Raw genomic sequence first — 71624 nt, 5'->3', positions numbered from 1 at the left:
GGTGAATCTCCTTTCCGATTTCATGGCATTGGGTTTTGCTTTATTAGCCAATCTGAAATCTCATGATCTGTGTGCCAGCTCTGTCCCACTGCCTGCATGTGTGTGTATTTTAAGAGTCTTTTGCTACATGGTCTATTTTGTTTTCTCTCTTTTGTTAATGTATCTTTTTGTTTTTAGGAAGGTTTGCATTTTTGTTCTGAAGGTTACTATGACTAATATTCTCATATCATACTTCATATTTGCTGGCTTCTTTAAGATATCTTCTTATCAGTTGGATCCCTCTTATAAAAAATATTGAAACTAGCTAGCCAAGTCTTTTTACACCTTCTTTTTTGTCTATACTTCAGCATTGATCTAAGTAATATCCTTTTCTTTTCAATTAATAACGCTAAGAAAATTACCACATTTATTTTATTTTTTATGAGTTTTCCTTTTTTAATGATCATATTGTATTTACATTGTCAGGGTTTATAACCATTACATACAATACTGTCTCCCTTAAAAACTTCCTTTATTTTAGATACAGAGTAAACATATATTTAATATTTACTATCAGTCCTCACCTTGATGTCTCTTTAGTCAACCAGCCCTTTTGGTTATTTGAAGTTGTTTTCTGACAAATTCCTGAGAAAAGAACCACAAGAATAACATTGCCTCTGTTATTCCTTAGTAACAATAATTGTTGTGGTCTATCTTATACTCAAAGATTAGTTCACTGAATTTAGAAGTCCGTAGTGTTGCTTTTGAACTCTGATGACAATCTGATTTTTTTTCCCTTAGGGATGAGATTATCTTTTTGTCTGAATTCCCACTGAATTTTTTTTTCTTTTAAAGTCCAATAGTTTTATTACACCCTGTCTCAGTGTTGCCATTTTGGGTCAAGTTTTCTAGGTATGTGCTGTGTTCTTTCAATATGTGCTTTAAATCTTTTGTTCTTTAATTTCAGGATTTTTTTTGATTTATGAATTTTGGCATTGGTTCTGTTCCATTTCTTTGGTTGCCTTCTTGGTGAACTCCTCTTACACATAGGTTGGATCTTTTTTCCAATTTTCTGTATCTATTATATTTTATTGAACTCTTAAAAATTTATGCTTCTTCTTGATATTTAAAATGTTCCATTTTTATCTTCTGTTTGTCTTAAGGCATTATCCACTGTCATTTGTCAGCCTCGTGTTCATTCTAGTTTAGTTTTTTTCCTGTTTTGTCTTTTACTTCTAATTCTTTTCTGAGTGCTGCCCTCCCCAGTCCCATTTTCAAATCTTCCTTTTCTCCAATGGCCTCATTTCCAAGCTTTTCTAATTTATTTTAATGTGGTCCTCTCTATCCTTTAAAACGCTTTCTAGCACATTTGAAAGACTAGGGTGTTGTTTCACACGGTTTGCAGGTGTATCTTTTTAGTCTACCTTCATCATTTGTGTAGGGACATTATTCTGTTCCTGGTGTGTGTGTGTTTTCTTATAATGACTTTGTGTGTATTCTTTGGCAATCCTTTTCTGTTGCTCATTTAGAAGGGAAATGACTTTTCTTACTTTTCAGGAGGGTGCATGGGCCAGCTTTTCATAGCCCTACTCTCCTTCTGCTATTTTTGAGAAGGAATCAGAAACATAGTCTTCTACTTTGTGGTATCTGCTTCCTCTAATTCTTTTCCTTAGATATTGTCCTTCCTTTACCTCTGTTGTCCTTGTCTTGCTTAATTTGAATTCTACCCACAGCAGCTTCTTCTCAGGGCATATTTCATTTGGTTTTTATGAGTTCCCAGGACCCACCCTACACCAGTGTTCTTAGACCTTACCGAGGGCGCTGGGTGCTCACCCATTAATTGGATTCTGCAGAGCCTTCTAGTTTCAGCCACTGTGGTCAGAGGGGTGTGCTGGTATTGAGTGAGTACCTATGGGGACTTTGGAGTTCTCCTGCTGCCAGGGCCATCAGAGGCCCCTTGTCTTCTCTCTGCCCAAATGCTCATAGCAAGCAGGGCTTATAGCTGGCAGTGGTTTGTCCTTTCCTTCTCATATTTTGGAGTTTGTGAACATAGCTTTTCACTCAGTTTTGTTGTTGATATAGTTCCTAGGTTTTAAATTTTGCCATGCTGATTGTTGTATGTGCTTTCACATGAGAAACTTAGAATAAGTTTTAAAACTCCACTGCTACTGCTATCATCCCAGAATCCACCCCAAGGCATATGAACGTGGCTAGTCTGCTGGTTTCTGATCCTAAACATCTTGAAGACAGGGAGACTGATTATCTGTGTCCAAGAGCAGGGCAGAGAACTCTATATAAGGATAGGTTTAAAATTTTGTTAACTGAGAATAAAAGTAACACATTATTCCTCCAGATTTAGAAAATACAGAATAGTGTATAAGGAAGAAAATTAATATCACCAAGTATACTACGACCTGAAATAGTATTAACCCCTGTTAACAGTCTGACGTTTTCCCTTCAAGCCTTTTACCCAAGGAAATTAAAAAATATTTCTGTTTATATGTATATTTATGTGTGTATATGTAGAGATACATGAATGTATATATATATATGTATATATATGTACATATACATCTTTAATTGAGATCATAGTGAAACACTGAAATATTTTGTTACAACAACTAGAGACACACTCGATTTACTCTAGGAAAAAGGAAATTATTGTAAAAAAATTAATTGGAATGTTACGAGTAACAGTGGCTGCTTTAAGGACTGGAGAGTCCCCCGGTTTCTGTTCTGGGCCACGTGTTCTTCTCTCTGGCTTCTCTATTTCTCTTATGTTGATTTCATTGTAATTTCAGATTTCCATGGTGCATCTTGGCTTCCCTTTACACCATAGTCTTCCAGACTTAGCTTCTACTAGTCATGGACTCATTTTCTGGACATTCTTAGTCCAGATTCCCCAGACAGGACATCTGATTTTCCCACCTTATCTCTTCATAGCATTCAGAGGCTCATCTGTTTCCAAACAGCTATTACTCAGAGGAAGCAGTGTTACATGACGGGGAACAAGGATCCCTAAAGATTGGTAGGGGCTGCAATTGATGCAAGTATAGTGATGGATAACAAACTATACACACATACACACACTGCATATGTGTATATATAACATATATATATTGTTTGGTGTGGTTGGAATTTCTTAGTAATTAATTATAATTCTAGCACATATATGTGAAGCTATGATTCTTAAAAATATTTTTTAATAAAGTAAAGGTTTTCATTTTTTTATTGATACCTATTAGATGTACACATTTTGGGAATACATGTGATAATTTGATACATTCATATAGTCAAATCAGGGTAACTGAAATATCCATCACCTTAAATATTTATCATTATGCTAGAAATATTCAAATTGTTCCCTTCTAGCTCTTTTGAGATGTACGATCAATTAAAGTTAGCTATACTCTGGTTGCCGAGTAGAGCTAATTTTATTGACAATCTTTATATCCATAATTTGAAAATGGCAAGTCAAAGCTTTTAAACTTTGCTTTTACTATAAAATATAAAATATATACAGAAAAGAGTCAAATATTAATATACAGCTTGAGAAATTACTATAGCATAAACACCCATTAACCAACACCCAGGTCAGGAGACAGAGCCTTGTTGGCAATCAGAAGCCCCCAGCTACCCACCAAACTTCACCAAGCCCCGGCTTGCTTTGCTGCTCCTGAGTCCCCAGTATGACATGACACGTTAGGTGTCAACTTATTCTTCTTTTGGGGAGATGCTTTGATCTCCTCATGGTCAAGACAGAGATTGACATCTAACTGCAGCCAATCTGTGCCCTGCTGGTTAATTCAAATGTCTAGACTGAGGGACTTGCTTCTGAAACCCAAAGGAAACAGAAATTCCAAGTGAGGGTGTTTCATTCCAGATGTTCCTCATGGAACAGGGATTATTTAGAAGAGAGGTTCTCAAAACTTGGTGGGTCTCAGGACCAGGGATTAAAATCAGCTTGCTAAAAAGTATCAGTGCCTGTGCCCCAGTCTTAGAGATGCTGACTCAGTAGGTCTGGGTTGGGCCTGGGCAACTGTTTTCTTTTTGTTTTTTGGGGGTTTGTTTTTGAGACAGAGTTTCGCTCTTGCTGCTCAGACTGGAATGCAATGGTGTGATCTTGGCTCACCACAACCTCCGTCTCCCAGGTTCAAGTGATTCTCCTGCCTCAGCCTCCCGAGTAGCTGGGATTACAGGCATGCGCCACCACGCCTGTCTAATTTTGTATTTTTAGTAGAGATGGGGTTTCTCCATGTTGGTCAGGCTGGTCTCAAACTCCCAACCTCAGGTGATCCACCCACTTCAGTCTCCCAAAGTGCTGGGATTACAGGTGTGAGCCACTGTGTGTGGCCAACTGTGTATCTAAAAAGCCTTCTAGGTGAATCAGATGCTCATGAAATTCTGTGCATCACTGATTAAGGAGACTGCATCTTTCTGTTTCCAGGATCAGCTACTGATACAGTTGCTTAAGAGGTGAGGTGCACCCATGGGCCTGGTGCAAGGCTAGAGTGCCTTTTGACGAAATGACAACATCCCTGTCTTCAATTGGTCATAAATGTGAAAGACACACGCTATGGATGTTAGTGAAGGTGCTGGTTTCAGAATTAAAGGCACCAGAAATAATTCAGAGATTTTACCAGAAAACCCTTTGCCAACTTCCTAGTGGTACCTAGAATGCTCAGGGGACTGACTCTGTGCAATGGTGTCTACCTGCTTCTGCCACAGAGGTTTTAGCAATGGCCTCTTCTGGCAAGAGAGGAAAGTTATCCTTTGAATTGATAACCCTACTTGGGAGGCCTATACTGAGGAAAAAAAGCATTGGAAACATGGGACAAGCGTGATGCCTGGTAACTGTTGGAGCGGTATTCCCTATAACAACGGAGAAACCGACAACATGTCAAACAGTCGGGAAGGCACCGCTACAACAACAGGCATTTCTCATTTTCATAGCCCTCAATCATGAGCAGTTGTTACAACCATAAAAATGCTGATGATAAAATGTCAAGCAAAAGTCAGGGTGTGGTTTTAGAAAAATCAGGTGTGAACACAGCAAAATCTAGCATGTAGCACAGAAATATTGAAACAGTTCTGTTTTTGGAACGGTGGCAGAATTTATAATGAATTTTTTCCTCTTTAATTTGAGGTATCATTATTACAATATTATTTGCATAGTTTTAAAAAGAAGAGTGGTAAAGAAAACTTCTCATCATAGGATCCTGAGGGTAACCAGAATGGTACCACATCCTCCAATAGTCTCTAGAACCCAGAGGTCTCTGCCCCTCTCCAAGGGGATCAAGCAGAAGCTGACTGACCCTTGGTCAGAGGCAGGCAGAGGTTATAACTGAGCTGGATGGGAGTTGTTTCTGTTTGACTCTGCAATTCTATGATTTTAAGAAATACATTTGGTTAGATCAGGGTTTCTCAACCTTGGCACTACAGACATTTTGGATCAGATAACTCTTTGTGGTAGGGGGATGTCCTGTGCATTTTATGATGTTTAGAAGCATCTTCGGCCTCTACTTACTAAATGCCAACAGGATCCCTCCCCAGTTGTGACAATCAAAAATGCTTCAGACACTGTCAAATGTCCTTTGAGGGACAAAGTTGGCCACAATTGAGAACCGTTGGATTAGATCAGACAAAAGACAAGTGAAGAGCTTGCTTAGTCTACCAGACATGTGAGAGATTTGGCCTTAACAAAAATCTCCTTAAAGTGCTTTGGTTTAAGGAAATTCATGGAGCTAATTTGCATTCACCATTGGCCAGAAGAATAGCTTGTCTTCAGAATCCCTAATTCTTCTTTCAAAATCTCCTTGTATTTTTCACCTATGAACGATGGACATCCCCCACCCCATCCAAAAAGTACAGTAGCTTCTCTTCCCACTGCCATTAAAAGATAATATCAAGTAAAGAACTGACAGAGAATTTAAACGTTGGTGCAAAAGCAATATGCTGTGAGAAACTGAATGGGACACAGGCCACCTGGGTTCTAGTCCTGGTTTTGTCATGATTAACCCCGCAGCCTTGGGCAAGTCAATTAATCATTCTGGGTCTCCACTGCCTCCTCTGCAAAGGTGGGGTATTGGATCAGATGATCTTTCTGCACTCATTCTCACTAAAGAGTAAATGACTCATACAGCAAGCTGTGTTGGCTTTCCAAGAGGTAGCTGTACATTTATTGGAAATAATGCTTTCACTAGGCTAAGAAACAATTCAGCGTGGATGCCAGACTGATGATTATACATGTGTGGATGATGAGAAAGCACAGATGTTTCTGGAACATACATCCAGCTATGGAATTTCAGACTTTTACAGCTGGAGGATATGTTAGTGATGACTTTGTCCTAACCTCTCATTTTACAAAAGGAGATTTTGAGGCCTAGAGAGGGGAGGTGACTTGCCCACCTCTTACTGCCCAGCGGCATGGTGTTTTAAACTCTGGGAACTTGAAGACATAGGGACAATTGCTTTGGGGGAACCATACACATTGCTCATCTCTGCACACTGTCAGGGTCACCTATCTGAAACCACTTAGCATACTGATTCATGCCTCCTGCATTTGGTGGAATGAAATAATTTATTTCTTGATGCATTTCTACAAACAAGGCCCTCGATAAGCAGGACACATACAAAAAGAAAGTCAAAAGTAGATAGACGTTGCAAGACGAAAGAAAACTTTATCAGTCCGCATCCAGACAAGACACAGAAACCATGCAGGATTTTAAATGGGAAAGTTAAGAATTATTAGCTAGTAAGAGGGGAGTGTAGTATCAGGGTGTTGGCTTCTGAGGGTAAAGGGAGCACTTTACAGAGGTGGCAGATACAGGGGGCAGGCGCTACCTTAAGGCTAAGCGGAGTGCCCGAGAAGACAAATTTGGGACACCCCACCTGCTCCCCAACCCCCACCACCAAGGATGAGAATCAGACTTTGTGGGAGAGTGTGGGGCTGTCCCCACTGGAGGATGAAGTTTTCCCAAGTGACAGGTGGAGACCGTCCAACAAGAAACTGCCCCCCTGGGGTGACAGCAATACTTTCCAGGAAGCTTCCTGGAGGAAATGCTGCTGAACTTTCTGAAAAGCGATCTGGTGGGACCGGGAAGCCCTCAAGGGGTGCTTTTGAACTCACTGAATGGCGAGGTGCCGGGAGAACGCACTGGAAAGCTGCACGCAGGGGCTGCCGCTGCAAATGCTTGAGGGAGGCTGCACTGGGTGTCCCGAACCCCGCGGGAGCAAGAAGGAAGCAGAGCACAAGGAAACCAGCAGCGAAGCCCTCCCCCTGCAGTATTCCTCTAGCATCCTCTACTGGCAACGCTTAGCATCATGCCAGTTGGCAAAAAAAAAATGTTTGCAAGATTTAACTCCAGTATCACAAGCAGCGTGATGAAGGATAGATTGGGAGAATTGGGGCAATAAAGTGATAAGTGACACACTCATAACCTGGAACACAATCATTGAGGCAGTGTGCCCCTTTGGTCCTAGGCATTGTCCCCAAGGACTCAGCCTTTCAAGTTTTCTCACTCTCTTTCTTCCCCCAGATCTTCCCTTATGGCTACACTGGATGATGTTCATGAATGTCATGGAAGCCGAAAACAGTCCTGCTTGGGTCTCAGAAGCTTGGGGTATTAGACAGGAAAGGTCACTGGGCTAGGCTGACCTGGGGTCCAGGTTTGCACCTGCTGTCCCAACAACTGTCCTCTTAGTGCTCCCTTTCATTCTCACGAGTGTCCTGCTCAGGTGATATATTACATGGTTCCCTAAAGGCAACCAGCATCAAGTCCAGTCCCCTGACTTTACAGATGAGGAAGCTTCCTACACTGATGATAAATAAGAGACTCTGTGGGGATGCGGGGAGGACTGGACTTGGCTTTACTGTGCAACTTTGGCTGGTTGCTAAGCCTCTATCTAAAACGGTAGGTAGAGTGAGATCATGTATGCAGAGTATCAGGCATACACTCCAGACAAAGAAATGGCAACTCTTCTACTTTTCTTTTCTTCTTCATTTTTTTTTTTTTTGAGAAATGGAATCTTGCTCTTGTTGCCCAGGCTGGAGTACAATAGTGTGATCTCGACTACACCAGGAGGTAAAATGAGATCATGTGTGCAGAGTATCAGGCATTCGTCGTGAAATGAGGGATGGGATGTGCCAATCTCAGCCATGTAGCTCTTCCATTTGACCACCTCCCCAATCCCTCTCTCACATTCTCTAGTCTGTCTTCCAGAAAGAAACAACAGGGCATATTTATAACAGTGGAGCACAACACCCTTTCAAAATAGACACCACTAATAGAAAAGTTCCAGAGTGCAAATCTCAATTTGTTTGGGAAGTAGGATCACGGCTGCGACTACCCAGGGATTGCTAAGCAAGAAGAGAATATTGAGCACTCTCTACAGTTCATGCCTCTCTCTCCTCAAAGTCCCTCTTCCTGATGGCTACAAGAGGCTTAGAGTGAGCAGCCAGGAGCAAACGTCACTCTCTAGGTAGGCAAGTCCAGCTCAGGTGCACCTATTCCATGGGAAAGAGCATCCCACGATCTCCACCTGGTGGCCAAACTATAGAACACACTTCCTGGCCAATAGTTGATCAACTTGTTGGGCAGCTACCCTGAGGCCATTTACGAAAGAAACTCAGGCTAGGACCTTCTCTGCGGGTGATCTGAGGGCATCTGCTCCTGGAGGCTGATCGGAAGCACGTGTCTCTCTCAGGCCACACTTTGACATGGCATGAGAGACCTCTCTGCCACATTTGCTGCCCTGGATCCAGAACAGGTCACTCCAGAGTTTCTCAGTCTCAATACTCTAAACATTTGGGGCTAGATAAATTCTTTGTTGAGGGTGGGGTGAGGCCATCCTGTGCATTGTGTGATGTTTAGCAGCATCCCTGGCCTCCATGTACGGATGCCAGTAGCAATCTGCTCAGTTAGGACAACAGAAAATGTCTCCAGATGTTGCCAAAGTCCTTTGCAGGAGAGGCAGGACACAAAATCACCCCCAGCTGAGGATTACTAGGCTACTCAACCAGGTAGCTGTTCATTTAACTAGCATTTCAGTTCTTAGCAAAATGCAAGGCAGGCAGTGGTGACTCTGTCCAAGTCAGACCAACAGCAATCCCTGGGCACCCACAGTGTGCAGGACTCTAGGAAACAGTGATGAATCAGCCGAGTCTCAGTCCTCCAGAACCCAGCCCCCCATAAAGCTTTGGCCACAAGCTCTCCCATCTTCTGTGCTCAAGCACAGGATTTTGAGTTCACATGAGGTTCAGGTGAGTTCATGTGGCCTCTATCTAAGAATTGGAAGATCCCTGGAGTAATCATAAGAACAGCTACTGTTGTTTTCAGCATCAAATACACGTCCAACCATGTGCTCAGTGCTTCTCCAACTTCAGTACTCACTACAACTCTGAGAGGTGGTGCCCTTTTACAAATGAGAAAACTGAACCCAACATAGGGTAACTTACCCAAGGCTTTGGCGCTTATACATGGTATCATCTAGTTTTGGACTTGAGTTCCACACGGCCCTTCTGCAAGCTATTGCTGTTCCCAGTGAGCTGCTTTCTTGGACGTCATTTAGAACCTGTCATCAGTAGCTCATGGTTTAGGCTTCGAGAAAGGTCTCCTTTTTCTCTGCTTCAAGCATGCTAATTTTGCTTTTTTGAGCAAGCTAATGACATCTCAAGGAAAGGGACCATGTCTTTTGCTTTCCTTGCGCTGCTTTCAGAGACAAACATGGTGCTTGGCACATAGGTGCTCCAAAGCGCCGGCAGGTGCACATAGGCAGTCCCCTTCCACTGGAGCAGGGTGGCTCAAAATTATGATTGCCCTGCCTGGAAACCTCCTTGGCCTCTTTTCCTCAGAACCATAGCTAATGAAGAGATCCATCTCATCTCCACCTACATCTCCCACCGGTGGCAATCTAATTAGGTTCTTTCTACAATTAACTATTCGTAATTAAAGAGGAGCAAAGCCCATGTGTCATTCTTTAACTCCATCCATTAAACAACAATGTCCAATTTTGAAATCCCTCTTCAGACAAGGAGAAGTGGTGCATGTGTGGGCTAAGAATTCTCCAGATATGCTAACCTAAATTTAATTATGCAAGGAGAACAGAGGTTTCACTTCATTCTTCCTGGAAGTAGTGTAATTAAAACTCAATTAGGGGCAGCACTGGCCAGCATTATTATTCGAGTGTCAGCCTATTGAAGAGACAAACAGCTCAGTGCTGCTCATGCAGACATCATCCTGAAGCCTTCACAAGTAAAGGGTCATCTGGATCATCCTCTGTCTTCCAGCATCTTCTAAAAGTACCATTTGTCCAACTGATTTCTCTTCATTTGTAGCTGTTTAAAACTGTTCTAGCCAAGCATCCAGGTCAAAAGAGGAAACAGCCATTCAGACATCTTGTCTAATCATAGTTTGTCAAGTACTTATGATTGGATGGGTGCTTCACACTCAGTGTCTTATTTAATCTTTACATTAACCATAGGAAGTAGGCATTATCCTTATGTAAAAACAAAGGAATCAAGTCTCACAGAAGTTAAAAAATCTTCCACTGGCACCGGTGGAAAGTGGTGGGGCCAGGATTTCAATTGATGAGTCTGCTACTAGAGTCTGTACTCTTAACCACTGTGTTATATTGGTGTTTTGAAAAAGTTTTCCAAATATCTGATATTTAACATGAGAGACAGACTTCCTCTATCTGGTTTTGATTGTAAACCCAAAATACACATATCAGATACTGGGGATCCTGAATTCTTCTTGCACACATTATGTTAGCAAGCAGGCTGATGAGCTGGAAGGCTTTACATGGCCCCAGTCCATGTCCCATTGCCAGAGAAACACATTCCAGGCCCAGTCCACATCTTTGGTGGGCCTGTCTGCACAGATCACCCACATCAGCATCAGCAGACAATCTGTATGGCTCTTCCCAGGAGATCCACCAAGAGTGCCTGCCAACGAGAGAGGCTTCTTACCTGGGGCTGCCACTTGCAGGTGGCAAGTTGTGTCCTTCTCAGGGGCACCTACCAAGTCATGAGTGGACCTGAATGTCAGCTTGTGCTGCACTCCAAAGAAATGGCAACTCTTCTACTTTTCTTATTCATTTTCTAATTTTTTTTTTTTTTTTGGAGAGATAGAATCTTGCTCTTGTCGCCCAGGCTGGAGTACAATAGTGTGATCTCGACTCACTGCAAACTCCACTTCCCAGGCTCAGGTGATTCTCCTGCCTCAACCTCCCAAATAGCTGGGATTACAGGTGCCCGCCACCATGCTCAGCTAATTTTTGTATTTTTAGTAGAGACAGGGTTTCACCACATTGGCCAGGCTGGTCTTGACCTCCTGACCTCAGGTGCTCTGTCCACCTCAGTCTCCCAAAATTCTGGGATTACGGGACTGAGCCACCAGTGGTGCCTGATCCCCTCTTCTACTTTTCAAAGGTTTCAATGGGCTACTAGTGACATGACCCTACTGGCTTTAGAGTGCCCAGGCTCACAGCCCACTAGACATGCTGCCTCTTGCTCTTACCACACAGAATACAGAGTAAATTAGAACTCTCTGAAGGCAAGACTCTGAGTCCATCCCAGAACAGGAAGCAAGAATTACAAGGACCCAGAGGGAAGGGCCATATCCATCCCTTCCCCTTTCCTGAGGATCTAAGGCCCTCTTTACTTGTGTCTGCTCTGTCCCATTATTTCTTTTTTTTCTCCCCTACCACCCCCTGGATGTCACTTCTCTATAGACAAACAGACTGTGTAACACGAAACTCTCAAGCAAACAAGGTTCCAGAATGAGAACAGAAAGAGATTGGTGTTGAGATCATTGCTTCTTCCAATATAGAGAAGCATGGCCTGACATTTCAGAAGGCTCCAGGGGCAGCTGAGCTGTCAGGGAAGGGTGGAGCATGAGGGGTGGCTCACCAAAGGAGTGACGGAACTGGCACCAGAGCCCAGCCTCAGCCTCTTCCATTTCATAATCCACTGGATGGGTCACTGCCCACAGTTGACCTCTGAGAGCTCAAAACCAAAGGGGAGTATGCTGGTACCCAGAGAGAGGGACACTCAGCCCCTTTGGACACCTTGTTGGTGATGCATTTGGAAGCAGTACCTGAGCTGATTGTTCCTCTCTATAGCCATGGGCATGTGGCTCCTGCTCCTGCTGTAGTGAAGGGAATGGGAGTTCTTTAGGATGAGTTTGGCTGGATTTCCTGCCAAGGCATTGACAGTAGCAATGGGGTTGAAGAGCTAGAAGGTGCCAGCCTGGGTGGTGTGGTTTGCTATGCAGATAGAGCCACCCAGAGTTCAATAAACACCCAGAGTTCAAGCAGGATGAGACCAGTGAGCACAGGTTCTGTGTTGGCCACATGCTGGTTTGGAGGATGGCTAAACTGTCGGGTCACCCATCCATCCTTCATTCATTCCTTCATTGAAAACTCTCCTATTTCTAAAAGATATTTATGGCAGCTTAAAATACATCCAATATTGAAGGTTAAATGAAAGATAACATGACACAACTACTTCAGAAAACTGAGTTTCTAACAAATGCAAACTCACATCTACCCTTCAGCAATTTCATCCCTAGCTCTTTACCTGAGAGAAATGAATCTATACAGGCCCACAAATTACTTCAGAATAATTGTAGCAGCTTTATTCATAATACCCGCAAATTAGAGATGTCCTTACGCCAATCAAAGGAGGATGAATGAACAAACTATAGTCCATTCGTACGATAAATTTCTCTTCAGTAATTAAAGGGGACAAATGTCCAAATATGTACAACATGGATGAATCTCACAGAAACTACACTGAGTGAAAGAAGCCAGATACAAAAGTATATGTTCAATCATCCCTTGGTATCCTGGGGGAATTGGTTCCAGGATCCCAGTGGACACCAAACTCCATGAATGCTCCAGTCCCTTATATAAAATGGCGTAGTGTTTGCAGATAACCTATGCACACCCTCCCGTTTGCTTTAAATCCTCTCTAGATTATGTATAATACCTAAAACAATATAAATGCTATGCAAATCATTGTTGCTATGTTTTTTTTTATTTGTATAGTTTTTGTTGTCATATTATTTTTTATTGTTTTCTTTTTCAAGTATTTTTGATCCACAGTTGGTTGAATCCATGAATGTGGAACCCATGGACAGGGAGGGTCTATTGTATTTATGAGTCCATTTGTATGATGGTCAAGAAGCAGCAAAAGGAATCAATGGAAGCAGCATTCAGAATGGTGGCCACCTCTGCATGGAGGGGAGCAAGGAGCGGGAGAGTGCGAGGAGCATGTGGGACTTTCTGGGAAGGTGGGGATGTTGAATATCTTGATTTGGGTGGGAATCACACAGATGTATACATTTGTCAAAACCCAACAAAATGTACACTTAAAATCTGTGCATTTCACTCTCTGTAGAAATACACCTAAAACAAAGCAGAACAGAACAAGTAGAAACAACAGCAAAAACCTCTGTGATTTTCTTACAAAACAGAGAGGCAGCCTAGAGCCAGATTGGCTGGATTCAAACCACCTTCCAGCTCCTACCAGTGCTGTGCACTTGGTCACACCTAGTGGATGGCAAACTTTGTTTGAAAGAAATATTAACCATTCAGAAAGTCAAGACTTTACTTGGAGACCATAAACCGAGGGTCTCCAGGATGGGGCTTTAGGAGAGGGCTCATGAACTTCTTGAAAGTAGTTGAAAATTCACTGGGCATAATGTGCATTTGTGTTGAGAGAGGGTTTATAGCTTTCAATCAGACTCTAAGATAATTGCTCCAGGACTCCAGAACAAGGGGGTTCCTACAAATGAACATCAAAGTTAGACCCCAAGGCTCTTGTTTTCCTTTTCCATAGAAGTGAGTTCCTAACACCAGCTCACCCACAGGGGCAGGAATTACACAGTGCGTGGGTCCCAGGAGGTGGGAATCCCAGGAGCCATCTCAGGGGCAGCTGTCACAGGAGGCAAGGAATAAGTCACAAACATGTCTTTCTTGTGATTTAACTAAAAACAAGGGCAAGGATTGAGCTCTCATAGCTTTGTAAGGGAATGATGCCCATCTGCGTGGACTACTGGACCAAGGACATAGCGGGCAGGTGGCAGGGCCGGGTCAGGGGAGGTGAAGGTAAGAGAAACCCCTGAGTTTGCCGAGAAGCTGTGATTCACATGTTCAGGGAGGAAGAAGGGGACTTGGGGAAAAGAACCCTATGGAGGGGGACTCCACCCTCACCACCAGCACTCTTTCCTCTTCTTGATCGTCTTCTCCACCTTCACTTCTTGGCGCCTTGCACCAGGAGAAAGCTCTTAGTGTCTCTTTTTGAGGCCCCAGCAGTTGTTTCTACTCAGAACGTGAAGAACGGTGCTGGATCCTAGCCTAGTGCCACGGTGGGATAAAGTTGACAAATGGGTTGTTCACGGGCAGCGGAGCAGATGGAAGCGAGATTTGAAGTCTAGCTCCACTGTGTGGGTGGTCCGGGGACCTCCAGAAAGGGCTTTTCCTTCGATGCGCCTCAGCTCATTGCCTATAAAATGAGGGTAAAAATCTCTCCTTCACATAGTGTGTTAAGATCTAAACTATACAGGGCTTGGCACATACCTCTTAGTAGGGTTCTGCTTACAGTAGACACTGCAGTAAATCTCCCACGGCTACTATGGACCGATCATTTTACCTACTGTTGTCTGGCCAGTTAAGTGAACATTACTTGGGTTTATGAATTCGTTCAGCAAATAATCGATGAGCTGCTACTAAGTGCTGGTACTGTGCTGGGCCCTGGGACACAGGAGAGAATGAGATGGACACAGTCATGTCCTTCTGTGGTCCAGGCCTCTCTGAGCCACTAGTGTCTGCTGAGTCACAGCAGCCCCTGCTGCTGTGGCAAGGACTCCTCAGGCAGAGACTCTGGCCCTCCCCCTTCCCTCTCAGACTGATTGACATTTGGGGGCCGGGAGGGGGCTGGGGTGTGGGGAGGGCTGACAAGCATAGCAAGTTCATGAGTGCTGGCTAAGAGTGCCTTTGATGAAGGTGCCTTGTTATCTGATTCCCAGTGATTCCTCACTGCTGGTGTTGACAGCTACCCTGGCGTCCTCCTTGGTCCTGCCTGGGGCTCAGCGCCACAGTACACCCTGAAACCCATTGGGGAAAGCCACCACCTGCCTTTGGGCCAGGAAAGCAAGCACAGTTTTACAGGCTTCTGTGTGGGGAATTTGTCCTGGTCACAGCTTTGAGTCATGCTGATGATCTGCCCTGAGATGGAGCTGATGAAGTCTAACCAGAAGTGGGCAGCAGTGATGTCTGAAGAGCAGCAGTTCCCAGAGGAGCAGTTTGAGAGCTGGAACGGGGCTGGCAGGGCCAGCGGGTGGGGGGGATCGGAGGAGCCTTTAGTCTCAGCTCACACCCTCGCCACTCTTAAACATCAGCAACATCAATGAGCATTAATATCATAAAGCTCATGATCCCTTAGCCAAAACTCTGCAAGCCAGAAATGTTTGGAAATTCCGAATTTTAGGGTTTTGAGGCAAGTAGGATTGCATAAAAACTGAATGGTTCCTGACATCCCCAAGGGGTCTGGAGCAGCACCCCATAACCAAGCACACAGGACGGATGAGTATTCAAACCAAGCCAGAGAGATAAAGATAATAAGTGGTTTCACATCTACTTAGGAAGGGTTTTACCACCAGACAAGTTATGCAAAAACATGATTTTTTTTTTGAGCCTTTTGCATCCATGATCATAAATAAGGGAGTGTAGGAAAGAAATAAGTCCAGTAATAGTTATAGCACTAATAATATTGTTTCATCTCTACAATATTTTCTCAATCTTATTTAAGTGGGAATAAAAATACCTCTAGGAAACGGCATTTTTGTAGATCTATATATAGCATGCGGTTAAAAACAGCCTTTTGTTAGAGTCCAGCCCCCTTATTGCCACCCCCATTTTCCCCAGTGTGGAAATTCTGGAGCTGTCCTTGCAGAAATGGTTGCCCAGAGGAAGGCCTGAGTGAGGGGATGCCTGGAAGGACTTTCAGAATCTAGAGTCCTGCTTCACAGAGAAGCTGCCTCTGAGGCAGGCAAGGGCAATCTGCAGCCTTGGTGCAGCCCCTCTGGAGCTGAAGGCCAGGATCTGAAACTGGGAAAGAAGGCACTGTCTCCCTTCTTCCTACATGGCTGAGGGTTGCTCCTCCCTGGCTTTAAGCTTGGGGTGTAGGGGATGGGCCGCACAGACAGAGTTAGGTGGAAGGGGCCTGGAGGGGGCCTCTTGGCTCTGGCTGGATGCGTGAACTGCACGTCCCTCCACCTAAGTCCTTTCCTTTATCCTTGAGCCATGGATATGGGAACCACCAGGGGAAGGCAGAGTCTGTGCTGTGGCCTGAACCTTAAAGAACAGTCAGTGTCTTGGAGGCATCAATACTGACCATAGATCAGAGGGAGACACTAGGGGAGGCAGTCGGTGTCATAGGTACATTTCAATCACTGGGGAGGGACTGACCTTTGTTTCTTGTCCTCCAGGCTGGAGTGCAGTGGTGCGATCTCGGCTCACTGCAACCTCCACCTCCCGGGTTCAAGCAATTCTCCTGCCCCAGCCTCCCTAGTAGCTGGGACTACAGGCATCTGCCACCATGCTTAGCTAAGTTTTGTATTTTAGTAGAGATGGGGTTTCACCATGTTGGCCAGGATAGTCTCAATCTCTTGACTAGTGATCCATCCACCTCGGCCTCCCAAAGTGCTGGGATTACAGGTGTGAGCCACCACGCCTGGCCAGGACTGACTTTTTAACTGAGTTACCAAAGCTCATTTGTACACCAAAGTCTGGGAACATGCCATCAAAGAGAAGAGCATCTCACAGACACAGCGAGTGGAAAATGGCAGGCTCAGCCTCCTCCACTCTGCATGGATTTTCTCTGCCATCGCCAGCCTTGGAAGATCAGCACTGCCTTAGCAAAGATTATGATTTCATGAGCATACTCTAGGTTCACACAACTATTGCATTGTACCATTTACATGACTTTCTCAATAAGATGCCATTATCCCCATTTCATAGATGCACTCAGAGAGCAGTTAACCAGCAATGAAGCTGAGATTCAAACCTGGGTCTGCTGAGTCTGAAGTTCATAGTCTCTCTGGGCTGAGAAGCTTGGCTGCTAGATTTGCCACTACCTGTCGCTGTTTGTAACACAATAACCACAGGAGCAATGTTGAATGTCAACAGCACTTATACCATATCCAAGAGAACAAGGGATTTTAGGATACAACCAAAAACACCCTAGGAGCCTGATCCTCCCTTAGCCTTCCCTCCTGTTTTGAAAAGTGGACCCAAGGGCTGGTTAGTCCAAGTAACATCACAAGCCCTTTGAGGATAGGTTCATGGTTTACAAAGCCCTTCTCTAAACTGTGTCGCATTTTGTTACTCTCAATGAAAAGGCAAGATCTGTAAGGAGGATTTTGTAGCTCTATTTTATGAATTTTGGAACAGAGGCTCACTGAGAAACATGCCTCCCACAGCTAGCAGGCAAAGAGCAAGGCTCCAATGCCAGATTCCTTGATGATATGTGGGGTGCCCCATCAGCCCCCCATTCTACTTCAAACTTTCTTCCTAGGTTTTCTGACATGGTCAGCCTCTATCCAATTCAGGGAAGGTTTACCATTTTGGGTTCCAAGAACCTAAAGATTTATATTGCCATAATTGGTTTATATTGTCATAAATAATTAATTTCAGCAAGCTGACATCAAAGGACCCACCTAGGATAAGTGATACTTCCTGGCTCCAAGGGAATCCCACTGGGGGATTGTGCCTTCATCAGACAAACTTCAATTCCATTTTTTTTTTAATCTTAATCGGAAAAAAATAGCTTATGGGAAGTCCAGAATCCAGGCGCTTTCCCATATGTTTACATCTGTTTGTCAGTTGGATTCATTTAGGGCCTCACTTGTTAATTTTTTACCTCTATTGAACCTCCTTGCTGTAAACTATTAAAGGGCGCACGTATTGACTTAAACGCACTCAAAGGAATAGCTTCTGTGCATCTTCTCACTCACCAAATGGAGGCAAGCCTCAGCCAGGCACAGGGTGCATTCTATAATCCACCAATGGGTTAAGATCTGTTTGAAAAACACTGGCCTAAGAGTTCCCAATGTATATGCATACACTTTGACCTAGCACTTTCATTTTTAGAAATTTTAGCCCCCCCATGATGATTGTGTATTGACAACTACGTTCAAAGATGCCCACTATAATAATAAATATAATCACAAAAACGATAGCTACCTTAAGGCCTAACAATTACTTAAATAAATGATTGTACATTTATGCAGTAATATGCTCAATTTCCTTTAAAGTTATATACTAGAAGAATATTTCATGCTAAATATACTGAATGAATAGAATAGATCAGGTAGCAGCATTCTTTATTTTTCAGCAAATATTTGTTTCCAGGCATGACAGTGAAGTAGACGGACATGGACTCTGTCTTCACATGGCCTTCAGTTGAAGAGGACACAGAAAATAAATGGAATTACAGACCGAGTGATCACATTCAGTGCTGGAAGATGTGAAGAAGCAAGTGCTAGGGGAACAATGAAAGGGGGTCCCAGGTCAGACTTGACCTGCACGTACTGTTCAGGTTGAATCAGAGCTTGCACAGCAGCGACTTCTTAGCTGAGACATGAGGATGCTCAGGAGCTCAGCAGTGGCAGGTGTGGGGCTGGGAGGAAAGGGAGGGAAGAGGCCTCAGGTGAAAGCAGCTGTGTGACCAGAAGCCCCAGGAGGTTCTCGAAAAGTTTTATGCTGAAGAATGACCCGGTCAGGTTCACACTTTAAAAGGGCTCCCTCTAATGTGAAGAGTGGATTGTGGGGTTCATGCTAAAAAGCAACAAGTTGGACCCATTGAGGCAATTCAGAGAGGATGATGGACTAATGCAGAGAAGTTGTAAAGAAGTAGGTTGATCCGATAGATATCTAGAGAGTGTTACTAGGGCTCATCAATTGGATATAGGTGGTAGGGAGAGGAAGGAGGTTGATAGTACATGCTGACCAGGTTTCTGCCTTGGCCGCCTGAATTAAGAGTGATCCTCTCAGAAGATAGAGAACACAAGGGAGGGAAACATTGTTGGAGGAGGAAGGAGAGATGTTGGCTTCCACTTGTGTTCGTTCATGTGGAGTTCTCCATTGGGGAGATGCCCTGTAGGAGGCAGATGGAGATGAAAGTTTGTAGCTCAGGAGAGAGATCAAAGACGGAAGTAGAGATTCAGGAGAGACTCATCATCAGCTGAGGACAAGAAGAGGCAAAACCTTATTGAAAGAAATCAAATCAGAGGTTCTGAGGGGCTGAGGGCAGGGAAAAATGATTGCAAAGAAGCACAAGGAATTTTGTGAGGAGATGGAACAGTTTTCTGTCTTCATGATGTTTAGAGATAAAATACATTTGTCAAAAACTGTAAAGTTAAAATTGGTTGATTTATTGCATATAAATAATACCTAAATTAAGCTGCCTTTTTTTTCAAAACAAAGAAGAAAGAAAATTCAATGCCTATCATAATCTAGAGATTCAACTCTTAGGTTTATATCCAATATACAGGTTCACACATATGCACCAAAACACATATTCACTGAAGTTCATAGCAGCCTTATTTGTAAGAGCCCCAACCTGGAAACAACCAAAATATCCATCAATAGTAAAATGATGAATTGTGGCAGATTATGCAATGTATCATCACACATGCATCATTTTACTATTGAAGAAAGCAAACTCTGTTTACATACAAGATCCCAGATGAGTATCCGACAAAATGTTGAGCTAGAGAACCCATATGCAAAATAGTATATGTGATAAAGAATTCCATTCACAGGAACTTCAGAAACAAGCAAAACTAATCTGCATGGTTGAAATCAGACTAATGGCTACCTCTGCAGGGAGACATGACCAGGAAGGGCATGAGGGACACTTCTTGGGGCTGGAAATGTTAAATATACAGATCTAGGTGGCAATAATACAGGTGTATATATATGTAAAAGTTTTGTAAGCTGGACACTTCAGGTTTGTAGAATTTTATTGAATGTAAGTAATACCTCAATAAGAAAAAGGTCTAAGACATATCTATAATATTAAGTGCCTATTCATTTTACTTCCTTGAATTTAGATTTGGCAGACATACAGACAAGCTGGGTTGAGGTTTTTATCTGCTCTCTATGAAAACAACGAAATTAGTAGTATATACCATGGCCATGCTGAGCCTCCTTATGAGTGAAGAGTTGTTTGAGAATTGCCTTGACAGTTTTGAAAATTACAGTCTGTGCAATCACGTGTATTTTACATTGAATGTGCTAATTATAATCATTTCTTATCTGTTCACCGGATCAGATTTCCCAGCCACTGCCACCAGGGCCCCTGGAGTCTCAAGAAGACTTAATTGCCATCTCCCAATGTCCTTGACTGAGAACCTGTTTAAAGTGCTTTAGCAAATGCTTGAGCTGCAGGAGGAGTGCTGAGCTGTTCATTTTGCAGTGCTCAGAGGGTGAGGGTCCCTTCTGCCGCTGTCCTGTTACCCTGGGTTCACTGGTGGATGTGCAAGCTTACCGTAGCCAGAAGCCCTCATTACATTATGGCCTTCATATTTAGGAAAAGCATTATCGAAAGCAAAAGACTGTGAGTCCCAGTTCCCCTAGAGCCTGGAAGGGAAGGGGAATTCAGAGTCACGGAGTCTCACTAAACTGATGCTGCAGGATAGGCCAAGCACATTACCTGCATTATGTAATGTAATCCTCTCAGTGACATGGCAGATGGCACTGCAGACCAGCATGGGAGGAGGCGACAGGGATGGGACTACTGGGCGTCCAAAGAGAAAAACATAACATCGAATCCTTTCCTCCTCCACATGCTCTGTACTTTGCAGTAAATCCCAGGTACATGGAGGACTTAAAGTTGAAAGGCAAGACTTCAAAACTTTTCAAAGAAAATACAGAAGAGTATCTTTCTGACTTTGAGTTCAAGATGATTTTTTAAACACAAGAGAGAAAAGGCACTATGATAAGGAAAAATTAATAAACCTGAAGACATTAAAATTAACTCTGTTCATCAAAAGATAGCAAAAAGAAAGTGAAAAGACAGGCCGTAAACTGGGATAAAATATTCACAACATCTGTAGCTGGCAGATTAGCATCTGGAATATATAAAGAACTCCTGCCAATGCGTCAGAAAAAAGGAGAACCCAGCAGAAAATGAGTAAGAGCCACAAATAGAACTGAAAGGCAAAAAGATATTCTTCTATATTTTCTTTGAAAAGTTTTGAAATCTTGCCTTTCAACTCTAAGTTCTCCATGTACCTGGGATTTACTGCAAAGTGCATTTCTCAGAAGAAGGAAGTAACAATAACCCAGTGAGATGCAATTGTAGCAGAAACGCTAAGTTCTGGACAAGATGTGGACTTCAGTGTTAATGCATTTCTGCTATTTCTGATGAATGTGTATTTGATGCGGTACAACCTGGTGCTTTCCACCAAAATGTGATGGAAATTTGTGACCTAGCTCTTTGACTTCAATTATGTACATGAGAGCAGGGGTTTGCAAACTGAGGCAAGTGGAATTTGTTTTTGGTAAATAAAGTTTTATTGGCACTCAGCCACACTCACTTGTTAATATATTGCTGATGGCTGCTCTTGTAACACACAGCAGCAGAGTTGACTAGTCACAACAGAGACCTTGAGGCTTCCAAACCTACACTATTTACTAGCTGATCCTTTGCAGACAACGTTTGCCAGCCCTGATCTGGAGACAGCTTTAAGGTATCATTTCCTTTTTACCTATAACTTTCTAGAACCCATACCATTTTAACAGACTTTATTTCTAGAACAGTTTTAAACTCTAAGCGAGAATCATACCCCTAGACCAACGAGCCACTACAGTTTTAAACTCATAGGGAAATTGAGAAGACAATGCAGAATTCCCGTAGACTCCCTCACCCAGTTTTCCGTGTCGTTGACCTTAGCATGGTACACCTGTTACATATTGCTATATTATTAACTAAAGTCCATCGTTCATTCACATTCTCTTAGCTTTTATCTAATGTCTTCTGCTCCGAGATCCCATCCATTTACTTGACATATTTCCTTAGGCTCCTCTTAGCTGTGAGAGTTTCTCAAACTTCCTTTGTTTCTGATGACCCTGACAGGTCTGAGGGGTACTGGTCAGGTATCTTGTTGAATGTCTCTCTGTGGAATTTATTTGATATATTTCTCATGATTAGACTGGGGTTATGGGCTTTGGGGAAGAAGACCACTGGGGAAAAGTGCCATTTTTATCATTATATGAAGGACACGTAGTAACCTGATTTATCACTGTTGTTATTGACCTTGATCACCTGGCTAAGGTAGCATGTGTCAGATTCTGACACTGTAAAGTGACTCCCCTATACTCCTTGGAGGGAATGCAGTACGCACAGCCCAGCCCACACTTATTGGGTAGGGATGTGTACTTTTCCTTGAGGCTGAAATATATATATAATATATATATATATAGGGAATATATATATCAGAACAGTTTTACTGCCCTAAAAATTCCCTGGGCTTCAGCTATTCACCACCACTCCCCAAGCTCCTGGCAACCACTAATTTTTTTACTGTCTTCTAGAGACATTTTTACACATGTATACCAAGAGACAAAAACAAGAATGTTCACAGAAACAAAGAACCAGGAACAACCCAAATGTCTACTGACAAGGGGACAGATAAAATGAGATTTATTCCAACAATGAAATCTTATACAGCTGGGAACCTGACTCACGCCCAGCTACATGCAACAGTGATGAATCTTAGAAAAGTAATATTTAGTGAAAAATCTAGTCCCATAGACCATATAGTATCATTTTTTATGAAACTCAGATACAAGAAAAACTAAACAACATGTAATAAAACCAATTTTTAAGAGGCAAAGGAGGCCAGGCATGGTGGCTCATACATGTAATCTCAGCACTTTGAGAGGCCAAGGTGGGTAGAACGCATGAGCCCAGGAGTTCAAGACCAGCCAGAGCAAGATGGTGAAACCTCATCTCTACAAAAATAACAAAAATTAGCAGAACATGGTGTGTGGCTATAGTTCCAGCTACTCAGGAGGCTGGGGCAGGAGGATAACCTGAGCCCAAGAGGTCAAGGCTGCGATGAGCCATGATCATGTCTCTGCACTCTACTCTGTCTCAAAAAAAAAAAGGCAAAGATATAAAATTTAGGAGAGTGATTAATTTGAGCAGAGGCAAAGGTATGGGGTGGGGAAGACACATAAACATAAACTATCTACCCACTTTGGCCTCCTAAAGTGCTGGGATTACAGGTGTGAATCACCATGCCCGGCCTTCTTTGCTTTTAAAACCTGGTTTTATTATATGTTGTTTAGTTTTACTTATATTTGAGTTTCATAAACATAGAATCACTGCTGTTTTAGTTCTTGAAAGTAGTTCCTGTTTACGATATAATTTTAAACACATTCATTTGTAGGTATACATAATATATATATATATCTCCACATACATAAAGTTACATAGAGTTCTTTTGTATGTGTTAAATATATTAGGTATTTTTAATTGTGATAATGCCTAATTTATGGGATTGTTGTGTGAATTAAATGAGATAATATATGCAATAATTGACAACAACTGCATTTATGAGTATTATCATCTCCTGAGAAATCATGAGTGGTCTCCGGAGAGACAGATCCAATTAAAAAGCAAAAAAAGGAAGGAAATCACATTTGGAAATTTCAGGTCCATGTTTGGGTCACCTTCTGAACTGTGAGTTAGACCCAAGACTGGGCCTTTCTTATAGGTTACCCATGAGGCAGTATTTGAGTCTTGTTCATCAGTATCTCAAGTTCCACCGTTAGACTCATGAACTTGGGAAGCCAGAGGTGACTTCAGAGGTCCTCTGCTATAACCCTGAGGAGGAGAGACCCAGAGATGTTGAATGGTTTTTCTAAAACGATTCAGTTCTTCTCAGGGTTTTCCAACCCTTAGTTTACAGGGGGTTAGTGTGACAGGCCCAATATTATAGCTGTGGAAGAACTGAAATGAGGTGGAAAGGAGGCAGAGGAGGGATAGAGGTTGAAAAGGCAGCCTTCTACAAGTTTAGGATTTCAGACGTACTGGCCTACTCAGCAAAAGTTGGGTGACATCAGGACTGGGGAACTCAGGACCTACATTCTGTGACTGGTGTAGTACCAAGAAATGGCCGCACGATGTCACCAGAAGCCAGTATTTAGAAATTAGTCGACGGGGCTCCCAGCGTACTCTCGGCCCTGTGGTTCCTGTCCAGCAGAAACGAAATTTTACGGAAATTCCGAGGTGCTCCTGCACATATGACTAACAAGAGAAGGAAACTAATGAGCAAGTTCTCAAAATAGTTTCAGAAGAGATAGGACTACTTAAAGTAGGATTGTCCTGCAAAAATATAATATGAGCCCCGAAAGACAGCTGAATATGTAATTTCTTTATTATTATTTTTAATTGCATTTCAGGTTTTGGGGTACATGTGAAGAACATGCAAGATAGTTGCATAGGTACACACGTGGCAGTGTGATTTGCTGCCTTCCTCCCCTTCACCTATATCTGGCATTTCTCCCCATGCTATCTCTCCCCAACTCCCCACCCCCCCAAATATGTAATTTCTAATGTCCTAATTGCCACATTAGAAGAAAATAAAAAGAAACATAAAATTAATTTTAATATATTATTTAACTCAAAATATGATCATATTAACATGTAAGCAACATTGTGAGTTTGTGTGTGTGTGTGTGTATTTTTGAGACAGGGTGCCTCTCAGTCTCCCAGGCTGGAGTGCAGTGACACACCATGGCTCCCTGCAGCCTCGACCTCCCAGGCTCAAGTAATCCTCCCACTTCATCAGCCTCTCAAGTAGCTGGGACTACAGGCGCATGCCACCATGCCGTTTTGGTTGTTGTTTGTTTGATTTTTAATTTGTAGAGACAAGGTATTGCTGTGCTACCCACGCTGGTCTCAAACTTCTGAGCTCAAGCAATTCTCCTGCCTCAGCCTCCAAAAGTCCTGGGCTTACAGGTGTAAGCCACTACACCAGGCCAATAAAAAAAAATTGATGAGATACTTTATTGTATCTTAAGTTTATAAACAATAGAAATGTATTTCTTACAGTTCTGGGGGTTGGAAAGTCCAATATCAGGGTTTCAGCTGATTCAGTGTCTGGTGATGGCTCTCAGCTTCCAGGATAACACCTTGTTGCGGCAACCTCACGTGGTGGAAAGGCAAAAGGGCAAGGAAACCCTCTGAAGGCTCTTTCATTACAGAACAGAGGGCAGAGCCCCCATGACTTAATCACTTCCCAAAAATTCCCACCTCTTAGTACCACACCTTGGGATTTAAGTTCCAACATATGAATTTTGGAGGAACACATTCATTCAAATTAAAGCGTGAAGAAAGCCTGCAAGTGTCTTCCGAATGGCACAGAGTGACAGCTGTCACAGTTCGAGTCAGAGGGCCCTTGGACAAAAGCCTTCTTAGTCTAGGAAAGAGTATCCCAGAGTGCTCGCTTACAATATAATCGCCAAGCTATAGAGCAGTTTAATATCATAAGCATTCTTTCAGGAGTGAGCTGAATAGAAGTGGAGAGAGAGAGAAAAACAAAAGGCAGTTATCTCTTCGCAAAGAAAATGTAAGGAAAGCCTGCACTCTCCCAAGTTCTCTGCCACCTGCTAGATAATGCCTGAAATTCTACCATCTGCTCCTTTTAGGTCTTACAAACTTTAAATCCTAAATGGGACATACTCTTCTCTCTCTTCTTTACTCACGGGGTAGAGACCCAGATCTGAGTTTATGGAGGGATGTAGTCTACGAGGTCTGCCGTTCATAGGAAAAGTCACAACTAAGAGGACAGAGGATCTGTTTATTTGACCCACTGGAGACCTGTCTGATAGCTTTCACGACTACACATGGAGGGGCACTCCGCAGCCAAGGTCACCAGGTCTCCTAGCAAGCTGACTTCTCCAGGCAGCCATCTGACTCTCGGAGCCCTGGAGCACTGATTCCTCCCACCACTCCAGGTTAGCCTGTCCAGACTGTGAGGGAGCCTTTCATCTACACAAGCTCGAGCAGTTTCTGATGGACAGAAACTGGGATTGTCTCCACTCTGCCCCCAGAAGGCTTAGGAAGGATTTCAGTTTCGTGGTTTCTACAGGCCTTGGACCCACTTTACTCTATGGACTTCTGAGATCAACTCAATCCTTCATGCTATTGTGGGACCTGATGACATGCTGATATCTGGGGGGAAATGATGAACATTTCAGCTCCCAGACCCCACACCTGTGCCAGAGCCTGCAGGGTAGAAGTTGAATGTAGTGGGAGGAAGTTTGGCAGTCCATGGAGAGGGTAGCTTTGACAGCCCTTAGCAGGAGAGAATGGCTCTCCACATCAGAACAGAAGCCTCACTTCCTGAATATCCTGTTGAGGTAAGAGGATGTACCTCTTAAGAGAATTAACCAAAATTATTACACAAGTTCTTGGATTCCTGTAGTCCATGGCAAACACAGTAGCCAGCATGGAACTACAGATACCTAATGAGGATTGGGAGTTATCTGAGCCCCTGATGTTGAAAAGCATCAAATAAAGCCAGTTGCCCTCTCAGGGCTGCATGGGACATCTTGAGCCTGCCCGTTCTCCCTGTTAGAAGGCTCCTCTTGGCCAGGCACAGTGGCTCATGCCTGTAACCCCAGCACTTTGGGAGGCTGAGAAGGGTAGATAACTTGAAATTAGGAGTTCAAGACCAGTCTGACAAACTTGGTGAAACCCTGTCTCTACTAAAAATACAAAAATTAGTCAGGCATGATGGGGCGCTCCTGTAATCCCAGCTACTCAGGAGGCTGATGCAAGAGAATCACTTGAACCTGGGAGGCAGAGGTTGCGGTGAGCTGAGGTCGCGCCACCGCACTCCAGTCTGGGTGACAGAGAGAGACTTCAACTCAAAAAAAGGCTCCTCTCATCCTCCAGCCTCTCCCTGGTCCCTCTCCATCTCCCCAACTCCACTCCTCCTTATTTCCTCCCCACCAACCAAAGGGACCAAAATGTTAAAAAGAAATCTCAATTCCCTATGAAATTCCTGGGAAAGGAAATGCTTTCTAGAGAAACACATCTTCATGAGAGCAAAAAAGCTGAGTCAGCAGCTGTTGCTAAAATCTTATCTGCACTATCAAGTGTGTCTCACCGGGTGGCTTATCCCATTTGGAAACAAATCTCTCATGATGTAGCAAGAATCTTGGGTGGAGCTGATTAAAACAACAGCAAAATAAACTTGTTAGGTCACCAAAGTGATGCTTGCATAGTAATTCCCCACTTTTTCCTACAAGTTCTCAGACCTCCGCTCCCATTCATGTGTGTGGAGGGGATATTGCTGTGGACTGGCCCATTGTCTGGGTGTATAACTGTATAATCTGGCATGGAAACTGCCCCCACACCTGCAAGGTTGCCTGTGAAGTTGGGGAGGCTTCAGAGGGAGAGGAATCATATTTCTGAATTGCAGGAGCACCACTCTCCTCCTTTTTAAAAAGATTTAAAAATCTTTTAAAAAGAAAAAGATTTTTCTTTTTATCCAGAGATGCAGCAGGCAGATGACCAGGCAGAAAGGCCACTGGCCTAGAAGTCGGTCCCTGCCTGTCACTGACTGGCAGTGTGAGGTTGCATTTGCCACCTACCTCCTTATGCTAGTGCTTCCTCAACCAGAAAACAGATGAGAGGCTGGGCACGGTGGCAACCAGGCTTCTCACTGTAAAGAAGAGGGGAAAAGCGAAGCCTATATTTGGACAGGAGAGAGTGAAATGGTGAACTCAAAAATTCCTTTCAACTGTGCATGCCTATTGTGTGTGTGTGAGTGTGTGTGTGCACGTGCGCACACACACATGTGCCAGCATTGTCAGTGCCTGACTCTATAAACCTGGGATCAGAGTGCAACCATGAAGTCTTCGTGGCCCAAACCCAAAAACTCAACACTGCCACTGTTGATGGCATTCTTATTTGAGTGCCTTTTACAGAAAGAATTACCTGAGAAACCAACTGTCTATGCGCGATATTTAAACTATTTTCCTTTCAAAGGTAAGGTGTATTCGAGTTATTGTTGCCTAAGTCAAACAAAACAAAGCATTTTGTTTTTAAAGCTTAATGTAAAAAATTTTCCTCTTTTTTTAAAAAAAGAAAAAGAAAAAAAAGCTATGCTCTTCCCAAATGGGGGAGGGCCATGTCATCACACAGCAGAAAAAGCTGAACTTTGAACCAAACTGGGAAAGACAACAAAAGGCAGCCAAAGGAGCTTGAGTTTGTCACTATTCTCTAAGTCAGTAAGACACAAAATTAGGACAAGCTCAAGGAGGAGGGTGTCATTCAAGTATCTAGGTGACTCTTTAAAACCCCTAAAAGGCCCAGAGGTTTCTGGGATGGAAATTCCCAAAAGCCTCAATCATGAGTCACTGCAGCTTGTTGCCCTCAAAGCCTCCACTAGTTTTGGCAGAACTCAGGGCCCCAAATCTGGAGTTCAGCAATAGTAGAGAAACTTTTTATGGGGACAGGATGGTGGGAAGGAATGGGTGGTGGGGAGAAATTGCCTTATAAGGAAACTCTTAAGTCCTGGGGAAGGCCTGGTATTTCACCAAACTAAAAAATTGTTAGGGGAAGATCCTCGAACCCCTTACTCCTCCCATCAAGAATTCAGAGAAAGAAGAGAGTGAGGGATATGTGTTTCCCCAATACAGACTTCTAGACTGTCCCTCTCTTTAAATGTGAAGGGGTAACCCGCTTAAAGGCAATATAGCAATTTTCTAACCAAGCTACAGAGCATAGAAGACACTGAACTCACAGAGGTCACACAATGATGGAACATAGCTGAAGCCACTGGACACACCGCAGAGCCTGCCAGAACCTCTGAGGCAGCAGGACTCAATGTAACGGGCGGCCACAACCTGGAAGCCCCCGGGGTAGGGAGCCCCCGGGGTAGGGAGGCACAGATGAACCTGCTGAAGCCCTCTTCTAGAGCTCAACTCCCTGCTCTGCCATCAATCCTCTCTGCTCCCCCTCCAGCCTCTAGTGACAGGGAGCTCACTCTTTACTGTCTTTTTTCACCTCACTCAGGACGGATGTTCCAGAAGATTCAAGGTCAGGGTGGCAAAGGAGTCCCTAAGCCTCCTTTGAGTCCCCCAATTGAACAGTGCTTCTTAATGGAGTGAGCAAGTGGTGGGGGAGAAGGGGCAGAAAGCCTGGTGGGTCACGGGCTCAGGGCCTAAACAAATCCTGAACTCAGTGGCACTGGTTCTCTAGCCCTTTGGCTGACCAGCAACGTGACAGTAACCTTCTTAGATTGCAGATAAAAATGGACTTGAAGGGTCTCCACCCTGCCCCTAGCCAAGTGTGCATAAGAAAGGGTCTGGGATTCCAAATGACAGATCAGAGCTGGACAACATGAGAGCCAAGCCAGATGGGCTTTGAAACTCGCCCCCTGCCATCTGGTTCTTAACGTTCTTGGTCACACAGCTAAGGCTAGGTGAACTTAACTGGAGGAGCTGCTACCACCTACCCAGACTTTCTACTTAACTGTTCTCCACTTTCCCTAAGTGCTTTATACACATGATGCCGTTTAATTCTCACCACCATCCTACGCTGCAGATACTATGACTCCTGCTTTATAGGTGAAGGGCTGCAGTAACTTGCTTAAGGACTTCCAGCCAGGATCAAACCTGTTCTGCCTGCCAGATGATGGGGACATGACCCAGCTCCCAACTTCCACATGGCCAGGCAGAGCTGGGGCTCGGTGGCAGAACAGTGGGTGTTTCCAGGCTTCTCCTAGACAGGCAGCGCATTTGGGCTCAGTGCTGGGCTGTCTTGGAATGTGCTTCATGGGACATAATTACCACCATCAAGATTATTATTAGCATTAGGCATTTACATGACACTTAATATTTTCAAAGCATTGTACTACCATTTAATTAGTTTTTCCTTGCAACATTCCTGTCGAGTCCACACTTGATAGCTGGGGAGACTGATGGGGAAGAGATAAATGCTAAAGGTTGATGTTGAAGAGGGTATGGCAGCACGGTCTCTTCGCTTTCATTCCTTCTGGTGACCCAGCTAATATTAATTATCTCCACTACTTCTGCAAATTCTGCACCTCCAATCCCCCAGTTCTCCACTATCAAGGTGACTATGACTTCCAGGAGTTGAGGTGCAGGGATCTCTTTGATGTATTTTGGCTCAAGGTCCAAACACCTTTCTAATATATATATATATGTGTGTGTGTATATATATATATATATGTGTGTGTGTGTGTGTGTGTGTGTGTGTATGTATATATATATGTATGTATATATATGTATATACATACATATATATATATATGTGTGTGTGTGTGTGTGTAAAGTTCCAGAGTGTCCCAGTTCACATTTATTCAGAACTATGGGTACCCTCAGCCTCTTTCCAATCCAAACATTTTCATTAAAGCTACCTATAAAAGTCCAGGGTTCTTGACCTCGTGATCCACCCGCGGTGAGCCAAGATCGCGCCATTGCACTCCAGCCTGGGTACAAGAGCGAAACTCCGTCTCAAAAAAAAAAAAAAAAAAAAAGTCCAGGGTTGTAATTCCGAAACTTAAGGCATTTTCTGATAGGAAGGTTTTATCTAGCATTTGGCAAATCCTAATTGGGTCTGTTAAAGTAAAGGAGTATCCCTTCAGAATAGAGAAGGGAAACAAATACAATAAAATAGAGGAGAGGGGCAGGTCAGCAAGCTTAGCTTTTTGCTGGCAACAGGGGGCTTCGGAGCTGGGCTGCGAAGGGGTGGCTCATTCCCTGTCCTGAGAGCCCTGTCAGGCATGAGAAGTTGCCAGTCCTACCTAAGACGTCCCTGCTGCAAGGCCTACTTACTCTGCTCTGTAGGTTAAAGGAGAACTGCAGGGAAGCAGGAGGGGAGGGGTTTCGAGACAGCTAGGGGCATGCAAGACCTATGAAAGCAAGGAACGAGACTGAAATCTCAGGTGCTTCGCTGCAGGACCCACCAGCCTGGGACAACCCCCTTCTCTCTGCACACCTGCAACCCCTTACAGCTAGGTTCTGGCACTTCCTCTCCCTCTGCCAGGGAATTCCCTTCACCGAGGTGCGCTGGACCACCGAAACCCTTCCAGTGCGGCACCAGCTGCAGGTTTGGGGATCAGAGGCGTTTTCTGCCGCCCTGCAGGTGAACTGGGGTCAAGGTGGAGCCATTGGGACTGGGGACTGGGGACTGGGGACTGGTGGAGCCTTGCCTCCTGACGATCCTGGTCCTCAGTCACCTCCTTCTCTCCAGCAGGCTTCCTGGCCTTTCCTGCCTACTCCTCTCCCACCCTCTTCCCTGCGAGCCAGGGGCCCAGTTCCAGGGCTTAGGGCAGGGTACTCCATGCCAGGTGGTGACAGGCAGGCCAAAAGGCTGCCGGAATCCGGGAGTAGAGCGACCCGGAGAGGCGACTGCCTCAGCGCGGTTAGAAAACACTGGGTTGTCGCACCTCGACTGCTCCGGGATCACCATCGCTTGCACCCTGACAGTTGAGGCGAGGTCTGGGGAAGGCTGGGCTTTGTCCTCTGGTTGGGACCGGAGCTCCCCGCACGTCCCAGTCGGAGTCATTGGTGACCAGAAGCAAGTCTGAAAAAGTCTTGCCCTTGGCGGGTCACTCCCACAGCAGCGGAGTCCAGCCATGAGCTTGGAGGCCCGGGACCCTGAGGTACCCACCCCAGGATCTCTGGCCTGGGGGCCTGCCCAAGCCAGCATTTCTGGCCCCCTGTCCCCGGCTCAGGGTGCAGCCAATCACCAGGCCGGAGTCGGATGCTCGGCCCCTTCTGGGGTCACTGAGCTTGGAAGCCAGAAGAAAGCAAGCCGACAACAACACCAACGCGGGGAGGTGCGGCCTCCGGCGCGGCTCTCGGGCCTGCCCCTTCTGGGCGAGGGAAACTGAAGATCAGTGTTGGGGGTGGAGGTCGAGGCCAGAGATCCCACATAATGAGACACTTGCCCCGCGCGGACCCGCGGAGAGGGCCAGGGCAGAGACTTACCCTGAACCCGGCCCCACTGGAAGGCCTGGGAGCGCTGAGGCCTCGCGTGGGTTGCAGTGGGAAAGGCAGGGAAGGTTATAACTCCTGTCCCCACCTGGAGCCCGCAGAGTGACTTCCAGTGTCCCCTGAGGGAACTGGCCTCCCATCTGGCTTCCTGCGAGCAGGGGAAAAATTCGGTGTTTCATTTCCCTCTATGGGCATGAGCTTCGGATGGGTTAAGCCTCTCTGACCTCAGTTTCCTCTTTTGTAAAAGGGAGAGAATGCTGGTTCATACCTGAAGAGGCTCCCGGCTTGCCCATTAGCAATACCTAAGCCAGCCCACCAGGTGAAACCTCCGGAGCCGAGTCGGGCAGCCCAGAGCTAGCAGGTGATAGCTCCCGAGCTGGTTACCCTCCTTCCATCGTCTTTTGAAGTTGGAGACCGCTCAACAGAACCGCTTTCACTCTCTCTCCCTCTCCCGACCCTGCACTCTCTATCTCTTCACTCTTTCTATATCTCTCTCATCTCTGTCTCTTGCTATCCCCCTCTGTAGACCAGAAACATCTGAGTGAAAGGTGGAAACAAAGTTTAACATAAATCCGCCTGTTGGCCAGTTGAGTCCCACCACGGAAGCTGGTCTGCGCCGCGCGAGTCGGAGCTTGCGTTCTGTGCCTAAGAAGCTTCCCGTGTCGCGGCCAGTTCTCTGCAGCGCACTTGACTCTGGCGTCTTTATCTTGCTTGCTCAAATCTGGGTTCTGTGGACCGCCTGGGAGAGTCGAGTCCGGGGGCGGGGTGGAAGGAGAGTCTCGGCTGCAGCTCAGCCTGGCCGGGCATCTGTGTCCACTCGGCCACAAGGTCCAGCCCACAGCTCCCGCCCCGGACTCTCCGCAGGCTCCGACGCACTGGCAGTGCTAGGCCAGGGCCTGGAGCTCCGGGTTTCCAAGGCCGGCCTGGCTTAGTCAGATGGCGGCTGACCCTAGGGCCGGGACGCCAGCGGTCCGCACAAAGTCCCGAATTCCACAGGGTGGGTTTGAGGAGTTGTAAAGTGTCGGTGTCACAGTAGGGCGTAGAGAACCGGGACTGCTAAACCCCAGCCGGCCGCAAGTGGGACCTGGCTGGCCTAGTGGGAGCGGGCGCAAATTCCCGACCGCACAGAGGGCCCAGGCGTAGGGCGAGGCCTCCACAGACCCCTCAGGTCTCACTTGGCGATCAGGGGACTGCTCTCGTCGCTGGACCTCAGTCCCTCGATTTTCCTGTCTCTTACTGGGAATAACATCCCCGCTCAGAATCTCGTGTGTGCGCGCGGGTTCTCAAGACGCTGAAATTCACCGCCTCCAGGGAGCACGCGGCCCCAGAACGATTCCGGGACTCGAATAAGGAAAGACCAGAAACGTCCCATCTATCCCGAAAGCAGAGGGTCTCCGGTTCGACGTGGCAGGCCTGCTGAAGGCCCCAAGGGCGGTCTTGCTTCTCAGGGGATGCTAAGTGAGACCTGAACCCAGGTGCCTAAGAGGCAACCGCTCTGGCCTTGCGCTGCCAGCCGGAAGCTCAGGACCAGGACAGTCTGCTCTGTCTGGCGCGGACGGTTCCGGGGCTCCCCGAGGGGCGCGCCCTGCTTGGGCCCTGCCGCCAAACGCTTGCGACCCAGACTTTGCTGGACTGGAGCCCCGCTCCGAGCCTCGCAAACTCGGAACTTCCAAGCAGAGGTTATAAGAGATCTCCGGATCAAAATATTGCCTCATTTCCCCGGCTTACGAGTTTTATACATTTCACAGGAAGGTCAGGGGTGGCTTGAGGTCTGAGCTACCCTGCATCGAACTTGAATGCCTGCCGTCAGTGCTCGTCGGACACTGCCTGGCAGAAAGATTTGGGTCAGGAGCGTCCTTGGCTCATTCTTCCCTCTCCCTCTAGCCTCGGCCCTTCTTAGGGGTCCTCTCTTTGACACTGACCGCTGCCCCGGTACTGTCTTCTCGCCTAAGCCTCCCACAAGCACATCCATTGTGTCCTCACTGGTACCACGAGACGGGTGCTCTCCAGCAGTGTCCACACTGCAATATGAATGAAGTTTTACTGTTTTTTTAAAATTTAAGTTTATTTAATTTAAGTTAATTTAAGCTTATCAGGATAATTCGGACCATCCTAACCACATCCAAAGGAAATTCTAGACAATTGGGGAAACAAAAATTGCTGCAGTTATAAATTAAATATGCATAAGAGATTAGGATATAAATGGCATGTAAAGGTCCAGGATTTATTCAGGGTTAGACAAAGAAGACAAGGCACTGACGTCTATAGACACTACTCAGATAAAATGTCAGTTTCAAGGTCAGAGTTGGGAGAGGTCTAATCTAGTCCAACGCCCTCAGTTTACGAATAAGAACACTGAGGCCCAGAGAGCAGCGAAGTCGCACAGCGCAGGGCAGGTAGAGTGGCAGGTAGAGTGGCCCTGACTCCCAACCCGGCACCGGTCCCTTTGTGGCTCTGAGATTTCTGCTTTCCGAATCGCAGGGCAACACCCCCCACCCCCACCCCAGGGGTTTTCCTCCAGCTTTGACTCTCTTGAGTTGAGGGGATCCCGAGAAGGGTCTCTTTGTGGGAATTCCGTTCTCTCTCCCCATTCAGGCGTCACTCCCCAGGAAAGAGGCCCGAAGTCCCCACCTCAAGCCCGGGGCTTCAGACACAAATCTCCCCGCAGCCTGGCGTACCCCGAGGGCGCCACAGAGGCGCGGTTCTCCCGAGCGCCGACAGGTGGCGCTTTCCCCACAGGGAAGCCGGCCGTCAGCCGCCAGCGAGCTCAGACCCGGCTCCCCGCCCCACCGCCGGCCTAGGGTGGCTCTATGGAAAAAAAGGGGGCTGGAAGGGGTGCTGCGGGGGAGCTCGGGCTTCGTGCCGAGTGGTCTGAAATAAAACCCAAGAGACCCGGATTCCAGCCCTTCGGCTCAGAGCGGCCTCACCCCTCCACTGTTTAGGGGCCGTTGCGCACCGGGTGCGCACATCGGACCCTCTGGGGTCACCCCTAGGGGGCGCGATGTCCCCTCCGCAAACGCTCCCACGCACTAGCTCTTCCACGCGCGTCCCTGCACTGCTGCCGGCCCCAGCCCCCATCCTTTCGCCTACATTTTTTTCTTTTACAAGTGGGGGTGGGGTGGAGAATAAGGGAAAAAGTGCGCTTTTTCAATTGCGGCGATAATTGTCCGCGAGATGGGTTTCTTAATCTGCTCATCCATTATTGACTGCTCCTCTAATATTTGGCTTTGCAGCTTTGATCGCCAGAAGATCGCATACTTGACTCCTTTGCATAACAATTTTGGGGCGGACTTCTTTGGCGCGGGAGGGAGGGACGTGCCTGGAATGGCTCTGGGGCCGGTTTTCCACCCCTACCCCCATCCCTACCCCCAGTACCCCCGCAGGAAGTGAGCCCAGCCTTCCCTTTACCGAGACCCCCACCCCTAAATGCACCACGCAGGCTTGAAAAGTTCTAGCGGGGACGAAGAGGATGCTGCTAAGCCCCTGGGGGGTGGGAGAGAGGCAGAAATCATGGGAACCCTAAGTGGGATCCGACATGGGGAGGGACTGTCCTTCCCTCTAGCCCCCACCCCCACTACATTCCCATCCCCAGAGATCACCCTTTCCCCGGCCTCCGACACCCACTGGGAAGAGGGTCAACCCTTCCTGGGGGTGAATGGAGTGGAGTTGGAAGCCTGGGGTCCCCGCGCTCTCATGTGGAACTTAGGCTGCAGAACAAAACTGGCACGCCCGCGGCTTCGGAGCCGGATCTGGCGATCTCTGAGACCAGTCGCGGCCTCTGTGGGACCCCTACCTAGTCCCTTCCTCTCTCCCGGTCTCAGTTGCTTAATTTGTGGAGCGGGCTTTGGGTTTCTGCACTCCCTAAGGCCCCTTTGATCTTGACCTTGGCACGTGTGGCCCCACCCTCCCCTCAATCAGGGCTCAGGGCTGCTGAGGTGGGTCTTGGTGGGAAACAAAAAACCAGTTGTTTTAATCTGGGTTTAAACAACGGTCTCCTCTACCCTGGCATAGTTCAAAGGCGGGGGTGGAGGGGGTGGTTTGGAGGGAGGGTTAGGGTAAATGGTGAGATTTGGGGTCAGAGCCTAGGGTCACTGCAACTTCACACACCTCACTTCCAAAACCTCGATCACTCCCCAGCCCTCACATAAATCCACTCACGGACACGCATACACGGAGACTATGCACGTGAACACGCACACACACTTTCACACTGACACAGCACAGTGAAACTACAAGAGGATTAGAGAGATAAAATGCACACAATTCTTGCGTGCACACTCGGGCACACCACTTGGACTTACACACGCTCCCACTCAGAGCCTCTCAAGCAGAGTCACGAGCAAACAAGCACGCGCGGGGCTACACCTTCGTCCCCCTCCCAGCTTTCTGCTGGCGCAGGGGGACTGGGAAGACGTCCTGAGAAGGCCTTGACATTGCAGTGACCCCCTCCCGCCCCCCTCCCCGCATCCGATTCATTTTGAAGAAGGAGGTGGGGCGGGGTAGGGGAGAGTGGCGAGACCCCCACTCCCAGGCTCGTGAGACTATCCTTTCCTCGCCCGCGCACCTTCTGTACTAAACTTTTTCCTTCCGCATCTTTCCGCCTGGGCTGCAGCGCCGACCTCTGCTGGAACCCGGAGTTTTTCTTGCACCTCCCGGGGAAGAGGGTCCCAAAGATGCGTGCTCCTTAGGCAAAAGGGAGGCGCGGCCTGGATCCCGCTCCGGGACCGGAGGGGAGGGAGGCAGAAAACCTAGGCGCCGAATGCTGGGTGCGGGAACTTTTGTCTCCTTTTCCCGGGTCGGTGGGAAAAGAGCCCCGGGACAACCACCCCCACCCCTATAGGAGTCAAGGGAACAAAAGGAAGACAGTTAATTCTGGGACAAGCAAAAAGAACGGTTTTGGAGTCACGGGAGCGTTCCTGCACAAAGGACTTGGAGTTGTATTTTTTTTCTTTCTTTTCTAGCGTTTTTCGTTCTTAACTTTGAAGTCGGGTTCAGACCTCCTGGAGACCATGGACTAAGCCGAGGGGTGGGGGCAGCAGAACCCGGAAGCCGCGCTGGCCCCTCCTCAACAGCTCCCACACTCACAGGCCCCAGGCCAGTCGTGTGAACCCAGAACCGCGCCAAGTTGGATCCAGGCGGAAGCGGCCACTCGGACAGGTGGGGATGAGGGGTGGGCGAGGGTCCCCCTTGGTCTCGGGGAATGTTTGGGAAAGTGGGAGGAAGCGATACAAGGAGAAAAGCAAAATAAAAAATAGAAAATTCAAGCGTAGACAGTGAATTAACTCTGGATTTTTTTTCTGGGAAAAAATGGGGTTAAACCCGAATTCGGGTCTGGGTTCTGGTGTTTGGGTGGGATTCAGTATAAGGATAAAAAGTGAGATGTCAGATTAAAGTGAAGAAAAATAAATAGAGAAATGTGTAGTCCCCTTGCTTCCCGGAGCCGCGAAGTGTAAAATTCTCAGTTCCAGAGGCCTGTCTAGCTGTGTGATACAGTCCCAGCGAGGTTTGAAATTACAGGGGGTCTGGTGAAGGCTCCTCTTCCCGTAATCCGAGCCAAGGGGCCCTGCGTCCGGCTCCCGAACATCCCCGGCGCAGCTCGAACACCGCCTACAAACCCGCGAGCAGCGACAGGTCGGGTGTTTGCACCCTGGCGCCCTCTGCGCCCGGCGCTGGCCTACGGACCGCCGGCGGGGCTCAGTGAGGAAACTAGGGCCCCAAAAGCGCTTTCTGAATCTTAGCCACCGGGAGCAATTTACGGAAGTCATCGGTATCTTTCCCCCGTTTCCCAGCAAGGAGTCAGAAGGAGTAAGGTCTCAGTTTGCCTGGATGAGAGAGAGGACAGAGGAGGGAGAGGAAGGAGGGGGAGAGAGAGAGGGAGAGAGAGAGAGAGAGAGAGAGAGAGAGAGAGAGAGAGAGAGAGAGAGAGAGACCGGATGGTGTGGACATAAATCCAAATACTGTAATCCACGAAAGTGACAACCTCCAACAGTGGGGTTTTTCTCGGGCTTTCTAGACACCTAGACATTTTTTAGTCTTATTTTATATATACAGAAAAAAATAAATCCTCCCTGTCCCTCACCCTCTTCAAGGAAAGTTCTGGGTCCTCCACAAACAAAGCTGCTGCCCCAATTTCGGGAATCAACGGAGCATTTTATTTTGTCAACGGAGCCTTTTATTTTCCACGATTTGCCTCTCATGCACCCACCCACCCGCAGGCTTTTTTCCTCTGCTGCCTCCCCTAGTCCCACTCCACTTTGGACAGAATTGCTTAGGATCCATAACCAATACCTAACAAATCCCAGCACCCACCCACCTCCACATTATTGTGGGCTCCAAATGAAGACCAAACGCGAGTGCTAATTGAATTAGTCTATTGAAAAAGACTGTCAGGTACAATGACGTGGCTCGAGGCCCCACATTTCCCAAGGTCTATAGGCTTTGGGGACCTGCGATGTATAGTCTGACCTTCTAGCTCATAATAACGCGGCACTTGTAGAAGAAATCTCCTCGCATTCACTCCCAACAAAACCGCTGGTCATCCAGTCCCCGTAGGAAGGCTGCACGCTATTGTGTTGCGACATCTCATTCATGTCCCGCACCACGAGGCCCCACCGCCATCTGATCTACACTCGAAATGCGATTACCACCCTATGCATGCAACACGCTCCTACTCCCAGCCCATGGCGCACAGCCCTCCCTAGGCTGAAAGAATTTCTTTCATACTTTTCCTCCTGGTCCTCATCCTCCAAAAAGAGATGGAAACATGCAGGACCCTGGCATTTGTCTCTGCCTACATAAAATCCAAGATTCTACGGACACAGAGGCTGGTCCTCTTTTCTGAACAGCTTATACGAAAACCTCCAGCAAATACATTTCTCCATACCCGACTAGTGGGACTGAGTTTGGTGTACACACTAATGTGCACATACAGGGACCTCCTGCCACACACTATACACACACACACACACACTACTTTTATAGACTCATTTTCTCTCTGGGTGGCTCTCATATGCCAAGCAAATAAACACAAATACAAAAACTCTGGTCCCCACAGCCACGGGCCACTCTTCAAAACCGCTGAGCGTTTTCTCCAAACTTAGAAAAGGAGAGAAAGAAGGATAAAATTGTGCAGCTTTCACTCTAATAAACATATGTCAGTCTTCTGAATACATTATCCCCAAACTCCCCTAGCTACCAGCTCCCCAAACATGTATGCATCATTCTCCTCTGTTGGGCCAGGTGCCTTTTGCTCAGTGGAAGCTCCTGATTAGCCTCAGAGAATGCAGGAAGTCTAGGGATGGGAGAAGGGAAGGAGTGCTGGGGTGTCTCTCCGTCCTATTTACCCAACACCCCCATCACTGAAGGCCTCTTTGGGACCTCCTTCCTTCAAGTGAAAAAAGTAACCCTTCCCCACCAACTTTGGCATTTGAGTCAAAACAAAATCCTTATCTTCCTTGTCTCTACTTTTATCTGGGCTATCCCCAAGTAAAGGGTACTTGGGGACGATCAACTTATTGCAGAGACATAGCCCAGTCTGTGGCCTTCTGTGGGCTTCTAGCCCAGGTGACTGCATAGCTCAGAACTACAAGACCATAGAAATCTACACTGCATACCCCCACACTTGCATACCCTTGGCCCAGGAGCAGATGGCATTTGGAGAACGGGGCTCCATTCCATTTGGGTCAGGCTTCCCCACCTGCTACCTGCAGGTCCACCTGCCTGCCACCCTGGCCTGAGCATCTATCAAGTTGAAAGTAATTCCTTAACTCCCAAAGGCAGAAGCGAGTACCCCCAAAAGGACTGCCATACAAATATACTCACTCATGCACATACAACCTTTCACACACACCCTACCCCTTTATCCACATACTTGTACACACGACTCACCCAGCCCGTAGTTCCTCACTCCCACGCCCAGCCCTGGGCTCACTCAGAGTCCTCTGAACCCCTCACCCATCCGTCTCCGCCAACATTTGTTCACTCAGCCTCACACACTTCACTCGCAGGCTTGCCAAGACGCCAGTCCACTCACACAGAGTTCCCAATAGCATGTTCATTTGCAGGAGGGAGAGGAGGGCGTAGGGTCTGGGTGGAGGTCATGGAGCGCCTGGCGGTGCGGGGTACCTAGCGTCCGGGCCAGGCCGGGCCTGGGGGAGGTGGGGGGGGGGAAGAGCCAGCGCGAGGAGTGCTGCCTAATCCAGCTCAAGCTCGTGGGCCGCGGGTGCATTTATCATCCCATTACTGTAACAAATCCGGGCTCCACTACATGAAAGGTAAAATGAATTACCGACGTTAAGCCGTCAATAAAGTCATTTCTGTAAATGGTGTCTCCAAAGGGCCGCCGCATTATTCAGCTGGCTTTATCAGCTGGCTGGAAATTACGTGGAGGAGCCGGGCCGCGCGGCGCGCGGGGCCGCTCACTTTGATTAAGCGTCTTGCCAGCGCGATGTGACAGAGCTTTTGACCAGGGTTTTATTCACAGGCCTGTGATGAACGCCAAGCTGATCAGGCGGAATGAAGAGTAATTAAAACCTATAAATTATCTTCCGCAGCCCTTCTCGAGGCGTCTCCTGCAGGCGAGATAAGGCGTCGAGACCCTATTTACGGCGCTGAAAGGGACGGCGGCGCACAAAAGCTACGCGACTAAATAGGATATTGATAGTGTCCTAATTAGAATTTAATTAAGTACCTACTCTTGCTTGCGGGATAAAGATTTCAATTTTGCGAACTTAAATATAAATACAATCCCACCCCCATTTCGGGGAGAAGGGGTGGGGGCGCCTGGAGATTTTGGGGAGCCCTGGGTTGCGCGACGGAAGAGGAATCGGGAGACTCCAAGGTGGGGTTGGATGCGGCTTGGGAAGACTGAGAAGACTGCCGCGCAGCATTAGGGAGAGAGGTTCTCTCCCCTAGGATGCAGCGCAAGTCTAGCCGGGAACTCAGCCCTCAAAATCGGGGGACCCTCGCCTGCTCCCAAGATGCGGCGAGCAATACGAATTCCTGCTCTCTACCAGCCCTTTGGAGAAACTTCAGCTATCGCAGTGGTGGTTCGGCTTGTTGTGGGTTTAGTAGCCAGTTCCTCCTGCCTAACCCCCTGTGACTTTTCTGGAAAACTGGAGGCAGGGGGATTATTCCGGATGTCACAAATAGACAATATTTCCTGAGAGATCCTTTCTCCACTGTTCCATTTGGGGAGGGCGTTCAGGGCGGAGGAGGTCCGCTGGAGCTCTAAGATGACACCGGCGAAGGCCTCGTTTGCCAACGCCTTTCTCGGCCACCGCAGGCTTCAGCATAGTCGGATACTGGTCCTCCAAAACGACTCCGGAGACAAGTCCCGCAGATGCCTCGAGCCTCCATCCACACCCCACCCCGTCCCTCACATTCTCAGTTATGAGAAAACTTTGGGGGTGCCTCTACCAGGAAATCGCGAAAAAGAGCCCAGAATGGAAGCGGCTGGCGGCGCCGCAGTCCCCCCAAACTAGAGGAGAACGAACGGGGCTGGAGCCGGAGGCACCAGGGTAGTTGGGAGAATTCCCAGGAAATTCAGTTACCCCGCAACTGAGGGGAAACTCCTTGTTCACAACGTCAGCTTGGCAAACACTTGGGGTGCAGCGCTTTTATTTATTAGATATTACTTTGCAGGAAAATGTAACACGGAGGTTACCCTCAACTCTAAAGCTAGGGCCTAGCGTGCATCCGCGTTCTGACCTGCCGGCCCCGGGCCCTCCTGAGACAACTCTGCGTTGCGGTGACAGCTCGGACTCCCACTGCTAGGGAAGGTCCAGTCAGCTGGCTCTGGAGCTATTCCGAGTCCTCCGGGCTTTGGCTCATTGGCGCCAGGGCAGCTCCAGGGTGTTGTGGAAAGTCCGGACCCGGAAGGGCATGGGTGCGGATTCCCCACAATGGGAAAGCAATGAAGCCGGCCGGCAGGAGTAGTACAAACTAAAACGTGCGATGCTAGCTAGGCACAGTGGGCCTTCCAGGTTTGCTATTTGTGAAAAATAAATTGCTCCTCGGAAAGTAATCAACTCTAGATCTATTTCACATCCCCGACCTCCTCGTCTCACTCCTCTCCCTCCACTACACACACCCAAACCCACACTCACCCACTAACACACAAACCAGCAGTGACAACAACCACTCATCCTTCATAACAGCAACCAGAGAGAGGAGAAAATAAAAAGCTGAGTTTCTTAGGCGTGGGGGTGCAAAACAGCCAGGCTCCTGTCTGCTGCCCATGCTCTCGGCGCGCACAGACCCATAATCCTGCATTTCTCCAACAAGTTGTTTATGGAGTTGCTTCTCCATTTGCCTACATCCCAAATCCACCCCTCCCGGGTTTCTTCTGCCCCCTCCTCGGTCCCGGCCTGAAGGAGGGGGAGGGGCGCGGGTGCGGGAGCGGGTGGGGGAGGGCGGACCAACGCACGGGCCCGGCGCCGCGGCGCCCCCTCTCCGCCCGCGGCTGACGCCCCCGGATTATTTATCCGCAAAGTCCCGCGCGCGCCCATTGGGCCGAGGCCCGAGTGTCAGCGCGAGTCCCGGCTCGCCATTGGCCCCGCACACGTGCGGCCCTGACTCACGTGCTTCCGGTTTGAACGCAAAAAGTGTGCCTGGGTGATTTTTTTTTTAAGCGAGAGAGTTTGTGCAAAGATCCGAGCTGTCAGAGATTTGAAAAAAAAAAAAAAAAACCAGCCCGGCGCTGGCGGAGACGCGCTCTCCCTGCAAAAAAAGCAAAGGCGATTAAAGGCGCTGCCAGCCTCACGCTCTGGGCACAGCTGAGCGTGACACTCGGGGAAGTCAAACCCCTCACTACTGCCTAGGAAGATGGCTAGTCTTTAAAGACTATTTTTTTTTCCCCTTTAAGAAAAAAATTATTGGAGCTGTTTTCTTTTTTCTTGGTTTCTTTTTCCTTTCCTTTTCTTTTTTTTTTTTTTCTTTTTTCTTTACTTTTTTTTTTTTTTTTCTTTTGGCCGTGGCTTACTCCCCATTTAAATCAAATCATTGAATCTGGTTGCAGAAAGAAAAAAAGAAATAGCCAAGTGTCTCCATATCTGGATGTCTACAAATTAGGGAGAGACAGCGAGATCTATCTGCTAGATAAGAGCGAGCGATCCAGGCCAGACGCCTGAGCTTTTTTCCTACACCCGCCCCGAGCCTTCGCTAGGGCTTCGCCTGCCTCCTTCCTCCGGGCACCCCCACGGGCCGCTGGCAAAGTGGGGTGGGGAGCGAGGCGGTGGGGGCGGGGGCCGGCGCGGCGGCCGGGGCGGCGGGGCGGCCGAGCATGGAAGAACAGCAGACGGAACCTAAAAGTCAGCGCGACTCGGGCCTCGGCGCGGCGGCGGCGGCGGCGACCCAGGGCGGCCTCAGCCTGAGCCTCAGTCCGGGCGCCAGCGGCAGCAGCGGCAGCGATGGAGACAGCATGCCCGTGTCCCCGCAGCCCGCGCCCCCCTCGCCGCCTGCGGCGCCTTGCCTGCCGCCCCTGGCCCACCATCCGCACCTCCCCCCACATCCCCCGCCCCCGCCGCCTCAGCATCTCGGGGCGCCTGCTCACCAGCCGCAGCCAGCGGCCCAGCTGCACCGCACCACCAACTTTTTCATCGACAACATCCTGAGGCCGGACTTCGGCTGCAAAAAGGAGCAGCCGCCACCGCAGCTTCTGGTGGCTGCGGCGGCCAGAGGAGGCGCAGGAGGAGGAGGCCGGGTCGAGCGTGACAGAGGCCAGACTGGCGCAGGTAGAGACCCTGTCCACCCGTTGGGCACCCGGGCGCCAGGCGCTGCCTCGCTCCTGTGCGCCCCGGACGCGAACTGTGGCCCACCCGACGGCTCCCAGCCAGCCGCCGCCGGCGCGGGCGCGTCTAAAGCTGGAAACCCGGCTGCGGCAGCGGCGGCAGCGGCGGCCGCGGCGGCCGTGGCAGCTGCGGCCGCGGCGGCCGCAGCAGCCAAGCCCTCGGACAGCGGTGGCGGTGGCAGTGGAGGCGGCTCGGGGAGCCCCGGCGCGCAGGGCACCAAATACCCGGAGCACGGCAACCCCGCCATCCTACTTATGGGCTCAGCCAACGGCGGGCCGGTAGTCAAAACTGACTCGCAGCAGCCTCTCGTATGGCCCGCCTGGGTCTACTGCACGCGTTATTCGGATCGTCCATCCTCCGGTGAGTACCCAACTCCGGGCTGCGCATTGCCTTCTGGCGCCGCGGACCGCCCTAGAACTCCAAGCTGCGGCGCTAGGGAGAGCAAACCCGGCCTCAGGCACTCCTGTCTCTCACGCCTGCTTCCTCACCCGGTTCCAGCCACAACCGAATGTTCTCTCAGCTCTGCGATCCTGGCCTCTGAGGCCACCACCCGAGAAGCTACAGCTCGTGGCACAGGAGGCTCGAGTCGATTCTTTGGTTTTGAACTCTGAACCCCTGGGGCCTTCTTTGTCTTTTAGCTTTATTATTCTTAGGAAAGGTACCCAGTCAGTGTTTTTCTTTCCGGGGAGACCGGTGTTTAGATATGGCGGGAAGGTGGGCCTAGAGATGTGTGTCTGAAATCCCACCAGCCTGATCGATCGTCCGGAGGCCAGATTGGACCAGAGAAGGCCTTGTCCAGAAAAATTATCTTCACTGTGTGTCCTTACGAACACAAACATAATCTCGATATTTTCTGCGATTAATCATTTACATTGATAAATATGGGGACACACAGGAAGACAGAGAGGAAAGCGTCTGAACGCCGTCCCTATCCCTGTCCCTATCCCTGGGCCGGGTAGCGAAGTCTATCCCGGGTGGGTAGAATCCAGGGAAAGGCAGTTGCCAAAAAGGTGGGTGCTGGCAGCCCCTGGTTTTCTGGAGCTGACAGACAGTGGGAGAGGAGAGAAAACAGGTCAGGCTCAAGCCAGAAAACTGGGCCAAGGGCTTGAGAGCCAGCTTCCTCCGTAGCTTCTCCGCGGCTCGGCTCCCACATCCTCCCGGCCCGGCGCTTTCCTTTTTTCACTCCTTTCTTCCGCACATCCAACAGTTAGCAGCTTTCTGGCATCCGTGGGCCCGTTTTTCCTGGCTTTCCTTCCACCCCTTTTCCGCGTGCCCCTCGCGCTTGGCGAACCCGAGTCGGAGACCTCCTTTGGGCCCTGGGAGAGTAGGCCGAGGCCTACCCGACGCCCCGGCCCGGCCAGCAGTGTCTGGCAGAGCGGCAGAAGCTTTGGCCCAAGATCAGCACTCCAGGCTCCCGGTGCGGCAGGGGGCCGGGAGCAACGTACCCACGCGCGCCGCTTTCCTCTCGCTGGTCTCTTGCCTGCCCACCGCTACCGGCCGGGCGCGGATCGATGCGCACTATCAGCCCCCGCCATCTCGAGTCCCGTTATTGACACGTCGGGCTCCCTGAACCTCCGAAAAGCTGCTTTGATTGACTCGCCTGATGGATAGAGTGATTGAGCTGTCAGGCTGCACGGCTCGGGCTGGCCGGGAGACTACGATTTTATTACAAGAGTCCGTGCCTCTGCACACACATACAACAACACTTCAACATGTCCCGGACGCTCAACGCGCAGCGGGGCCTTTTTGGGGATGTACGGATTTCCTTGGCTATTTCTGCCAGCTCAGCTAATTATGAATCCAAACCCCAGTTCTGCTCTAAAGAGGGCCTTGGCTTTGTTCTTGGCCACTTTCCTTCTTATGGGCCTGGGTAGGTAGGGAGGGGACCGGCTCCTTCTCCGGCTTGGGCAGTTGGGGGAGAAGGGGATGAGCCGCGACCCAGATTTGAGTCGTTGTAGTATGCTAGGCCTGGACTCTTTGTCATAGGACAGCTGGTTACCCAGGCTCCTGCCTGCCCCAGGAGCCAGCTGCCCAGATGCCGGAGGTTTCAGCATGTTCGGAGATGCGGGCAAAGATCTTCCTTTTTAGACGGTTTTAGAGATGAACAGGCCTGACAGGGACTTAACTTGGTTCAGTAAGCTACCCTAACCAAGGCAGGACTCAGAAAGTAAATGCCAGAAGACTTGGGTGTGGAAGCCGATGGGCAGAGGTGTAGGCTTTTGAGGCACACACCAACAGTTCAATCCTCTCCTGGTTTTTTCGCTTTCCCTCCTTCCTTTCTCAGGGGTTGGGCCCTCCTCCCAAACTAGTATTTGAGGAGAACTTCACCTTCTTAAGGGGGTTTCCTGTGTCCCCTTCCCATTCCTATCTTGGGGTCAAAGCACAATTTTTTTTTTCTAGGTCGTCCCTGTCTCCCTCCCTCTGCTTCTTTTTGCTTGTAGATGGGAGAAGGGGGTGCGGTCTCCTTGCAAATGTCATCAGTGGGCAGAGAAAGCCAATCTGGCTTGTTTTTGTTATTCAGTTTTCAGTCCTGAAATTGCAGCAGGTCAAAAGAGAGATGAGGAATACCCAGATGAGGGAGACCCTGCCCCTCTCAGCCTGATGGAGGAATGGGGAAGGCCCTGTCTTATTGGCACCATCCAAGGGGCAAGGCTGAAAACCCAGGGGCCAGGGTCATGGGGGTCGGTGAGGGCCTTTTCCTCTACTTCAGAGAAGGGGTGGTCTCTGCATCCCTGAAACCCTAGAAAAGGCTTCCTTTAGGCCAAAGAGAAAGAAGCTGTGGAGGTGTGTGTGGGAAGGTGGAGCGGGAGGCAGACACCCAATACTTCTCCCAGCCTCTTCCCTATCCGGTTGTTTTCTGGGGTCAATAGCTACAAGCAGATGAGGTCTTATTGTAGGTGCTCCTGTAGGTACACTTCTTGAGGAGGAGAGGAGGATTAGTTTAAAGGCTGGTGACTCCCCCAGGGCCTGCTCTCACTGTCCCAGTTCTTTCTATTTCAGGGCTGTGAGGACAGCAGGCCCCTGACCCCCAGCTCTGGGCTGGGCCAGATGAGCTCCAGATATCCCTCCATCTTGGATTACTGCCTTCTTGGCCCGGGAAATGTGATTTCGGTCTGTCCCTGACTGTCCTGTGAGAACTGGGGTGTGAGATGCACCTACAACCTCAACCAGTTTTCCTCCACTGCTCCTTTGCCCTCCCAAAGGGAACCCGGCCTGGCGAGGGGCCCCTCCATGGAGGGATTAGCCGGCGGGAGGGAGCCAGGGGTTCTGCAGGGCTTCCAAGATCGTTCTGGAAGCGCGGGGCTGGAGGCCCAGCTCGGCAAGGCAATTCTCAAGGCTTCCTTTGCCCTCTCCCCCCTCCCTTCTGCCCTCCGTCCCCACCCCTACCCCCACCCCGGCCCTCTCCGCCGCTGCAGGTCCGCGCACCAGGAAGCTGAAGAAGAAGAAGAACGAGAAGGAGGACAAACGGCCGCGGACGGCGTTCACGGCCGAGCAGCTGCAGAGACTCAAGGCTGAGTTCCAGGCAAACCGCTACATCACTGAGCAGCGGCGGCAGACCCTGGCCCAGGAGCTCAGCCTCAACGAGTCCCAGATCAAGATCTGGTTCCAGAACAAGCGCGCCAAGATCAAGAAAGCCACAGGCATTAAGAACGGCTTGGCGCTTCACCTCATGGCCCAGGGACTGTACAACCACTCCACCACCACGGTCCAGGACAAAGACGAGAGCGAGTAGCCGCCGCCGGCAGGGGCCGCGCGGTCCGGCCGCCGCGCCCGCGCCCCCTCCCGGCACTGCCGCCGCCACCACTCGGCCCCTCGCTGGGGGAGAAGGCATCTGCTCAAAGGAGGGAGGGAGCGGAGGGAAAAGAGCGAGAGAGACAGAAAGAGAGCCTCTGAATGGACAGTGACGTTGAAACACAGCATTTTTGAAAAGGGAGAAAGACTCGGACAGGTGCTATCGAAAAATAAGATCTATTCTCTATTCACAGTATAAGGGACGAAACTGCGAACTCCTTAAAGCTCTATCTAGCCAAACCGCTTACGACCTTGTATATATTTAATTTCAGGTAAGGAAAACACATACGTGTAGCGATCTCTATTTGCTGGACATTTTTATTAATCTTTATTATTATTGTTATAATTATTATAATTATTATAATTATTTTATCCCCTCCCCCTCCGCCTCGCTGCCCCCGGCCCAGTTTCGTTTTCGTTGCCTTTTTCATTTGAATGTCACTGCTTCTCCGGTGCCTCCCGACCCGCATCGCTGGCCCTGGTTTCTCTGGGACTTTTCTTTGTGTGCGTGAGTTTGTTTCCTCGCGTGTCTGCCCACCGCCTCTCCCCCACCTCCCGGGCCTTTTCTGTCTGTCTGTCTGTCTGTCTGTTCTGCCCCCCTTTCGTTTTCCGGAGACTTGTTTAGAAACACGACCCCACAGACTGCGAGACTGAACCGCCGCTACAAGCCAAAGATTTTATTATGTTCAGAAATCTGTAGTCTGAAATAAAGTGTACACTGTGCTCACGAGCGCTGGCGACCGTCCTGTTTGCTGGCTCGGGAAGGGCGTGGGTCCGGGCACACAGTGCCCCAGCGCCCCTGCGCACCCCGGGCCGGGAGCCGGCCAGGCCTTGCCATCACCGCACAACGAATGCAGGGGCGAAAGGGAAGTGCGGTGGTGGACGGCCCAGAATCGGGTTTGGACTGTGACTGAAGGGTCTGGCGGGACACTCCTGGTCTCCGATTGCGTTCAAGGGAACTCAAAGGCCGGCAACCCCAGTCCTGGCTTCCGAAACACCGCCTGGGCTGCCGGGATGCTCCCAGACCGGGTCCAGGCCCAGTCCAGCGGCGGCCTACTCTTGTACAACCTGCTCCTCACTCCAGCCTGCACCTTTCTTTTCGTTTTCTTTCTTTCGTTTATTTTGCCCCTGATGCAGGATTTGCTGCAGATTTTTTTTTTTATCCAGAGGTAGAAGGCCTCCTCGGGCGGGAGCAGACCCGGAGGCCTCCCTCTCTCCCTCCCATCCCCCACAACAGCCTGTTTGGGCGAAGGTTGCTTTGACCTGGCCTCTTCAGTCTGGACTCACTGCTTTTCCTTTGGGGAAGCGCTTCTGTTGGCGAAGCATAGGTCTGGAGGCGGCACGAGGAGGCTTGCAGGGCTTGGATCTCCTGATCCCGCAAAGCTGGAGAAGAGGCCCAAATGCTGGGAAGCTGTGTGGAGTGGCTGCTTGGGCCTTGAACCCGAGATGGGTGCCGGCCTGCCGTGTCTGGACCCTAAACCAAGCAGGGTTCCCTTAGGCATCCCCGCAAAGCCTTAGTTCCTTCTTCACCAAAGGGGGCGCACGCAGAAACCCCCAGGGCCCTCAGGACACCCTGGGTTCCCAGAAGGAAAAGTCTGGCCTGTCGCTGCTAACACTGGGTCCCATCCTTCCAGGTCAGGAGCTGGTCTCAGAGATTAAAAGGTGAGGAAGGGGAGGTTTCTTCTCAGGAAGTATTCTCTCCCCTTTGTCCAGGATTTTTTAAAATTGTACATTCCACTTCCACCTTTTTTTTTCTCTCTTCTGCAATATGTATGTATATACCTTTACTTGTGTGGCTAGATGAGCACATGCCCACACATACTTGTATGCATATATGGTAATGTGCAGATATGTGCAGATATTGGTGCACCTAAGTTCCTACCAGTTTTTTGTATATTCCTGTACCTGTGAGTATTGTACAACTGATTTTCTTCTCTAACTAGATGCACAATTGGACGTTTGTGAGTTCACTGTGTGTACATGTACGAATTTGTGTTTGCACACTGGAATGTCTGCAGGTGTGTTTGCTGGGTTTGTGCATGTGTGAGAACCCTGTTCTCTGTTCTTTTCCCTTGAGTTTCTTATCTGTTTTTGCAGAATTGATTTTGTGTGAAATGAGAATGGCTAGCTATTCCATCTTTTTTCTTGAAAGATTTCCCCTGATTTGGCCTAATGTCCTGTTTACTCCTGGTCGGGGAACTAACGGAGCCAGATTTCAAGCCCAGGAAGCCTAGGGCCCCTCAAAATCCCCACTTAAGGGTTTGGGGGCTCAGTGGCCTGGAATGGAATTGGAGGGTGCCTTTGACACTGCCCTAGGTTCCCAACTTTGTTGCAATTAAGTTCCTTCCTTCCATCTGCCCATTGTTTTCTGGAGGCGTGTCAAGAACTCTTGCACATAATAGGTGCTCAACCAATCTGTATGCAGAGTTAGAAGCAGTGAGATGGGCCATCCCTGGGGTTGGTCCAGGGGAGTTGTTTTCTGTTAGTCAAAAGCATGTGTTTTGCTTTCCTTGGGGAGTGGGCTTAGAATGTTTAAGCCTTCCAGACTTTTCTGGAAGAGTCTGAAGCCTGGGTCTCAGGGCACCCCTCCCCTAATACAGAACTCTCAGAACTTCAGGAAGAGTCTCATTCCATCTCACCCTCCCAGCCCATCCAGATGTGACCTTAAGGATGCTCAACTATATATAGAGAGAACCTTACTACTTTGAATGTCTGGGAATTGAGCTGTACTCCCTTCTCTCCTCCCTATTGTGGATCCTTAGGATATGAAGTCCCCCAAGACCACCAGGTTCAGAGGCTGGGATAGAGGCCAGTGTGAGCAGCAGCTCCAGGAACCACCTCATTCCTCATGCTCCCCTTCTTCTTCCAAGAGGTCAGAACCAAGAGCTCTTTCCTTTAAACCATTAAGGGAGAGAGAAGGTGGTCACCCATTCCCATGATTGCCTTAGTAAAGGGTAGAGATGTGAGTGTCATTATTATGTAATTTGATTTCTTGCCCATTATCTCCTTTTATCTTCCAATCACTATGGGCAAATAGATTTTTCTTCATTGTACAGTGAAAGAACATGAAGCTCTGAGAACTTAAACATTTTGTTTGTGTCTCCTCCATGACTATGTTTGTCTAAGTTGAACCTACCTCAAGGACCTGGCCAAGGCCCTGAAGCCATTACCCAGGACAACTTTCCCATCTTCTCTCTATTTTTCCTTCTTTCTGATTGGAGTAGAGGAGAGGGGAGGAGGACTCTGGCTGGAACTTTTTCTTGCACGCCCTCTAAAAAAAAGAACTAATAATGATCATAAATGGACATTGATTTCTCTGATTTATGGGGCTGGCTTAGTGAGCCGCCTGTGTATTAAAGTCTGGGGCTGCAGCGAAATAAATACTTGAGCACGCCATCCCAACTTCCTCATTTTCTGCTTTTCCTTTTTTTTAAAGATTGGATTGAACCATAAACTTAAATCTTTCTCAGCCTGAAAGGAAATACATACTAGCTGAGTCTAAACAGTATTGATCCCTGGCTCTTTCTGAGGGCAAAGGTCTCTGTTTTCTTTTGGAAACTCCCTTTCCTTCAGTAGGGTCAGTGAGAAGAGAAGGCGGTGGGTGGATGAGGCTGAGAGAAGGCAGGAGGAAAGTAGAGGGAGAGGGTGTGGTGGTATTTGGGAGTGTGGGGCTGCTTGGTGTGATTGTGTGTGCTTATGTGTTCGTGGGTTGTATTATATGTGGGCATTTATATAGGGATAGTACTGAGTATTTAGGCTTGGGAGGTGGAAGTGTGTGCTCTGGGTGTTTGGCCCCACTGGTGATTGTTTGGTGTCTGTGAGTGAGTGTATGTGTACACAGTTCTTAAGCCCCCTAGATGGGCTGCCCGGGGAAGAGGAGTGGCCTGCTAGCCTGCACCCTCCCAGGTCCCCACACTTATCTGTCACCTGTGGCAGGATTTCCAGAGATAATACCATGGGGGAGGCTGCTGTGCCCCAGTACACCCCCAACCCCCCCACACACACTCAGTAAAAAAAAAAAAAAAAAAATGCCCCAAAAAAGGCCAAGCTACAAGGGCAGGAGTGAGCTTTGGCTGACTCCTAGAGGTCCAGGAGGTACAGGCCAGACCTAGACTCTGCACCCCTGATGAATTATGCCACAGCTTCTGTGGGGTGGCCATCAATTCCTTCCATGGTCAGCCTGGTTTTTCCTTTGTGTGAATGAGAGAGGCCATTCTTCTAGCTATCTAGCCAATCCACTATCCTTTGCTTCCACCACACAGGGGAGGAGGGGGGCAAAGAAGGGCAGGGAGGCATCCAAGTGTCCTTCCCAGCTTCACCTCAGAGCCTGGACCCTTTTAGTCCAGATGTCACAGTGGGCTCAAATGGAAGACTGTGTTCATCCCTGTCTGTGGGAGGTGACAGAGTTCATCTCTCCTCACTCCCACTCCTCACTCCACTACCATCTCTGACTTTGAACTCTGGGGAGAGGGTTACTCTTCTGTGGCAATGTGTGGAAAGGGGAAGAGCTAGGCACTCTGCCAGCCTCCACCCCTCCCCAAATGCTTTAGGTCAGTCTTTTAATGCAGTATTAGTGTTGGAAGTGTTCTCAGGGATTCTTGAATTAAAAAGTCCTGAGAGAGAAAGTGTCCCAAGAGAAAGTACAAGGTGAATGAGAGGCAAAACCTTCAGATTTCCTATCAGTCCAGGCCTCTTCTCACTGTGCCATCAAGTGGGTAATGTCAACACATGTGCAGGCACAATGCACACATGTACACACTTCCACACATAAAAGTGCATAACATGCACACACCCATGTGGCAAGTATGCACACATGCAAAACATAGGCATGTATACAAATGTCAATGGACCAATATACGGTGTATTCACAGCAAGCATATGGACCTTGTCTGTGTAGAAGTTTCTGGCACACAACTATACATGAGCCAGGAGTACACATACTGGTGTCCAAGACACACCTGCATGCCCCAGCTGGTGGGCTTCACTTCTAGCCAGGAGAGGGAAAGGACATTGTTTCCAGGACTCAGGACAGGCCTGTGTGCCCTCTCTTTTCCATGGAAGCCACCAGGAGGAGAGGCCGTCCCTTCCCTCTCAACTGGAGGCAACTGGTCCAGTCCAGGTGCCTGGGCTCAGACACAGACCCAATGCTACAACCCACTCCCCCAAGTAAGTACATCTAGTCCCCTCCCAGGTGGAGCTCTTGGGCTGGAGCAGGCCCAGGGCAAGAGGGGCAAACATCCCAAACAGATTTCTCAGAGGCTTGGCAAGTCATGGCCCATTACAATTTGCTCCTTGAGTTTGCTTCAAATACAGTCTTTCCCAGATGGGTGCCACTCTGGAGATGGAGTAGGCCCCTGCACTCTGGAATCTCCCCACAGGTATAGGGGTGGGGTGTTTAGAGGACATTTGGAAAGATTTCAGGCTGTAGTAATGGAACACTCTAGGTATGCGTGACCTTATAGAAAAGCAGAAATTTATTGTGTGTGTGCAGGCACACACATCTTGAGAGGATTCCTATCAACAGCTCATGACTCTGCTTTAGGCAGGCAGGTGGGTGGGAGTACTGGGAGGAGGCAGGGGATTATAGAGAAGACTAGTGAGACTGTTGAGGAGTGGGGTATAAAGCCAGGCACAAGTTAGACACTGTCAACCAGCACCAGACTCCCCTCTGCTTCCTGCCTCCACACAAGCACACGGCTGGAAGAACACTCCATCTGGGTTGCTAGCATTCTCCCCTCCTCCTGAAGAGCTGGTGTGCAGGCCTCCAGGGTCAGTGCAGATTGGGAGCCCCCTGTGGGACAGATGAGAGTCCGAAGACTGGAGGGACCTATGAGAATTTCTGATTCAGCCACAACTACTGCAAGAGTGGGTTTGGGCCCTGACAGCAGCAATCCGGCCCTGACAGCAACCAGTTCCTACAGCGAGAACCACAAGAACCACAGCTCTGCCATCTGATAAAGAGAACACAGTGGGAAACTGGACAGACAGAACTGGAGAGAAGCCTCCTTCACACTCCCAATTTCAATACTGAATCCGGAAGAAAACAAAAGCTAGTCCCAATAAGGACCACAGCGGGATTCTCCTTGCCCTTCCCCCAGCCCTTCACCTCCAGGTACAGGACTTGTCCGTTTGGCGGAGTGCAGGCAATTCAGAAGATGCCACTCCCAGAAATTCAAAATTAACACAATCATTACTCACTAAGGGTCTTCCGTGTACATTGCTAACCATTTAACACAATTTATTTCCTTCAACCACACACATTTCTGTGAGTTGCATATTATAATGCCCACCTTACAGATAAGAAAAGTGAGGTCCAGGGTCGTCTTTCTAAGGTCGCACCAAATCACGTTGAAGTCTGTAGGGTAGTTACCATCATAAATAGAAGAATGATTCACAGACGCACAGCGCAGTGTCAAATCTCCACATTAGTCCTGGACTTTGGCACGTGAGGGAGCAGGGGGAGGACTGATTTGCACGAAGGGCTATTATTCCTCCTCTCCTCAGTCTTAACTAGGAGTCGCCTCAGCACCTCCCCAGCCCCCCTGCCTCTCCTGCTGTAAATCAGGTCCGAGTTCCTGCTCACGCACCCCTACTCTACACCTCCCACCCGGGTCTTAGATTAGGGTCCCAAGAGATTCTGATCTTTTCTCAGATAAAGTTGCTCCTCTCCCAGCACAAACAGCAGTTTTTCCCCTCACACTTTCCTCCCGCACCTGCGTCCAGGCTGGGTCCGCGGAAACCGCCCGCCCCATCCGGGCATCTTGTAGTTTGGCCTCGCGGCAGCCCGGCTGGAGCCGCCCGACCCCGGCGATGTCCGCGGGGGGCGCCTCTACAGGCACTTCCGGGCCGCGCTGCTCAGTCCGCAGGCGGGTACCGTCCTGGACCCCCTCTCTCCAGTGGGGGCTGGAGATGGGAGTGCAACTGGGGCCTCGCCGATGTCTCTGAGGGTACTTCGCCGCCCCCCCCCCCCCCAGGAAGAGCGAAACCTAAATCTTCTTGCTCAGCGCGGGGCGCGGGCCCTGTCCACCCGTCCTCCTGGGACGCGCGCGGAAAGGCCCTTCCAGCCGCCTCCATGCGCCAGGGACCCGGGGGGCGTCTGAAAGCCGCGCATGGGTCGCAGGCTCCAGCCCCAGCCCTCCACCCCCGATTCTCCCACGCCGCTGTTCATTGTACAGTTTCGATTTGTCTAGGCCGGGGTCTCCTCTTCTTTCTTCAGCATCTTTTTCTATGGGTTTCCCGCCTCTGTGTTCCTCCTCGTCCTCGGCTCCAAGCTTTCCATTTTTGCACCCGAGGCCGCCCTCCAGCTACAAGCCTTTCTCCGGACGCTCGGACTCGCCCTCTACATCAGGTTGCACCCGGGCGTCCCTTCAGCTCCAGGTCCTCCCTCTCCCCTCGTAGCCCAGCCCTGCCTCCAAGTTTGCGCCCCAGGCTGCCCGGCGCCGCCGCTCAGCTGGAGGTCCGAACGCTCCTACGGCCCGCTCCCCTCCCCTTCCCCGGACGACACTTGGGGACCAGTGCTGACTTTGGGTGCAGCCACGCTGTCCCCTGATGCTCTCCAGTCGCCCATGTATCCCCTTGACTCCCGGGCTTCCGAGTGGGGGCTCCCGGAGCCCAGTGTCGAGGAGCGCCCTTCCCCTGGTGATGAGAGTCGCCATGCAAAGTCGGCTGCGCAAACTGGGCCTCGGAATAGCCGGGCCAGGGGTCAAACCAGGAAGGCGGGGGGAGGGGTGGACAGCAAGACTGAAGAGACTTGACTTTATTTGTGTTGCTTCAACTTGTCCTGAATGGTTACACGAGGCGCGCGCTCTTCCACACACACCGCGGGCAGCCCAAACCTTCGCTGGCTCAGTCCTCCGGCTCCTCGCCCTGCCAGTCCTTGGCCGGCCCCGAGCCACTGGCGTCAGAGGGCTCAGGCGCCTGCCTTCTCAGTGCCGGCTGGGGAGGACCTGCTCGCGAAGGGTTGCCAACTGAACTTTGCTGCACTAGGTGAGCGCCTTCTGAAATACTCGCTGCGGCATCCTTTTTTGGGGGCGGGGGTGAGAGGAAGCTGCAGAGCAGCTCTTCCCCCAATGAAGCCGCCATCCTCAGGGTGCAGAGATTTGTCCATCTCCTCCTTTCCTTTCCTGGAGCTATGTAGCCAGTTCTTTTCCACAGGCAAAGTTGAGGTTTCCTGCTTGGGTTCACTGTTTACTTAGGATTTCTTTAAAACTAGCGGCCCCAACTCGCCCTCGTTCTGAGCCTTCCCTGGGCGGCGCCCACCCAGGCCCGGAGGAGCTTCCAGAAGGGTGAGGCCGGGCAGGCGGGGGCGAGGAGGCCGCGGCCTGGCGGGGACTGTTCTTCGTTCCTTCGCTGGATTTCCCGCTCCTTCTATCCCTGCAGATTGAGGTCTGGCCTTCACCCTGGGCCTCCCAACTTCGAGTCTGCCCAAGTGCCCTCTTCTCAGCAGGCGGAGGCTCACAGCTCTGTTGGGAATAGGGAATTAGGTACCCCAGGGAGGACGGCTGAACCTAGTTCCACGCTTATTGGTCCTCGAGTTTCATATCCATTCTTCATGTCCTCACAGGGCTGACCGCATTGTGGTGCAAAGTGACAAGTCGAGTGTTGGCTTGGGGACTGCCATGTAAGTGAGGGACCCTAGGTGTTGGTGGAGGAGAGAACGGAAGGATTATTGCCTCCCCTCGGCCCCCACCCGCCCGTGCCAAGTTCAGTCAGAAGTGAACAAAATTTCCTTTTTGGGATTGAACTCATCTTGGGCTCTCCAACCGCACAGGACTTGCGGGTAGGGAAATGAGGCGCAGAGTCCTCTGTGACCATCGCGTGCAAACTGGCCCCAAACAGAACCGGCCACTAAGAAACAAACCAGGTATGCGTTGGGGCCCGGGAAGGCACCCTCGCAGAGGACGTTCCCGCAGGTAGTGTGGGACTCCTGCCCCAGGAAGAAGTCGCTGCTGCTTGCAGGGTGGTCTTAGAGAGGCTCGGACCTCTATTGAGACTCCTCACTTCCTTTTCTCCGGGACCTCGGGTCTTCAGCTTCTTCCGTCCTAGGCTCCCCCACCTCCTGAGTTCTTCCTGGGAGAGTTGTTTGAACCACTGCCTTACCCCCAGGAGGGCTGCCCGAAGTTGGGGATTTGGCCCACCAATCCTAGCAAGTTGAGACCCGGCTGGTGAGGCGCGGCGAAGCGGCCCTCCCTCCCGCTACCCCGGGTGGGGTAGGGACTCCCTTTCCCCTTGAGACCCTCTAGCACCCGAGTGTTGATGATCATTACTTTAAATTAAAAGTCTCTTTTCTCCTTTCCGTCTAAGCCTCAACTTAGTTTCAGAGAATGAAGCGTGAAAGCTCTTTTATGGAGATTACCGATGCTTCATTTATTCCCGCAAATGGCAAACACAGCCCGGGAAAAACCGAGCGAGCGAGCTCCTTGTCTCGGATTCTCAGCCGTCTCCGTGTTCACAAGCTCACTTGGCTGTGAGACGCCGTCGGGGAAAGCCCCTGCAGTGGCTTCCCTGGGGAAGGGAACTGCGCATTCGCTGGTGCGGCAGTCAGCAAGCATCCCCGGGTGGGAGAGCAGTTTAACCTCAGAGGCCCCGCCTTGAGAACTGAGGCATTTGGGGCCAGGGAAAGTGGTGGGCGTCCAGGGATAGTCCTGAGGATCCCTGAGATGCTGTGCTTATGTGAGTGTGACATCCTAGTTATCATCACTCCAAACTCACCCTTCCACTCCCTGTTTTCAGTGGAATCCGGGGGAACTTGGGGCGCATTACATTAGGAGAGTCAGGAACCCCACATCCACATCCTGGATCTCATTCACGTTCCCATTCCAACCTTACACCAGCCCTTGTAACCTTTTCAGTGCTTGGCCAAGAGGCTGTGTCCATAGCAAGCACTTTGGTGGGGCTGTTTTATATTTGCACGTCTGCCAAATGCAGTCCCTAAGAGCAGGCAGCACCCGCTGGGAAGGGTGGGTCATTCTGGAAACAGATCCAGAGCCTTTGAACCTCTGGAATACAAAACTCACCTTGTCATCTGGCGGTTGTCTCCTCCACGATCAGGATGCTTTGACCATTTCACAAGGGGCAGTTGGAAGGAAGTGATATAGCCTTCGGCAGAAAACACAACAGAGGTTTTTTATTCTTTTTAGACAGAACAGAGAAGTTTGAAGAAGGAAAAGTATAAGCTTCTAAAAGAGAATTTCCAGAGTTCAGGCTTAAATTCCTTTGTGACACTGTGTTATTAACTCCAACGCAGTGGCGTCTCCACATTCCGGCCATCCCACTCTGGGAGCCCCTGTAACACAAAAGCTATTGTTGGGGGGGTAGCCAGGAGGGGCCACCAGTCCCCCTTCCTCCCACCTAACCCAACGCACAGGTTGCAGGGAGAATGCCAGTGCTGCTTTTGTTTAGAGGGGCTTGCTCTATCTAAGACGACAGCTTACAGACATGAGTATGGGAGTTTCCCTGGGGTGTCAACATGGACCAGTCTGAAAGTGATACAGTCACTTACTATATAGCCGATGACTTGTGTATAGCATGCAAGGAATTTTGGTCCATTTTGTTGCCCTGTCTGCCTTAATGGGTAATGACAATGTCACCATAAAGGTCTTCAGTGGCTAAGAGGGATAGGCTAAATAGTTCTTTGAGAGCAACATCGCCCCACAGAGCCTGGGGAGATCCCACTGGTGCCATAAGGAAAGGTGAGGCTAGCCGAGTTGTGGGGTGGGGGGGCAACATGAAGTCTATCGGAACACATAGCACTAAGTTGGGAAAGGCAGAGAGAGGGCTTGCTGTTTGCCTGAACAGTTGCCAAGTTTCATTAATTACTCAGTCATTTTAATGCGAAAGCAAATACCAAAATGCTCTCGTGCCCATTCTGAATTAATGGCCTGCAAAATTAGATAAGGAGGGGGCCGAAGGGCGAGTTGAGGTGTTCAGAGGAGTATTCAACCCTTCTTTCAAACCTAGAAGGTCCCCCCCCCCCCCAACCACCAAATGCCCGAGGTGGTGGTCAGTGAGTTGAAAACCTAAAGCAAAAGCTATTCCTTAGTGAACAAAGGTTGGATTCTAATAATGACAAACATCAGAAGGAAACCTTCGTTGGGTTCTAATTAATTATTCAGTCATTCAACCTGGCCTAAACCAGGTGCCTGTGATGTTCTTGGTACTGGAGTGGGCCCTCGTGGGATGGATACCTGATGTTCCAGGAGCCCGTGGCATCAGATATTCATTTGAACCGAATGAATTTCTGAAGGCTATGCCTGGGTGTTCGGAATATGTCAGAACTCATCTCTTAACTTCCATAATGTCAAGGCAATTCATGTGGGACCATTTTTATTGGTTAACTTAGTTGAATTTATAATCTGTGAAATAGAAAACAAAGTCAGGTTTAGGTGCACTTACCTTAGTTTATTATGTCAGCTTCAGGAAAAACAAAAAACAAAAAACTCACCTCCTTGCTTCTAACACATACAATCTGTTTACACAGCAAAACAAAACCACAGATTTATAGAATTTATAGTTGCTTTTCCTTGACACTTTCCCTCCTCAACCTTGTGTTTGTTCTCAGGTGCTTTTGATGTGCCTGCATTTTTGATGGACGCATTCTCTTGAAATGTGGCTGTGGGGAGCAGTCCCAGATAGCTTTCAGAAGTGTGGCCTTGGGTTTGGAATGGAGCATGTAAGGACGGGATACAGAGTGACTTGCTGCCTTCTGGGTATCATATAAAGTGGATGAAGCCAGAGGGGCACCCTACTGAAATGACTCCCCAGTCTCCTTTTGGGTCACATTCTTCAGAGTTATTACTAAGGAAAATAACTTCATCATAAGCATCACATTTCTGCATGGGCAAAACTTGGGCAGAAATTTGAAACATTCTTCTGGGGCCATTTTATGTTTAATTGCTTTTGATAAATTCACCATTGCAGGCCTCATCCTTGAAGTTCACATTCTTGGAATTCTAGGACTCCTTCTGGGATTCCTTTAGGCATAGTCTATACATGTAGACCAGTTTTAGTAAAAATGACAGTGAAACAGGAGTTGGCTGAAGTCAAACAAACAGCAATGTGATTGCTTAAACTGCTTTCCTTCACCTTTCCCAGGCCAGATTTTGGCAGAAGGCAGGCTAGTGGTTCGTCTTCCTATAAAGTGTACCATATGTCTGACCTCTTAGTTTGATAGGGTATAGGTCAGAAAAAGACTAGGGTCTGACACTACCAGAATTCCCTTTTTAAAATGAAGTGAGTTTACTCCTAATAAAGACAATTTGTAGAAGCTGAGGATACTGCATCCTCGGGAAGAAATTCAGAACTGATCTCTGAGCTAAAAGATGACTGGTTTTTTGGTAGTGTCTTGGTTAGAGAATCAGACTCTAGGCCTTTGAAGACTGTTTGTGTGTCTCTTTCCAGAAGTTATAGTGCTGACGCAGAGGCTGGTCTTGAATTTCTTCAACCTAAGGGAAAGTCTCTTTTTCGAAATTATTTTTTATAGTGAAGGACCTTATAAAGGAGATGGCTCCTTGCACTTTTCCTTGGCAACCCTAGTCATTGAACTGGCAGGCTCTCTGTGGGACCAAGGATTTCATATGCACGGAGGTGGAAACCTACGATCAAACGGAGTGAGTCCCAGAACCACCCAGGATAAAGGCGAAAAGAAAAAAACGCTTTTGGATTATCTGATTCAATATCCTTGGCACCAGGACAAACAAGAGTCATACTAATTCCTTGCACAGTTTTTCTAAACATATCTAAAGTCTTATCTCTGACGTTCCGAGAGGCAGATGTTAGAGTGAAAATGGAAGTTTATGCCACCGTTTGACCATTTTGGCTTTTATTCGTCTATTTTCTTATGTGGGAGGAATGAAAGGATGGAAGAGGAGAGAATTTCTGGAAATCTTTAATGGTAGACATAAGGCTGATCTTTTTTTAAAAGTGGAGTTTGCTGTTTAATAAATAAAACTCCACATGTCAATCTGGGAAATGTGATGTTTATTTGAGTGGGTAAAAGATTCATGAAGAGTGGCATCACATGGTGTGTTGGGTGCAGTTTCTTTCCATTTCTAGATTATGTTTGGAAGGAGGCAGATGCCTTCCCTCTGGTAACCCAGGGTTTGAGCTAGGGCCTAGCTTTGTGGGCAGGCCTCAGTCTTAGAGACTTTCACGAGCAGCAGAGGAGATACAAATTCCCAGGCTGGGGGTCATTTTCTTCTGGTCTTCTAGGTGCCTGTCCACACTCCTCAACTGATGTGGTAGGAAATGAACACAGATCACTTTAGGATCTGTGGGGAGTGGAGCAGAGAGGTGCCTTTCAGAAATCGATGTTCAGTTTGGCCTGTTTTCCTTCCATTACTGTGTGTTTGAATGGTGGGAACTTTTTATCTGGAAGGGAATTATTCCTGTGCACAATTGTCAGTCCTGCCAGGAAAGTTATGGCTGCCTTATAAAAGAGGATTGCCTGTCTTCCTTTGTCCTAGGTTGGGAAGACCTCCTGGTCAATAAATACATATTAATCATGTAAAAGGATTGACATGCAAATGAAGGGCATCATTGACAAGCCCTGGATGGCTGAGGGGAACCCTGCTGCAGCTGTGGTCCTGGCTGAAGAGCTGGGGCTGCACCAGGATCTTTGCTTGGTGTTTTCCGAAGAGTTAAATGCCCTTTTCCAATAAATATGTGAAAGAGTTAATTGGGCTAGAGATGGCTTTAAGATCTTCTGCTTTGCACGCTTCTTAGCTCTGCCAAGTCTCCAGATTTTTTTTTCTTCCTATTTTAAGTCTGGCATTAAGCAGGCCACCCTTTGGATCGCCCTGTCTCTCGGCCCAACTGGAAGCCTCCAAAGGTACTTTGTTCTTCTGATCAAAGAAAAGTTAAACCAATCAGAGAAATGGTTAAAAGCTTAGGTGAATTTTTGGAGGAATGCTTGATATTGCAGGAATGATTGTTAGTTGCCATTATGAATTATTGCTTATAAAATAGCATGATGTATATCGGGGCTTTCTTCACAGAGTGAAGTCACTACAAAATTGCTTCGGTATAGGCAACACCAAGCTTTGACTTAGATTTTTCTATATGCGTGACACCTGCGGGTATGTATATTTCACAACAACGTTTTTAAATATACATATGACCACTGAAAAATACAGTTTTGGTGTCGGGATATACACGGAAAATCTTACGTTTAGAAAGACAAAATAAAATGCATTACTATATGCTCCCAGCTCATCTTTGGGGTGAATATAGTTGCTTGATCTATAATGAATCATTAGGACATTTTAACCTTGCTGATAGACTAAGTTACTATATATGCTGAAATAAATGTGAAGAGAATCGTTTGTGCTGATGAGTGTTCTAACTTTGATGTTCTTTATGGGTGCAGATGTTTAAGAGGTGGACAGTTGGAATTTGGTGGACAATTTAGGCTCTGAGTTATATCTGTGGGCACTTGTCAGCCAGGAGGCTTGCATTTAGTAGCTTTGGAATTGGAGCATAAAGCAGCTGGTTTTGGTGATATTCCTCTCAGGCCATGGGTGTCTAAATGGGCCCTACTTTGATAAAGACCATGGATGTCTGGAGATTCTGGCAAATCAGGCCCTAGGAACAGTTATTGGGGAAACACGTACTTGGGCCTGGTTTCTTTTGTGATCTATCTTATCTAACGCTCTGCAACTACATATCAGATCCTGTCACACAAACCGGAGGAAAGAATGTAAATGGTCTTCCTCTCCTAACATGAAGCCCTAAATGCTATCTTGTAAATTAAATGTATCTGTAGATGACTTGAGGACTCAGCTTTTTCTGTATTTTGGGGTTATATTCATATGGACCAACCAAGACATTGACTTGCCAAAACACTTGAGTTTTCCTTTTAGATAAATTCACAGAAAGGATGTTTTTTGCTAGGAGCTTGTTAGCTCTGAAAATCCACACCTAGTTCAAAATCAAACACTAAATCTTCTAAATTCTTGCTATGGACATATTATGTTTGATGTACTTCATTAATATTTATCTAGATTGTAGGTGAATCAAGTATTACCTAAAATTCAAACCCAGTGAACATGTTGTCTATTGAATTGCTGTGTGTATTTGTATGTGTGTGTAAAGAAGAGAGTAGCTACTGCCCCAGATAAATTATTTAACATGATTTTTGTATATTGTGAAGAGGCAGGCTGAGCCTCATTTTTTGGATTATGATTTGTATTATGAAATGCTTATCAAATGTTTTCCAAAGATTAGTTTAATTTTAATTAAATAAACCTTTCTCAAGAGGAGGCTCCCAACTATTTCTTGTACCCAGAGGCTAACGTACTTGTTGTTTTTAATTATTTTCTGCTGTTACCCAAACTGCTTTGGGTACTCCTGCCCAATTAAATCAAAGGCACGGGTTCCTTATACACAATATGTTTAATATTTAATTTTAATTAAATTAATTAAATTGTTTATTTAATTTTATGTGCATTATTGTGCATAGAATAATGCAAAATTCATGATAGTAAGAATTAGGGTGGGGAGGTGAATCAGAGAGCTTTCAAACAAGCTAATTACAACTTCCCCTTCATTTCCAGGGGAAACATCCTAACGTAAGGCAAACGATAAACCTGCACTTTCTCTGCAGCATCCCATGACTTTTAGCCACTGCAGAGTTGAGTTTGTTGGCCTCTTTCATCCTACGGAGCTTGCCTTGCAATTTTCAGCTATAACAGCTGCTCTGCAGAGGAAAGGGTATGTGCAAGTATGTACATGCTGTTGTCACAGCTCATGCTCCAGTGACATTTTCTACTTTGCTGAACACAGAGCTACCAGCACAGAGCTCCTGGAGAAGGACCATTTTCTACCCAGAGACAATGGCAAAGCTTGCAATAACGTCTTTCTACTCAGGAAGGGCCCATCCCAATGGCTTCGAGCTGCCTGAGCCAGGACAGTGCTTAAGGATTTGGAGGCATTGGTGGGGTCCACCTTTTGGTTGGAAGCAGTTCCTTTCACGGAGGGATCCTTTGGCCTGACTCAGTTTCCAGTACAGTCTGCATCCTTAGGGCATAGTTTCTCAGGAGTGGTTTTATCTACACAGGAATAGCCTTTGCTATCTCACACTAGAGTGCTTAATTCTCAGGACATTCATTTGAACAGAAATAGGATATAGACACCAAAAAAAAAAAAAAAAAGCCCCAGAATACTTGGGCTTGTTCCCATTTGAGTTGTCCCTGAAACGATGAGCTCCTTAGTCAAACATTTTCAAGTTCCTCAGTTAAAGGAACCCACTGAATTTTGATGCATTTTATTATCTCTCTTCTCTATTTTCCTGATATAAAATAATGCCATTTTTACCATCACGGCCTGGCACTTGGGGCATCTGAGCCAAACTTTCCAGACTTGACCTCATGACATGGTGTAAACTTTTCATTTTTGGGTTTTGCCCATCTGGGCCACAGTTGAATATTTACGCTTACCGTCGCTCTCTCTATTTTTCCCTTGAGTTGGGGATAGTTTATTTCTTGGTGTCTCCTGCTTATTGAACTTGTTAACCGTACTTAATGAGATCTCACTTTTAACTTGATTCTCTCAGCCAGTGAGAAAAAAGGAGAAAGAAAAAAATAATGGAAAGAAGGGAGAGACAGAGAGAGAGAGAGAGAGAGAGAGAGAGAGAGAGAGAGAAAAGAGAGAGAGAGAGAGCACAGAAACTAGGACTAGTGTCCTTAGGTAAAGTTTCGGTTTCACTAGCTACCTTACACGGGAATGGAGCTGCTAAAAATAAACTCTCTTTCTCTTTGTTGTTGTTTGTTTTCTTTCCCCTAAGGCTGGTTTTGTTTCAGTAGATTAAATATTATCATAAAAGTAGCTGATGATGCAGTAAATTAAAAATCAGGTTGTGGAATGTTTTGCAAAAGCCTTTTTTACTTCTATGGCACTTAACCAGTTGAAGCAAACATTAGTTTTAAACCAAAAGCATTTGTCAGGAGGAGTTTTTTGCTTCAAATAAGGGTTTGGAAAATACAGAGAAGTACACTTAGCCAGAATGGACCTAGTAAAAAGAAACCCTGAATTTGGAGAGAGATTAATGTTGGCTCACTATGCACAAAAATATGTCACTTTCTCTCTCTCTATTTATGTTGCCCATCTGTAAGCTTAAAGACATTTTTAGTATAAAACATAAGTCTGGGTAGCTGCAAGAAATGTATCTGACGACAGATGCAATCAAATTTGTAGGGCACTGCTGCGTCACCACATTTAGCATCAAATTATGAATTAAACAAGAAGAATGAATAACAAATTAGGATTCGCCTAAGCTTAGCTTTGTGCAGTGGGACAATGAAAATTTATTTGAGTGCTATTCCTTGATGAGGTTACAGATTTTCTCCCAACAGAAGATACGCATTAATACTGTGGAGACAATTATTGGAAGTTCATTTTCTGTGCACATCTTAGAAATCTTTTCAGGGAAATGAGAAGCTATGGTGAAGAGTTAGACTTTATAAAAACCCCTTCCCTATGTAACTTTTCCTATGGAACTTTCAGTGTAAGATTGATTAGTTAAGAGAATATTTTGGAGAATGATATCAGAAGTGCCCAAGCTGAGTTGTATGTGGAGGTTTTGTTTGTTTCTGTTTTTGTTTTGGTTTTTGCTGATGTGTAAGAAAACTGTTGGCTTTAAATACTTCTTGCAACAGGCTGAAAATGACAGGCTTCTTACAGCCGAGCTGTTCGTTAAAAAAAAATAACCACACTTTCGAAAGCCGACAGCATTTTAAAAAGTACGGTCAACTGTACTCCTCTTCACCTAACTGCAACCGGGAAATACTGTGTTTCAGCCCTCACTAATGCCTTCGCCACATGCTGGCATTCAGGGGAAGAAAGGAAAGGTTGCTGGGAACATTATCGATGGAGCAGAGAAGTTAGATACACAAGGAGTAATTTATTGGGTTGCTGAATATGACAAAATTTTTCAAGCCCTAATGTAACCCACATGCATCATCATTCTAACATTATTAAAGAGACTAAATAGAGAGACATCTCAAATTAGACATAAGAATACCAGCAGGATACATACCTAAGTTATTTTGGAAAACTAAAACAAAACATAACCCAGTACCACTGATGGCTGCTTGCTATGTAGGTGGACGTTATATGTAAGCGATGTTCCCTTATTTTTTAAATCAACTTTTTATTTTCAAGAAGTTTTAGATTTACAAATAAGTTGTGAAGCCTGTTGTCTTATTTTGTTACAGGTATTACCATTGTGAGTATTATTTCCAAGTTTACCTCTTCCCCAGAACATTCTCAGAGGCAGAGGCTTCCTTCTGAGGAGGTATGCATATGACACGGTTTGTTTAGTGATATCAGGGTTCCTGTCTCCCTGGAAGAAGGGGCAGAGACCTCACATGCAAATCAGTTTAGAAAGTAAAATAACAGTTAAATGTATCTAAATAGCAGATTGTATAAAAATAAAAATAGCTAGGGTTAGTCCAAAGACCAGCTTTGCAGGGACTGTTTCTGTATAGGGACTCTGGCTTCATCTCTTCTTCCTTCCCTGGTCTGTTCATTTTTGTAGACAGTTAGTGTTATCTTGCTCTGTCTTTCTTGGTGTCACCTTTGAGATTCAGACAAAAACTGCGGCAAAACCTGAGGCCTGGCCTCCATCCCCACCTAGCTGTCTTCATTTCCAGGTCCAAGGAAGACTTGCTTATTGTCAAGGCCAGCCTGGTGCTGTGTGCCTGTGCCGTAGTAATTCTATCCTGTAGCCTTGAGCCCTAAATTGTTAATTTCCTGCATTAGGTTTTATTTCAAAATGGGCTTAATTGTTGAGAGTTGGAGGCTAGGGAGGTAGAGTGGGAGGAAAGAACCCCTTTTGGCAATCAATCACCAACATCACTTTTCAGAGGTCTTAAAAAGATGGAATTGACTGCCTCCTCCTGCAGTCCCTCCATCCCCTTCCTGCCTCCATCCCTATGTGCTAATCGAATTCAGGCCAAAGGCAGGAAGGGCTACCTAGCTGCAGCCTAGAGGACATTTTATTTTATTTACAGATGAGCTGTTAACCCTTGAAACACAGATTCATCTGGGAGCTCTGGCTTCCCCATTTAGGCAGATCAAGCTCAGAGCTGCAACGGGATTTGCCTTAATTAGCTGTGTCATTCAGAACATGGCCAACAAGCTTCAGGCCTTGGAGGAGGGGTGACCAGCATCCTTCTAGCTGCCCCCTAAGCCTGTCTATCAGAGGGGACTCCTTCAACACACGTGCAACACAGGACCTGGCTGCCGAGTGGACTCAACTCCAGGTTCCTGTGGAATCTGGCTGCGATCCTTTACCAAGTGGGGCTCCAGGCAACCATCTCACACCTGGGCTTGCTGTTCCAAATAGCAGTTGACCTCTTGGAAGTAATGACTTTGAACTAATATGCTTTTATTCCAATAGTACTGCCACTGCTCAAAATCTTTTAAGAGCTTCTCTTTTGGAATTACTTTTAAGAGTTAGTTTAAAAATCACATATTCACACACATGCCCGGTTGTAGACACATAAAAGGAGTCTTGTTATTTTATATCCGAACCTCACTCTTGCTCGAAATAGCATTTCCCAGTTTGATCACTCACCTTATTCATCAGACTTGGCTCAGAACTCCTTCAGACCCTTTCCCAAACTTAGATCCTCCCTTAAGAAGGAAATTTCTCTACCACTGAGGATTTTCAAAAGAATGTGCCACAGCCTCCCACGGCACTTTCAGAAGAGGAATTCTTTAGAGGTTTTAAGCATAGCAGTGTAATCGGAATAAATGTATGAATGTCTAGGGTGAGTCTTTGGAAGGAGGCAAATACATTTGGATATGAAAGTTCTGGGTTGGTGGAAACTCCAGTTGTGAAGCATCATTGCCACCAAATCTACAGCACCCCCTGACCCCACTACCAGCCTGAACCTTGCTCCTCTGGCTGCTGGTGAACTATGAACATTTTCAAGTGAATATTTGTTCCAGTTTCAAGGAAGGTAGAGCAGGCTCCTCAGATGCAAATCAAACCACCTGTTTTGTAAGTGCACGTTGAAATGCCTGAGGTGAGATAACCTTGCAATGGTGCCGTCTTTTACCAAACTCTTTCTACTTGCATCTTTAAGACTTTCCTCCTATAATGCAGATATATAGACAACAATGACGAATAAAAATGCATTAGCCACAAACCATGCTCTGAGAATACAAATACATTTCTGGTGACAGAAAGACCTAATCTGTATGGAACATACTTCTTTGTTCCCACATATATACATGAGCCCCACGATGCCCCACCCTTTCTTCTAGAAACAAGCACATTGGAAGAGGGCAGGAGGGAGAGTGGAATACTCCCTGATAGGCCTGAGCAGGTGGCATCGGGAAATCAAGGGTTCCCGGTACAATTTGGAGGAAGAGAATCTGATAGTTGACATTTGAAAGATGGCATCAATGGAGTCGTGACTGGAAAAATCAGAGCTCACTGGGGTTTTCTTAGACATAAATTGCTAGTTAGCCCTGTTTTATTTTGAGTTATCTTTGCAGGCATCTAACCTTTCCAGTGCTTAATCGAGCCCTGCTGTAGGTGGATTTTCTTTGTGGAGGGGCCTAGTGCCCCAGGGAAGGGCTTGGCCTGAATGCTCCAGTGCGCATGAAAGGAGGTCCTGGAGTGGAAGGAAGTCCATCCCGCTGGGTGAAGTGTGTGAAGAAGGGTGCGTGTGGATTAGGCCAGCTGAGGCAAGGCTGCAGGGAGGGATATGGCGTGGGGGGCATCGCTCATTTGGCAGGCCTGACCACCACCTCTGGGAAACCAGGCTGCTCTCTTCAGCAGAGGGTACTGTGCCTTCACTGGAAGGTCTGGTCCTGCTGTCAGCTAGCTGTGTGACCTTGGGCAGGACTCCTGCTGTCTCTGGATGTGAGCCTATCATTTGCAAAATGTGATGATTGGAATAGCTCTGTAATTCCCTACTTGGCGTTCTTGTCAGGAGTATTGGGGAAGGAGGGCCCTCTGATAAGTTTCAATGTTTTAAGGTGATTGCTGGAAGTATATCTGTGCTCTGCTTGCCAAGGAAGCAGAGCTGCTGTGACACTTTCCTCAATGGCCAGAGATTGTCTTGCTTTGGGCTGAAGACAGAGCAGCTCACTGCATTTGTCAGTGCTGCCACATGTTGCCCAGAAGGTCTGAGTGACAGTTACAGGTGTCCCTGATTAATAAAAATGGAAAAATGAATGGATTATTATTTAATAAATATTTAAAAGTGGCGTTTATAAGATGCCTGGCATATGATTGGCTTCTAGTAAATGATAGTCATTATTTTTATTAGTGTTATTACAGCCAATCTGGTTGGTCAAAGCTTTCAAAATGTGGGCAGTAGCAGGAACATTCTGTGTTTGATGGGGAAATGGTTGGGAGCCACAGTGGGGCTGGTTTGCAAGCCCCTCCATGCAATAACGTGGTCTTAGGCTTCTCTGGCTGCAGGTTCCTAGTGCTGGTAGACAGGGCGGGTGTGGGGGTTAGTGGAAATTCCCAAGCACTGAATCTGAGGAAGCATGGAGAGCCAGTCATTCTCCTTGGCTCCTTCTGAGCTCAGAGCTGACTCAGGTGCAGACGTGCTGACCACCCACTCTGGTGGGCAAGGTTCTGCGATTGCCCCTGAAGAGCTTAGTGGTCCAGCTACTTGCCTGTTCATTGACTGTAGTTGCATACTTTCATGGGGACAGGGATAGGGTTAGAGAGAGATCCAAGACTTAGAAGAGACGTTTTCTTCCCCGGTGACTTCCACATCTAGGTCATGGAGAGGTGATGGAGTTTGGAATACCATTGCCCAGTTGTTTTTCTAGAATTTAATGTCACACATCATAGTTAAAACTACCATTCATTGGTGCATTGATTACATATGTGCTCAACACTCTCGCTGGCTATTTGCAGACATTATCTCATGATTCCTTCTATCAGTCTTTTAGGATGCATCAGTATTTCCATTTTATAATTTCAAACACTGATGCTCAGGGAGGCTAAGTAACTTTCGCAGACTCGCATAGCTGGAGAGTGGTGGAGCTGGAATTTAAAGCCCATGCTCTTTCTAAATATTACAAATTTGCTTCCATATGATGAACTGCTCTATAGTATGCAGATGGCAAACATTAGGAAACTCCTGAAGATCTATAGAGTGAATGGTAAACCAGATTGGCTTTTAAGAAGAAGGGAGTTTTGAGTTGGTACTTGAAGGAGAAAAGAGGTTCTGAGCAGGGGATGGAAGGAGAGGGTATGGATGGAACCAGCTTGACATAAAGGAGAGTGGGGAGAGTTGAGGTGATGGTTCTGGGGTGATGGCAGAAGGCTGTGCCCTTGAGAGAGGTCAGACTGGGAGTGATGTCACCATGGTCAGTGCTCTGGGGATAGGCGGCAGATGCTGACACTTTTTTTTTTTTTTCCTTTTTGAGACAGGATCTCACTCTATCTCTAATTTTTGTATTTTTATAGAGATGGGGTTTCTCTGTGTTAGCCAGGCTGGTCTTGAACTCCTGACCTCAGGTGATCTGTTCACCTCTGCCTCCCAACGTGTTGGGATTACAGAGGTGAACCACCAAACCCAGACTTTTTTTTTTTTACACTTTTGGTTCTACCCATTCCTTTGGCTACCAGAGACCTCTCTGCTCACCAGTGGCAGGGGCTGCTGCAGCACCCCTACTCCACAGACAGCAGCCAGACCCCAGGAGGCACCAGCAAAGGGTTCGCTTCCCTCCCGCCCTGACTTTCCTCTGTCTTTCGTTTCTCCTTCCCTCCTCCCTCTCTTTCTTTCTTTCTCTTAATGTTTGCGTTTTCTTTTCTTTCTTTTTTTTTTGAGATGGAGTTTCGGAGTTTCGCTCTTGTCACCCAGGCTGGAGTGCAATGGTGCGATCTCGGCTCACCATAACCTCCCCCTCCTGGGTTCAGGCAATTCTCCTGCCTCAGCCTCCCGAGTAGCTGGGACTACAGGCACGCGGCACCATGCCCAGCTAATGTTTTGTATTTTTAGTAGAGACGGGGTTTCACCATGTTGACCAGGATGGTCTTGATCCCTTGACCTTGTGATCCACCCACCTCGGCCTCCCAAAGTGCTGGGATTACAGGCTTGAGTCACCGCGCCCGGCCAATGTTTGCTTTTTCAAACTAGCATTTAAGCAATAATTAGAATTTTAAAACTCACTCACAGTGTAGTTCTACACTTTTCCACATCCCCTGCCATCTCTCGTCCATTTGCACACACGTTAACACAGTTGTGAACCTCAGGTACATAGAATGTTTGGTCCTTTTGGTTTCCTTGGACCTTGATATCAGGATGTTTCTTTTCTGAATTGCCTTTGTGATTACAAAACCGTAAATAGTGACCTATATCCCACAGGGCTGGAGCACTCTGATGGGCAGATGTCCCCCATCATAGCTGCATTTCTTTTCTAGTTGCTTTTCTTTTGGGAGGGGGTCTTTTATAGCTGATATTGTTTCTGAGGGATATGGTAGGTAGGCAAGACCTGGGGGACTGTGGGAACAGAAAGCCAAAAAGTTTAGGCTGCCTTGGGTGGAAGGCCAGGGTCTAAGTCAGGTATAAGCCAACTAACAGGGTGACAGGGTGAGGGCGTATCTGGCTGGGGGAGTCAGCAGAGACCCTGAGGGTGGGATGAGGCTGCCTGGAGATGTAGGGGTTAGATCAAAGCACTGCTGACTTTGGGAAAGTTCTTAACCTCTCTGAACCTCAAATTTCTCATCTATAAAATGGAGACACTAATATTTATTTTTAAATTTTTTTTTTCTTTTTTCCTTTTTGTTTCTGTAGACCTCTACTGTGGATACACTAGTTACTATTTATTTAGGGAAACGCTGGCATTCGATAAACAATAGTTCCTCTTCCGCCTTCTCCTTTCAGATGGTTTTGAGCTCCTTGGAGAGGCTGATGATGAATAGAACCATCTCTTTATAAGGAGATCAGGGCTTCTTATAAAGCAAAATGATGGCCAATCAATTTATTCAACAGACACTTAGGGAACACCACCTCTGTTTCATAATACAGGCCT

The 71624-nt window shown here is 47.8% G+C and overlaps 1 protein-coding gene across 1 annotated transcript; it reads left to right on the top strand.

Moving 5' to 3' along the window:
• Nucleotides 1-42662: 42662 nt before the first annotated feature.
• On the top strand, nt 42663-48345 carry EN1 (engrailed homeobox 1). Its single transcript, XM_017973890.4, has 2 exons — nt 42663-44183; nt 47240-48345. The coding sequence occupies exons 1-2, from the start codon at nt 43316-43318 to the stop codon at nt 47554-47556; spliced, it is 1185 nt and encodes a 394-aa protein (XP_017829379.4). The 5' UTR covers nt 42663-43315; the 3' UTR covers nt 47557-48345.
• Nucleotides 48346-71624: the final 23279 nt, after the last annotated feature.

The sequence above is a fragment of the Callithrix jacchus genome, chromosome 6 (assembly GCF_049354715.1).
Source record: "Callithrix jacchus isolate 240 chromosome 6, calJac240_pri, whole genome shotgun sequence".
NCBI classification, from domain to species: Eukaryota; Metazoa; Chordata; class Mammalia; order Primates; family Cebidae; genus Callithrix; species Callithrix jacchus.
Note: the sequence above shows the minus strand (reverse complement) of the source record. Positions and strands in the feature narration are given on the sequence as shown.

What these genes read in the sequence shown, in the direction of transcription:
- EN1 (XM_017973890.4), top strand. Translation starts at nt 43,316, where the DNA reads ATGGAAGAACAGCAGACGGAACCTAAAAGTCAGCGCGACTCGGGCCTC. An exon ending in TTCGGATCGTCCATCCTCCG is followed by an intron (nt 44,184 to 47,239) that starts GTGAGTACCCAA and finishes CCGCCGCTGCAG; the next exon opens with GTCCGCGCACCAGGAAGCTG.